Source organism: Muntiacus reevesi, chromosome 5 (assembly GCF_963930625.1).
Source record: "Muntiacus reevesi chromosome 5, mMunRee1.1, whole genome shotgun sequence".
In the NCBI taxonomy this organism is placed as follows: Eukaryota; Metazoa; Chordata; class Mammalia; order Artiodactyla; family Cervidae; genus Muntiacus; species Muntiacus reevesi.
Window position 1 is genome coordinate 38,428,947 of NC_089253.1, and position 71,355 is coordinate 38,500,301.

A 71,355-nucleotide genomic window follows, 5' to 3' on the forward strand; every position below is an offset into this window, starting at 1 on the left:
CGTGAAGAGAGAAAATCCCAAACTGGTATGTTAAAAGTAGTTATTACCATGCCTTCTGCCACTGTCCCACCACTTTGAACGCAAGAACTATTACGGGGTATGTGCCATTAAAACAGAAGAATAAAACCATAAGAAAGAAATACAAAGGATGCAGGAAAACAAGGACTCCAACCAGGAGAATGAGTAAGATTATTCCAAGGACAACAGCAAAGTCCCAGAACAATGGCTATGCAGCAATATGGAGAGTAACCAGCCTAGAAGAGGTGAAAAACGGTCAGGAGGAATAATGTCTCCAGGGAAAAATCTTTGGAATGGATAGATCAACTGATGTGATTGAAAATACTGAAAGGTGTAGGAAGAATTAGCGATAGGTACAAAGAAATCTGAAAAAAATTTTTAAATGACAATTACTAACTTTAGGGAAAACTAACAGCACTAAATATAATTGTTTTAGTGCTCAGCTATGAATAATATTTGAGTAGGCATAAAAATATTAATGCCAAATCTTCTTCTAAATACTGTTTTTTTAACCCATGGTGATATCAAAGAATTAAATTCTCCTCTATGAAATAAGGGGGCTTCCCAGGTGGCTTAGTGGTAAAGAATCTGCCTGCCAGTATAGGAGGTGCAGGAGATGTGGTTTCCATCCTGGGTCGGGAAGATCCCCTGGAAGAAGAAATGTCAACCTGCTTAGTGTTCCTTCCTGGAGAATCCCATGGACAGAGCAGCCTGGCGGTCTACAGTCCATGGGGCTGCAAAGAGTCAGATACAACTAAGCAGGTACACGCCAAACACTTTTAAATAAGAAGTCAAAAGATTAAACAATTAATAAAAAGCTGTCAGTATACACATGTTATTTGGCAATATGAAAATATATAAATTCCAGATGTAACAGCTAGTAAAAAGACAAGCCATAAAGTACATAAAATCATTTATTAGAAAAATAGGAAAGACATGAAGGTGCATTTCAAGGAAGAGGCACTATAAGTGGCCAATAAGACTCTGAAAAGATACTCAAGCCAAATCATCAGCAATCAGGGAAATTCAAATAAAATCACAATGAAGACTACCTTATACTCAATAGGATTGGTAACAATGAAGAAATCTAATTATACCAAACGAAACACAAAATGTGAATCCACAGAAACTATAGTGTTTATAGGAGTGTAAACTGGTACAACTAAAACACATTTGCACCAGGAAACATGTATCAATACAAGATTGTTCATAATAGCAATTCAAATGCCCAATGACAGAGACTGGATAAACACACTATTAGCATCCTATAGCAACTATAACAAGCTACAGAGACTTAAAATAACAGAAATTTGTTCTTCCACCATTCTGGATGCAGGAAGCCCAAAATTAGCATCTCTGGACCAAAATCAAGGTGTCAGTAGGTCTATGCTTCCTCTGGAGGTTGTAGGAGGTTGTTCCTTGCTTTTTCTGGCTTATGGCTGTTGTTGTTCAGTTGCTCAGCCGTGTCCGACTCTTTGCGACCCCATGGATTGCAGCACACCAGGCTCCTCTGTCCTTCACTATCTCCTGGAGTTTGCTCAGACTCATGTCCATTGAGTCGGTGATGCCATTCAACCATCTCATCCTCTGTTGCCCTCTTCTCCTCCTACCCTGCATCTTTCCCAGCATCAGGGTCTTTTCCAATGAGTCTGCTCTTCGCATCAGGTGGCCAAAGTCTTGGAGTTTCAGCTTCAGCACCAGTTCTTCCAATGAATATTCAGTGTTGATTTCCTTTAGGGTTGGCTGGTTTGATCTCCTTGCTATCTAAGGGACTCACAAGAGTTTTCTTCAGCTCCACAATTTGAAAGTTTATGGGCGTGGCTGGCATTTCTTCTCCTGTGACTTCACCATTTCTCCATCATCTTCTTGTTGCCTTCTCTTGTCTGTGTCAAGTCTCCTTCTTCCTCCCTCTTATGACACGCATGATTGCATCTAGAGCCCACCTTGATAACCCAAGATAATCTTCAGCTCTCAAGATCCTTAACTGAATCACATTTGTAAAGACTCGTTATATGTTACTCCACATAATGTAACACTAATAGGTTTCAGGAGTTAGAATCTTTGGGGAAAGAGAGGCATTTATGACCCTTGCAGAATCTGCCCTCTGGCCCCAGAAGATTCTTGTTTTACACAAGCAAAATCCACTTACTCCATCTCAACATCTTCAGAAGTCTTAACCCATCAAAATATCAACTCAAGTCCAAATTCTTGACATATAATCAGTTCAAAATCCCTAATCTCATCATCTAAACCAGGCATAGGTGAGTCTCTGCATATGATCTATTGTGGGGAGAAAATTCCTCTCCGTCTCTGAAAATATGAAAGTAGAGATAAGTTGTCTGTTTCCAAAATACAGTAGTGGGACAGACACAGTATAACAGTTACAGGCATTCCTATTCCAAAAGAGAGGAAATGGAAGAGACAAAGAGCAAATTTCTTTCATTTTCCCCAAGGCCTAGGACATCCTTGGCTCAGATTTCTGAGCCTGAGGCTCTTCTTTGTGAGTCATTCTTCCTTTTTCTTAATGGTAAGTGCATGGCTGAAGCTGAGTAGTCTTGTAAACCTATTTCCTGCCAGTAGAATTTTGGGAGTACAACAACCTTCCTTTATTTCATTGTCCCTTCCAGTTCAAGGTGGCAGCATTTCTGCTCATATAACATTCTTCAGGGACTCGTGTGTCTCCTTCGTATGTCACAGAGACTCACATCATTAAATAAGAGTCCCCCACAGATCTTTCCTGGAAAATATCATCTCTTATTTCTGACTTCTGCTGAGATTATTGAGAGGATCCATGGGTCATAAACCTGATATTCTCAACACCATATCTATGGCCTGCTCTCTAGAGCAGTTTTCTAACAGGAAATCACCTAATTTTAGCATTTTTTGTAACCTGGATAGGCTCCAAGTTTCCAAAATCATGATGTACTTGTTCCTTTTTGCAGAACAGTTCTCTTCTCAATATCTTTTTCTTGTCACATTTTACTATAACCAGCAAAAAGAAACCAGGCCACACCTTTAAAGTTTTGCTTCAAGATGACCTCAGCTAAAATTCAAGTTCATCACTTAAAAGTGCTGCTTTCCACCACTGTAAGACATAATTCATCTAGAATTTTGCTCCAGTGTAGCAGAAATCACCTCTCCTTCAGCTTCCAGTTACATTTCCCTCATTTTGTAAAGAATCCACCTGCCAATTCAGGAGACATAAGAGACATGGGTTCAATCCCTGGGTCGGGAAGATCCCCTGGAGGAGAGCATAGCAACCCACTCCAGTATTCTTGCCTGCAGACTCCCATGGACAGAGCAGCCTGGTGGGCTAAATCCTTGGGGTGGCAAAGAGTTGGACATGAGTGAAGTGACTTAGCATGCACTGGCAGAGCCTCAAATATTCATCTTTCTACCAACAGTTTGTTCAAGGCAATCTAGGCTTTTTTCTATCATGCTTCTCAAAATTCTCCCAGTCTCTACCCATTATTCAATTCCAAGGCCATCTCCACATGTTTAGTTGTCTGTTACAGCAGCACCCCACTCTCAGTTCCAGAAATCTGTATTAGTTTCTATGGTAACTGTAACAAATTACCACAAACTAGGTGGCTTTAAGCAACAGAAATTTATTTTTCACCATTTTGGAGGCCAAAATTCCCAAATTAGCATGAGTGGGCCAAAATCAAAATGTTGCTCGGCCTGTACCTCTCTGGAGGGTCTAGAGGAGAATCTGTTTCTTACTTCTTCCAGCTTCTGGAAGTGGCTGCAGGCACTTGTTGGCGTCACTCCAGTTTCTGCCTCCATTGTCACATTGCCTTTTCCTCTTCTGCACAAGTCAAATTCCCCCTTCCTCCCTTTTAATTCATTTATTTAGCTGTGTCGGGTCTTAGTTGCATCATATGAGGTTTCTCTAGTTGCCCCAAGGCAGATGGGATCTTAGACTCCCGACCAGGGATCAAACCCACAACCCCTGCATTGCAAGGTCGATTCTTAACCACTGGACCACCAGAGAAGTCCCTCTTCCTCCCTCTTAGGAGGACACATTTGATTGCATTTAAGGCCCACTCTGATAATCCTGATAACCTCCACATACCAAAATCCTTACCTTAATCGTATCTGCAAAGACCCTATTTCCATATAAGATAACATTTACACATTTCTGGGATTAGGACTCAATATCTCTGGAGGGATATTTTTTATCCTATCAGAGTTATTGTCTTATGATGGAATATTTTACAGCAGTTAAAAGGAATGAATATTTATGTGACGCTTATTTGTCTACCTTCTAGAATGTAAACTCCTTAAGGCCAGAGTCTTGTTTTATTCATTGCTATATACTCAGTCTCTGTAGAGTGACCACCAGATAAATGATATCCAATAAATATTTGCTACATGAACTATTAAAATGGATAATTATGAAGAAAATGCAGGTAAATAGACTCATAGTTGATTTTTCATCAGGAACCTTGGAGGTCAAAGGTAGTGGGATAAGTTTTGAAAGGAGGGGTGAAAAGGTTAATGAGGAATTCTATATCTTGTGAAACTATCCTTCAGGAATTAAGAGCACATTCCCAGGACTTCCCTAGTGGTTCAGTGGTTAAGAATCCAACTATTAATGCAAGGGACATGAGTTCGATCCTTACTCCGGGAAGATCAGAAATGCCTCGGGGCAACTAAGCCTGTGTGCCATAACTGCCAAGCCTGTGCTCCACAACTACTAAAGCCTGTGCACCCTATAGCCTGTGCTCTGCAACAAGAGAAGCCAGGGAAATGAGAGGTCCATGCACAGCAGAGTAGCCCTGTTCATCGTAACTCGAGAAAGCCCACACAGCTTTCTGGTGGTCTGTGGATAGGACTTTGCGCTTTCACTACTGAGGGTCCACGTTCAATCCCTGATCAGGGAACTGAAATCCCACAAGCTGTGTGGTATGGCCAAATAAATTAATTAATTAAATAAAAACACATATAATCTAACAATACGCTGTCTATAAGACCTATTCTTTAGCTCAATCAACTCAAGTAGGCTGAAAGTGAAATACATGTAAATCCATGGCTGATTCATGTCAATGTATAACAAAAATCACTACAATATTGTAAAGTAATTAGCCTCCAACTAATAAAAATAAATGAAAAAAGAAAAGAAAGTGAAAGGAAGGAAAATATATTCTGGAGGCTAACAACAACAACCAAAAAGAGATGAAGTGACTGTAACTAATAGAAAAAAATAAACTTTAAGGACAAAACTATTCTGAGAGACATTATATAACAAAAGAAGGCTCAATCCACCAAGAAAATATAATAGTTATAAGCATATATTCATTTAACTTCAAAGCCCCAAAATATCTGAGGCAAAACTTGACAGAATTAAAGGGAGAAATAGTTCAACAATAATAAAGACTTTAATATTTTACTTTCAATAATGGGTAGAACTATAGTTGATCCATAAACAACATGGGTTTGTAGTGCATGGGTCCACTGTGTGTGGACTTTTTTTAACAAATGCATACTATGGTACTACACAACATGTGTTGGTTGTATCTGTGGATATAATTGTTGTCGTTCAGTTGGAAGTCATGCCCAACTCTTTGCAGCCCCATGGACTGCAGCACACCAGGCTTCCCTATCCTTCACTATCTCCCAGAGTTTGCTCAAACTCATGTCCATGGAGTCATTGATGCCATCCAACCATCTCATTTTCTGTCACCACCTTCTCCCCCTGCCTTCAATCTTTCCCAACACAGGGGCTTTTCTAATGAGTCTGCTCTTAGCATCAGGTGGTCAAATATTGGAGTTTCAGCTTCAGTATCAGTCCTTCCAATGAATATTCAGGGTTGATTTCCTTTAGGATGTACTGGTTTGATCTCCTTGTAGTCCCAGGGACTCTCAAGAGTCTTCTCCAGCACCACAGTTCGAAAGCCTCAATTCTCAGACCCAGCACTCACCTTCTTTATGGTCCAAGTCTTACACCCATATGTGACTACTGGCAAAACTATAGCTTTGTCTATGCAGGCCTTCGTTAGCAAAGTGATGTTTCTGCTTTTACAGAGGCCCAACTATAAATTTACACACAGATTTTCAATCACATGGAGAATTGGTGCCTCAATGCTTGCATTGTCCAAGGGTCAAGTGTACTATACAAAAGATAAACAAGAAAAAAGAAGATTTGAGCAATGCTACAAACCAAAAAGACCTAACTCTACCCCAAGACAGCAGAATACACATTCTTTTCAAGTGTACAAGAAACATTCCCTCAAAGAAACCATATTTACAAAACAAAATAAGTCTAAGTAAATTTAAAAACACTGCTCATATGAAGTATTTTCTCTGACCAGAATGAAATTAACTAGAAATTAATAAGAAGGAAAACTGAAAATTTTGTGGAATATATGTGGAAATTATTGTTAATAAACAATATCTTTTGCAACCCTGGCAGTCCAGTGGCTAAGACTTCACACTTTCACTGCAGAGGGTATGGATTCAATTCCTGATCAAAGGCCTCATGTGCTGCATAGCACAGAAAAACCCCCAAACACAAATCAAACAAAAAACCTTTCTTAAATGCCCAATGGAAAAAAATGAAATCACAAGGGAAATTATATGGGATAAATGAAAATGAAAACTCAGCATACTAAAACTCACAAGAACTGCAGTAAAAGCAGTTCTCAGAGGAAAAGTTATAGCTCTAAATATTTATATTAAACAGAAGAAAGATTTCAGATCCATGATCTGAACTTCCAACATTTTTTTTATGAGCACGAGGAAAATTTACTGAATCATGTAACTGAGTGTCTGGCAATAGAACTTGCTTCAAACATGGATGATTCAGGGGCTAAGTTCTGTCCTTAAGATCTAGTGTTTTTCTTGTCTCCATCCTGGCTTGACTGTATTCTCAGATTGGCGCTCCTTCTTGGCAGCAGGATGGCTATGGAGTCTCCAACCTCATACCTCTTACTCAAGTCCAGCCCTAAATTTCCAAGTTAAGGAACTAGAAGGGGAAGAAAAAACAACACCAAAGTGAGCAAAAGGAAAGTGAAAGTCCCTCAGTCGTTTCCGACTCTTTGTGACCCCCATGCACTGAATTCTCCAGGCCAGAATACTGGAGTGGGTAGCCTTTCCCTGCTCCAGGGGATCTTCCCAACCCAGGAATTGAACCAGGTCTCCTGCACTCCATGCAGGCGGATTCTTTCCCAGCTGAGCCACAAGGGAAGCCCAAGAATACTGGAGTGGGTAACCTATCCCTTCTCCAGGTGATCTTCCCGACCCAGGAATCTAACTGGGGTCTCCTGCATTGCAGGCGATTCTTTGCCAGCTGAACTACCAGGGAAGAAAATAATAAAGATTAGAGTGGAAATAAAGGAAATACAGAATAGAAAAGCAGCAGAGAGAATCAGTGAAAACAGAAGCACTTCTTTGAAAAGAGCAACAAAATTGATGAAACTTTTGTTAGAGCAAGGGAAAAAAAAACCTCAAATTACTAAAATCAGGAATAAATGGAAGGGAAAAAAAAAACCTCAAATTACTAAAATCAGGAATAAATGGAAGTACATTACTATCACCCTTATGGATATAAAAAGGATTATAACAGAATACTATGAATAATCATTTATCAACAAATCAGATTACCTAGATGAAAAAGACAAACTCCTAGGTACAGACGAACTACTAATACTGACTCAAGAAGAAAAGAAAAATTGGAATAAGCCTATACCAAAAGATTAAATCAGTAACCAAAAAAAGAAAGTCCAATAAAGAAAAGGATAGGACCAGACTCCTTCATTGGTGAATTCTCTCAAACATTTAAAAAAGAATTAATACCAATCCTTCTCGAACTCTTCCAAAAAAATAAGAGTGTGTTTCCTAGTATATGCCAGTATTACCATGATACTAAAGCCAAAGACATCATAAGGAAAGAAATTTATAAGCCAATATCCCCTATGAATATAGATTTAAAACTCCTCAACAAAATACTAGAAAAAATTTTCCCTCTTTCTTTTTAATTAAAGAAAAGATTCTTTAAATTCTAAAATGTGTTACAGTTTTCAAAACTTTCACATTAATGGTTTCTTATAATTCCACAGTACCTCCTTTTTTCCCCTAGCCCTATATTGCCCCAAATAGTCAACTGATACTTATCCCAGGAAACCAAATGTGGTTCAACATATGAAAATTAATCAATGTAATATACCATATGAATAAGATGAAGAAATTAATTAATTAGGCTGTGTCAGGTCTTAATTGTGGTACAGGGGATCTTTTTTTTTATTTTTCTAAATCATATTTTTCTTTTTTTTAAAAAACTTTACTTATTTTTGGCTGCACTGCATCTTCATTGCAGTGTGCAGGCTCTTTCATTTGCAGTGCCTGGCCTTCCCTCTAGTTGTGGCGCAGGAGTTCCGTAGTGTCTGGGCTCGGTAGTTGCAACACTGGGCCACCAGGGAAGTCCTTTGAGTGAATTTTTGGCCAAACCACGAGGCATGCAGGATGTGGGATTGCAGCTTTTTCCCCAACCAGGGGTTGAAGGTCACCCTCTGCAGTGGATGCATGAAGTCTTAACCCCTGGACTGCCAGGAAATATCCCTAACGGTAAATTTTTATAATCTTGGATTTAGCAATGGTTTCTTAGACACGACACCCAAAACACAAGCAACAAAGGAAAAAAATAGGTAAACTAGACTTCCCCAGGTCAGTAGGTGCCCAATATGCTACTGGAGATCAGTGGAGAAACAATTCCAAAAAGAATGAAGAGACAGAGCCAAAGCAAAAGCAACATCCAGCCCTGGATGTGATGGTGATGGAAGCAAAGTCCAATGCTGTAAGAGCAATGTTCATAGGAACCTGGAATGTTAGGTCCATGAATCAAGGCAAATTTGAATTGGTCAAACAGGAGATGGCAAGAGTGAACATCGACATTTTAGGAATCAGCGAACTAAAATGGACTGGAATGGGTGAATTTAACTCTGATGACAATTAACTCTGATGACTACTGTGGGCAAGAATCCCTTAGAGGAAATGGAGTAACCATCATAGTCAACAAAAGAGTACAAAATACAGTACTTGGATGCAATCTCAAAAATGACAGAATGATCTCTGTTTCCAAGGCAAACCATTCAATATCACGGTAATCCAAATCTATGCCCCGACCAGTAATGCTGAAGAAGCTGAAGTTGAATGGTTCTATGAAGACCTACAAGACCTTCTAGAACTAATACCCAAAAAAGATGTCATTTTCTTTATAGGGGACTGGAATGCAAAAGTAGGAAGTCAAGAAATACCTGGAGTAACAGGCAAATTTGGCCTTGGAGTACAGAATGAAGCAGGGCAAAGGCTAACAGAGTTCTGCAAAGAGAATGCACTGGTCATACCAAACACCCTCTTCCAATAACCCAAGAGACGGACGACACTACATATGGACATCACCAGATGGTCAATACTGAAATCAGATTGACTATATTCTTTGCAGCCACAGATGGAAAAGCTCTATACAGTCAGCAAAAACAAGACTGAGGGCTGACTATGGCTCAGATCATGAATTCCTTATTGCCAAATTCAGACTTAAATTGAAGAACGTAGGGAAAACCACTAGACCATTCAGGTATGACCTAAATCAAATCCCTTACAATTATACAGTAGAAGTGAGAAATAGATTTAAGGGATTAGATCTGATAGACAGAGTGCCTAATGAACTATGGATGGAGATTTGTGACATTTTACAGGAGACAGGGATCAAGACCATCCCCAAGAAAAAGAAATGCAAAAACACAAAATGTTTGTTCGAGGAGTCCTTACAAATAGCTGTGAAAAGAAGAGAAGTGAAAAGCGAAGGAGAAAAGGAAAGATATTCCCACCTGAAAGCAGAGTTCCAAAGAACAGCAAGGAGAGATAAGAAAGCCTTCCTCAGTGATCAATGCAAAGAAATAGAGGAATAAATAGAATGGGGAAGACCAGAATTCTCTTCAAGAAAATTAGAGATACCAAGGGAACATTTCATGCAGAGATGGGCTCAATAAAGGACAGAAATGATATAGACCTAACAGAAGCAGAAGATATTAAGAAGAGGTGGCAAGAATAAACAGAAGAACTGTACAAAAAAGATCTTCCTAACCCAGATAATCACAATGGTATGATCACTCGCCTAGAGCCAGACATCCTGGAATGCAGTCAAGTGGGCCTTAGGAAGCATCACTATGAACAAAGCTAGTGGAGGTGATGGAATTCCAGTTGAGCTATTTCAAATCCTAAAAGATGATGCTGTGAAAGTGCTTCACTCAATATACCAGCAAATTTGGAAAACTCAGCAGTGGTCACAGGATTGAAAAATGTCCGTTTTCATTCCAATCCCAAAGAAAGGCAATGCCAAGGAATGCTCAAACTACCGCACAATTACACTCATCTCACACGCTAGCAAAATAGTGCTCAAATTCCCCAAGCCAGGCTTCAAAGGTATATGACCCATGAACTTCCAGATGTTCAAGCTGGATTTAGAAAAGGCAGAGGAACCAGAGATCAAATTGCCAACATCTGTTGGATCATCAAAAAGACAAGAGAGTTCCAGAAAAACATCTATTTCTGCTTTATTGACTATGCCAAAGCCTTTGACTGTGTGGATCACAATAAACTGTGGAAAGTTCTTTAAGAGATGGGAATACCAGACCACCTGACCTGCCTCTTGAAAAATCTGTATACAGGTCCGAAGCAACAGTTAGAACTGGATATGGAGCAGACTGGTTCCAAACTGGGAAAGGAGTACATCAGGCTGTATATTGTCACCCTACTTATTTAACTTATATGCAGAGTACATCATGTGAAATGCCTGGCTGGATGAAGCACAAGCTGGAATCAAGATTGCCAGGAGAAGTATCAGTAACCTCAGATATGCAGATGACACCACCCTTATGGCAGAAAGTGAAGAAGAACTAAAGAGATTCTTGATGAAAGTGAAAGAAGAGAGTGAAAAAGTTGGCTTAAAACTCAACATTCAGAAAACAAAGATCATGGCGTGTGGTCCCATCACTTCCTGGCAAATAGATGGGGAAACAGTGGAAACAGTGACAGACTTTATTTGGGGGGGGGGGGTCCAATATCACTGCAGATGGTGACTGCAGCCATGAAATGAAAAGACGCTTGCTCATTGGAAGAAAAGTTATGACCAACTTAGATAGCATATTAAAAAGCAGAGGCGTTACTTTGCAACCAAGTGTTGTCTAGTCAAAGCTATGGTTTTTTCAGTAACCATTTATGGATGTGAGAGTTGGACTATAAAGAAAGCTGAGTGCCGAAGAATTGATACTTTTGAACTGTGGTGTTGGAGAAGACTCTTGAGAGTCCCTTGGACTGCAAGGAGATCCAACCAGTCCATCCTAAAGGAAATCAGTCCTGAATATTCATTGGAAGGACTGATGTTGAAGCTGAAACTTCAATACTTTGGTGACCTGATACGAAGAACTGACTCATTTGAAAAGACCCTGATACTGGGAAAGATTGAAGGTGGGAGGAGAAGGGGATGACAGAGGATGAGATGGTTGGATGGCATCACCAACTCAATGGATGTGAGTTTGTGTAAATGCTGGGAGTTGGTGTTGGACAGGGAGGCCTGGCATGCTGCAGTCCATGGGGTCGCAAAGAGTTGGACACGACTGAGTGACTGAACTGAACTGAGACTTCCTCAAAATTTTAAAAATTTTGTGCATCAGAGGATGCTCTCATGAAGGCGAAAAGACAACCAAGAGTGGGAGAATGAGATGTTCAACATCATTTGTCATTAAAGAAGTGCAAACCAAAACCACAGTAAGATACCACTGTGAACCCACTAGTATATATGCATTTTTTCTAAAGTAGTCAGTAGTCTGGTAATCATGTACAGCTGTGAGAGTTGGACCATCAAGAAGGTTGAGCACTGAAGAATTTATGCTTTTGAATTTGGGTGCTGGAGAAGACTTTTGAGAGTCCCTTGGACCGCAAGGAGATCAAATCAATCAATCATAAAGGAAATCAACCCTGAATATTCATTGGAAGGACTGTTGCTGGATCTGAAGTTCCAATGTTTTGGCCACCTGAAGTGAAGGGCAAACTCTTTGGAAAAGACTCTGATGCTAGGAAAGATTGAAGGCAAAAGGAGAATGCAGACAGAGGATGAGATGGTTAGATAGTATCACCGACTTCTCAACATGAATCTGAGAAAACTCCAGAAGATAGTGAAGGACAGGGGAGCCTGGCATACTGTAGTCCATGGGGTCGCAAAGAATCGGACGCAACTTAGCGACTAAGAAACACCAACAACAACAAAAGAAAATAAAGTGTTGGAGAGTATGTGGGTCAATTAGAATCCTCATGCAGTGCTGGTAGGAGTGTAAAATGGTATAGCCACTGTGGAAAACAATTTGGTAGTTCCTTGAAAAGTTAACCATGGAATTGCCGTATGACCCATCAATTTCACTCTTGGGTACATAGAAGACAGAAGTTAAGGAAAAAAAAAAGTTTGTATATGAATATACATAATAGACAAAGACACAACAATTCGAATATCCATCAAGTGATGAATGAGTAAAAAAACTGTGGAACATCCATACAATTAAATATTACTCAACCCAAAAAGGAATGTACTGATCCACGCAACAAAATGGATGAATCTTGAAAACATTATACTGAGTGAAAGAAGCCAAACATAAAAGGACAAGTGCTATATGATTCCATTTATATAAAATGTCAAGACTAGGCAAATCCATAGAGATAGAAAGCAGATTAATGGTTGCTAGGGATTGGTTGCTAATGAATGGGAAGTGACTGTGTCATGAGAATAAATTTCCGTTAGAGATGACAGAAATGTTCTGGAATTAGATACTGGTAATGGCTGAATAAAAGCTGCTGAAAAGACTAGAATGAAATACATCAAAATGATACCTTTGGCGATTTTTGTGTTTTTGCTGCTGTTTATTTTCCTGTTTACAATAAGCACATAGTACAGTAATAAATCTCCCTTATCTCTCTTGTCATTGTCTGAAGCTAGCCTTTCAAACTTTCATGTCCACACAGATCTCCTGTGACCCTGTTAAAACACTGATTCGAATTGAACAGATCTAGGACAGGGCCTGGGAGTTTGCATTTCTAAAAAAAACCTTTCAGGGCTTCCCTGGTGGCTCAGTGGTAAAGAATCCGTCTGCCAATGCAAGAGACGCAGGTTTGATTCCCGATCCGGGAAGATCCCACATGCCATGGAGCAACTAAACCTGTGTACCACAACTATTGAGCCTGTGCTCTAGAGCCTGGGAACTGAAACCTCTGAAGCCCACACGCCCTGGAACCCGTGCTCCACAACAAGTGAAGTTACTGCAATGAGAAATCAGTGCATCACAACCAGAGCATAGCCGCTGCTTCCTGTAATAAGGGGCTTCCCTGATAACTCGGTTGGTAAAGAATCCACCTGCAATGCAGGTGAGACCCCAGTTCAATTCCTGGGTCAGGAAGATCTGCTGGAGAAGGGATAGGCTACGCACACAAGTATTCTTGGGCTTCCCTTGTGGATAATAATAATAATTCCCTGTAATAAGAGAAAAACCCCCATAGCAACAAAGAATCAGCACAGCCAAAAACAAAGGTTAATCTCATGTAGAAAAAATCTTCAAAAAAAAAAACAAATAAAACTTTTAAATGATATTGTTGCACCTGGACTGCAGACAACCCCTCCTTCCTTTGAGCAGCCAGGCTCTAGAAGTCAGCAGTAGGGAGGAGGGAACGATGGATGGAGCAATTCACTGCAGCTGAGATGCCAGCATAGAAAAGAACATTGCTTCCGGATGGCCTCCGCCAGGAACCCATGTAGTGCAGGACATGTTTACACTAAAAAGTTATTCACTGTTTATCCAAAATTCATATGTCACTGACTGTCCTATAGTTTTACCTGCTGACTCTGGAGCCCTGGCCTGCGTTGGAGAGGGAATGGACCTGGGGTTGCCAGGCAACCTGTGTCCAAGGCCAGTCCAGGCTACTCAAGGCAGCTCGCTCGGTGGACCTGATGGTCACCATGGCTTACTCTTCAGCGACCTGCCCTTGTGTCTTCTGCTCCCACTGCTCTTGGGTCTGACCACCTCCTGAGGAAGGCTCGCCTTGAAGCCTTACACAGACTCGGATCAGGCTGCCCAGTCCAACCAGGAGGCAGCTTACACAGTCATTTCCACAAGGGCTTGGGACCAGGTGGGCTAGGGTTTTGAATGGAGACAGGTAGATTACTTACCTTCTCTCTGGGCTTGACATCCACTTGTCACGGGTGGACAATGCTTCCTATTCCCCAGTTCTGATGATGAGCTGAGATCATTTCTAAAAAGTGCTTAGCGCACTGCCTGGGAGGATCCCCTGGAGGAGGGCATGGCAACCCACTCCAGTATTCTTGCCTGGAGAACCCCATGGACAGAGGAACCTGGTAAGGCTTCATACAGTCCATAGGATCGCAAAGAGTTGGACACAACTGAGGTGACAGCACACACACACATGCACTGCCTGGCACCCAGTAAGTGCTGAAGACATGGAAGAAACCATTGTTTCCCGTTCTTTTTCCTCCTACAATGCCCAGCACAACACCAGTCTCAGCCAACAGTTAGCACTTGGTTGTGGAGTTGAACCTCAGGAATCTGTTGGAACCGCAGAGATACTACTCTGACCTGCCTAATATCTCAGCTCTGACTCTAATTCTCTATGACTCGAGGCAAGCCAATTTCTCCCTTACACTTTGGTTTGTGTACAGCCTGTGAAACTGCTTACACGCCCATTCAGCAGATGAGAAAGCTGAGGCTCCTGACTCGTGGGGAATGCCTAATAGCACCTTGGGCTCTCACGCCCAGTGTAGTCCCCCTGTGAGGCTCCTCTTCCCCCTGCCCCTGCCCATTAGCCCCAATCCTGAGCGGGTGGGTTGAGGGGTGTGGATGGGGTCTGTGCCTCACCTGGCTGACCTCAGGGGGACAGAGTCCATGCGGATGGGGTAACTTGGAGATTCCAGGGTCCTCCCCAAGGCTGTGGTGAGTCCTCTCGCCTTGCATCAGTAGTTGGGCCGGCTCTGGTTTATTCCATGCTATTCCATTGTCATTGGCAGGGCGGGGCTTGGTAAAACTGGACCTGAGTGTGTCCCAGCCTCTCTGCCTCTCCTGGTCCCTGTTGTCTTCCTGCAGTAGCCAGAGCTCATGTGTTCAGATCTGTGACTGTGGAGTCTGTTTGGCCCTTCAGGGATCAGGGCTGTTGGCTCCAGGGTAGAGGTGTTGTCGACTGTCTTGCTTTCAGGCCCCAGGCTGGCAGGATCCCTCCACTGCCCTGTCCAGCTGTACCAAGACCTCTCCTTTTCTTTCTTGGCTTCTGCCCTGTTCGTACAGTGGTTGGCCCAAGAGAGGGGTATGGGCTGGCAGGTGCCCTACACAGCCTGGAGGCAGCATCCAGGCCTGGCTGACCCACCTCAGGGCCCCCTGCCAGTGCCCCCAGCCAAGCTGGGTCCCCTCCTTCCTGCCCGGCTGAAACAGGGCCTGGAAGGGCACAGTGGCAGGCCCTCTGTGATGCTCCTGTTGCCATGGTGATCCTAGATGAGAAAGCCATAGCATTCCGCCTGTGGAATCTCCATGCATCTGCCCAGCTCTGCTACATCTGCCCCGAGAGATGGCTCTCTGCTGGGGGGCTCCTCAAAGGCATGGTCTCTATTGCAGTCAGAGTCTCCTCTGTGCACCCCCCATCCCTCAGACCTCTTTTCAACCCCACTACCCTAACCGGTGAGACTAGTTTCACCATTCAGAAACTGACCTCCACTGGAAAGATTACAGACAACAGGTTGGTGGAAAAGGCACAGGATTTAAAATCAGAAGACCCAGTTTCCAATCCCAACCTGGCTGTTTATAACCATGCTACCTTGGACAAAGCAGGCTTTGAACTTCAGTGTCCTCTTCTGTGTGCGATGTGGATAATAATGCCTTACTTAACTATTCTCAGTAATGCCTCTGTGACTTTTCATGGGTTGTTCCTCTGATATGTAATGCATTTCCATTCTTCTCAACTCAGACAAACTCCTACTCATACCTCAAGACCCAGCTCAAATGCCCCCATCTCTGTAAAATTTTCCCTGACTTCCATGCACATGGCACAGATATTAGGCCTTGTCCCTCTGTGTTAGGGCTATTTAAGCATTATTCTGGTTTTTATTAACCATGAATTCTTCTTTTAAATATTGTTTGTTTATTTTTGGCTGTGTTGGGTCTTCATTGCTGCACGCAGGCTTTGCTTTCTCTCGTTGCTGGAGTGGGGGCTACTCTTCATCATGGTGCACAGGTTTCTCACTTCAGTGGCTTCTCCTGTTGCGGAGCAGGGAGATTGTGTGGGCTCAGTAGTTGTGGCACTAGGCCTTAGTTGCCCCCTGGCATGGGGAATCTTCTTGGACCAGGGATTGAACTCATGGCCCTTGCGCTGGCTGGCGAATTCTTAACCACTGGGCCACCAGGAAAGTCCAATCATGAATTCTTGAAGGCAGAAATTGGATTAGGCTCAGTCCTGGCTTCAAAAATGGTTTGTTGACTGACTGTGGAATGGAAAGCAGAAGAGACTGACACGGATGCGTTTGGGCCCCATCCTGGCAGAGTTCAATCCTGGGACCTTCGTCCAAGATGGATTGGGTCAATCAGGCTTCGTGGAGGCATTTCCGTGTGCCTGAGTCATGCCTGCCTGGCTGCGGACATTTACATAACTGAGACCCGGTGGGAAAGACCATGACTTATGCCTGGGGTGTGCCTGTCTTAGGAGTGGGGTGTGACCAGGAGCGGCTGCTCATGGGGTGTCTCTGGGGATGACCTGGGGCAACAGTCAACTGGTCCTGCTGGGATTTGGGGCACACTGCCAAGGAACTCGAAGTTCAGGGAAAGGCAGGGAGGACTCAAGGGTCTCCTGACTCCCTCTCCTGGCTCTCTGGCTGCTGGTCAGGGTCAAGGAGATGAAGTGCCATCCATGCCAGTTTCACCATCCACACAGACCAGTGAACCAGGCTTCCCAGGCCAAAGCCAGCTGGTCAAGGGCGCCCTCCAGTGGCCACCACAGTTGGAGGCAGGAACCTGATTGCACAAAGGCAGATGGTTCATTTATGCCAACACCAAGAGGGTCCTCAGGCCAAGTGTGGTATCAGGCATAGGTTTCGATTTTAATTTTAAATGTTTAAGCATGTGCTAAACGGAAAGCTCTCCCTCTTGGGTGTTGTCATGTGTTGGTGGGTGAAGAGGGAATACAAGGAAGGAAAAAATTCTCTCACGGCAGTGATCCTCAACCCACACCATCCACTAGACTCACCTGGGGAACTTGGAAAATACCAACCACTGGACCCCACCCAGACCAGCTGACTCTGGAGGGCGGGGCAAAGGCACCAGGGATTTGTGGATGTTCCCCAGGGAGAGTTAACAGCCATAAGAACTCTCTGGTTTGGAGAGTTGACTATAATGTTTCGCACCCAACATTCTCACCTGGCTGCTGAGGTAGGCATTATTGTCCCACTTCACAGATGAGGAGACTGAGGCTCAGGTAAACCTGCCCCTTTCTCCAGTTTGTTTAAGGACAGTGCTGGGAAAGAAGTCTCCCACAGCACAGGCAGCAGAGATGCAGTGAATACTCCTCGAAGATGGCCCCTGATCTCTAAAGAGACTCCCTTATAACAGTAATGGCACGATTGTTTGCAGTGATTAGAAGAGCACCCAAGGTCGTTGTGGAATTGTTTATTTTTCCAGGCAGAGAATTATAAAGGCCAAAATGCCGTGCAAAAAATCACCTGCAGTTTCAGCATCGTTAACACTGGGGCGGGGTGTGGGGTTAGGTAGGGAAGAGGAAAGTGAAGGAGAGAGGGAGGGGGCAGGAAGGAGTGAACAGTTTATTTTAAGGCTCAAGGTCACATTGTAAATCAGGGCTTTGGAATGTGTGGTCGGGAGCCCACTGGCATGATAATTCCCCCAGTGCTTGTTAGACATACAGCATCCCTCAGGTCTCAGAATCAGGCTCTGGAGAAAGATCCTGAGAAGCCACATATTTAACAAACATTCCAGATTATTCTTGCAGCCATCGAAGACCAAGTGCCACTGCTGCTTCAAGCTTTCACTTAATACAAGAGGAGATACCTCTTAGACTCCATCACTTCCAGTGGCTTAGGAGAGTTCTCACATATGGATTGATGTATTAAAGTGTACGGAACCAGCTGTTGCGATATTAACAGCCCTCCTTGGGGACCTGGGCACACACTCCCCTATTGCACGGGCTGGCTGGGAGCCAGCAGCATAAGCAACTGCAGTGTCATCCCGCACCAGGCCCTGTCCCCACACAGCAGCCCCCTTGCCCCTCCTTCTCCTTCCAGGGCTCTAAAGCAACCTACTAACTGGGCCCTGCCAGCCAATCACAGCCCAAATAATCTATGATGTCACCAGCAGCCAATCAGAGCTCCTCACGAGTATGTGCAGAATTTTGTCATCTCCCTGAGGGGATGGAGTTCCAAAGCAACGCCATCCTTTTTCAGAGAGGGACACCGAGGCCTAGGGAGAAGCAGAGGCCCACCCAGGGTCACCTCCTCAGGTGGTAGAGCCAGGGCTAGAAGCCAGAACTTCTGACTGTGGTCCAGTGTTCTTTCTGGTACCCAAAGTGCAGCACAAGCCCACAGGTCCTGGGCAAAGTCTCCCCTCTCTTGATGGCTCCTGGCATTGGAGATAAGGCCCAAGGCCCCCTCTTCCCCACAAGATCTTGCTCTCCCTGCAAGACCTCAGGGATCAGAAACAGACCCCTCAGTATAGGGCCCAGAGGAAATGGCAGGATCATCAAGGCCCAAGGTGGAGGGGGTTGCCCTCAATTCCAGCCCTGGTCTCAACCCAACCCCCACCCCCCATCCTCCGGAAGGAATTAGAGAGGCCCTGGCTGGACTGTGCTGCCTGCTGCTTAAGGGGAGATTACGAGGAGGGGGCCAAGACAAGGGCTCCTTTGTGGAGGGCCTCTGGCTTAGAGAGTCAAGTGACCATACAGCACACACGTGGGCAGTGCCAGCCCCTAAGTGTGGGCAGGGGCACTGGCCATAGGACCCCAGAGAGTCCCACCAGTCCTGTGGCCAGACCTTGTGTGGGATCGCCTGGCCAGCCAGGAGCCCGAACTGTAAGTAAGGGGTCATCCCAGCAGGCTGGGCTGGGGCTCTGAGGGCCACTGGGGTGGATGACCCTGCACATGTGCCCATGGTGGGTACGCACAGGTATGCGGGCACCTGTGTGTCTGTGCAAAGGCCCTGAGGTGGGAATGAACTTAGGGAACACCAGGCACAGAGACGGCCAGTGCGGCTGCACCGGAGCAGGGGGAGGGCGGCCAATCATTGCTTCAGGAAATTTCTTTGAGCACCTCCTATGAGAACACAATGGGAGCGTCCATTCCCAGGAGGGAATAAGCAGTAAACATGCAGATAGCCTGCAAAATATAACTGCGAGTGTAACACGTAAGTGTTATGTAGAAAAATCGAACAAGGTGAGGAGAAGAGAGGGCTGGTGGTACTAGGATGCTATTTCCAGGTAGGGTGGCTGGGGACATTCTTTCTGAGGAAATGATCTAAAGTGGGAGTGAGCCATACAGTTAAATTAAAGTGGCCAAGTTAAATTAAAGTGGCCAAGTTAAATTAGGAAGAGTGTCCCCCAGGAACGAGGATCAGCAGGTGGAAAGGCCCTGGGGTCATCATTCAGTCACATCTCTACCATCCAAGTTCTGTTCTGAGTACTGGGGACAGGCTGGTAGCCAAGGCTGCCCATGTCCCTTACCAGTTCTTACTCCAGGGTGGCTGGCAGAGCTTGAGGTGGGGGGCAATGAACTTGTTGGACTTAGAACACAGGAAGGAGCCCACACTTAGGTTTTTGGACACTTGTGTTGCTGCCTTTGTAGTACAATTAAAGGGGACAGACTTCTGTGTGTCCTCCATGCCAAGGCTAAGGACAGCCCCTGAGCTCAATTCCCTAGCTTCTTGGAGGGTACCTCCCTGCCCCCCTCCCAGTGTCCAGATGGGAGAACTGAGGCCCAGAGCAGGGAAGGGTCACTCACGAGTTCTGGACAGACTCTGAAGAGGTCCCTGCTCCCTCCTGCCCGCCCCCATCAGTATCCCACTCTGTCTGTCCACCAGGACCCAAGCCCATCTGCTGTAGCCCAGGGCCTGGCCATGACTGTCACCTACTCGAGCCAAGTGGCCAATGCCCGTTTAGGCTCCTTCTCCCGCCTGCTGCTGTGCTGGCGAGGCAGCATCTACAAACTGCTCTATGGCGAGTTTCTCATCTTTCTGCTCTGCTACTACATCATCCGCTTCATTTACAGGTTCGGGGGGACAAGGGGGGACAGCTCCAGAGCTTGGAGCTCCAGGGGCCTCAGCGATCTAGGAGGCCAATGCACAGAGACCTATAAGTCTGTGCTAAGCTTGTGGAAAACCCCTAGGGCTGGGGCCTGGGGGCTGGGGAGAGGAAAGGAGACAGCCGGGAGGGAAACGCAGTACAGGTCAGACCATCTCAGACACACTTTCCTCCATCCCGGGGAGGGCCCTTATCTGGTACCATCCAGTTAGCCTGTTTTCCTGAATCCCACCTGGTTTCTCTCATAGGCCCAGACCATGCTTTTTTTCCCCCAATACAAACGTTTATTTAAGCAGGATAGCAATATTTTCTGTTGTCAATGAAACTACAGAATATATAATATAGCATTTTTTAATGAGAAAAGCATTAGTGATGACAATGAATTTATCAAATACATAAATTTCTCGAGTTCATAAGGATAATACTAATAACAGCACATTTATTCTCTTGGGTTGTTACTAGGGTACCAATATACTTTAGAAAATTAGGCTTTATTTTTTAGAGCTGTTTTACGGGGTAGTAGCAAGACTGAGCAGAAGGTACAGAGAATTCACATATACCCAACCCCCTCCCGCCACACACACAGCCTTCCCCATTATCAACATTCTACCAGAGAGCAGGACGTCTGTGATAATAGATGAACCCACACTGACACCTCATTATCACCCAAAGTCCATAGTTTATGCTAGGGTTCCTCCTTGGTGATGTACACTCTATGGGTTTGGACAAATGTGTAATGACTTGCATCCACCATTAGTGTCATACAGAATAATTTCATTGCCCTAAACCCTAAAACCCCCTCTGTGCTCTACCAATTCGTCCCCTCACCAGACATTTTTTTCAAAGACAAAACACTGTATTTCAATATATATTATTTTTTATTCATTTGGTTGCACTGGGCCTTAGTTGTGGCACACTAGATCTTTAGTTGTGGCATATGGGATCTAGTTCCCTGACCAGGGATCGAACATGGGCCCCCGTATTGGGAGTGGAAGTCTTAGCCACTGGACCACCAGGGAAGTCCCTCAACCTGCTTTCAAACAACTGTCTTTTGGATCCTTTAAGAGTCAGCAGTGCCTAAAACTGACTCCTTCAGCAGGACCTGCCTTCCTCGACCTCACAGAAAACTTCCTGAGGGTTTCTCCTCCAGGCATGGAGCAGAAGCCCCATTGGGGTTTGGGGGCTGTGGGAGAAAGAAGGGGGACCTGGCTCAGGCCAGAGGAGGGGCCCCAGGCAGGCCAATGAGAGATAGGGAGGAAATGAGGCTGCCACTCTCTTACCCTGGGAGCGGCTGGACCTGGGACGGGTCTCAGCCATCTCCTCCTAGTGTCTACACATCTTTGCCCCCCACCCCTCACCTCCCCCAGGATGGCCCTCACGGACGAACAGCAGGTGATTTTTGAGAAGCTGACTCTGTATTGTGACAGCTACATCCAGCTCATCCCCATCTCCTTCGTACTGGGTGAGCTCCCCTTTCCGCGCGTGGGGGTCCCGGTGGCTTCTCCAGGCTCCAGACAGGCAGACCACGAGGAGCTCCTGGGAAGGCCGGTTGCACGTCAGTGCCTCTCGGTAGTTCAGGGAAATGGAGAGCCTGCAGCCAGAGGGACTGACATTAGGCATTAGGAAAAATGTCCGGCTAAGAGCACTTGAGATCCCACTTTCTGAGGGCAGGGCTGACATTATAGTAGTCTCTGGAGCCTTACACAGGAGGGGAGGGATCCGGCGGATTTCCAGGAAAGCCAGTGGGGCCACAGGGAGAACTCAATCAAGGCTCTCGTGCTTTGACGCAAGGCTCTGATGGTCTCTCCTTCCCGAGCGCCTTCCAGCAGGATTGGGGCTGGGTTCAGCCAATTAGAAGGATGGAGAAACCGAGGCATCGCCCTCGCTGGGCTCTGGCCGCAGCGTGGGCCTTCGCCCCTCGCCCCCCGTGCCCCTCTGCCCAGGCTTCTACGTGACGCTAGTCGTGACCCGCTGGTGGAACCAGTATGAGAACCTGCCGTGGCCCGACCGCCTCATGAACCTGGTGTCGTCCTTCGTGGAGGGCAAGGACGAGCAAGGCAGGATGCTGCGGCGCACGCTCATGCGCTATGCCAACCTGGGCAACGTGCTCATCCTGCGCAGCGTCAGTGCTGCGGTCTACAAACGCTTCCCCAGCCCACAGCACCTGGTGAAAGCAGGTGGGGCCAAGCGGGGGAAGTGGGCGGGGCCAGAGGGTGATGGGGCGGAGCCTCAGCTGAAGATGGGTGGGGTCAGAGGTGCCTGGGCTGAGGATTGGTTGGGACCAGGGGGGTGGGCTCGAGATCTGGTGAGCGGGGACCTGAATTGGGCGGGGCGGTTCAGGGGCCTGAAAGTGAGTAGAGGCCAGGAACCGACTCAGAAGACAGTGCTTTGAGACAGGGCTAAGGACTCATGGAGGGATCAGGGAAGAGTGAGGGTTGAGGGCCCCAGTGGGGCTTCGGGAACTAGTGAGGAACCAGAGTCTACCTCCGTCTGCTCTTTTGCTTCCTGCTGTCTGGTTTGCAGCCTGTATGTCAGCAAGCTCTGTCTCTGGCTTGCCTGATGAGATCCTGGTTAAGAAGACAGATCCCTCTCTCGTCTTCAGCCCAGAGTATCACAGAGTAGAAATTCAGTGATTATTTGTTGAGAGAAAGAGGATGGCAAAGGAGCTCTGAGGTCCTTGTGGGCTCAGCAAGTACTTGGTCTTGAACTCTGGACCCAACCAGGCAAGGCCTGGCCAGCCACCCCTTCTAAAGCTTCTCCTACCCACTGTCTTCTCCACTCTCTCCTGCAGGCTTCATGACACCCTCGGAACACAAGCACTTACAAAAACGGAGCTTGCCACACAACTCATTCTGGATGCCCTGGGTGTGGTTTGCCAACTTGTCAACAAAGGCATGGATTGGAGGTCGAATTCGGGACCCTATCCTGCTCCAGAGCCTGCTCAACGTGAGCCCATTACATTGATGGGGTTGCTGCGGAGCAGGCAGGGTCCTGCCCCACGAGGAACAGGTTTCCTACAAAGAGAAGGCTTGAGCCCCTGAGGGTCTTCCCAGAGCCTGCCTTGGGACTGTAAGATCTCTTCCAACAGGATTCCATAGCCCAAAGTGGCTCCTTTTCAATTTCCCCTCCCATCCTCTCTCTAAAGTGAACCTCCAAGATCCTGGTTCCTTTTTGATAGTTGAGGAGGCTGAGGCACAGAGAGGTTAAGTGAGTTGTTCATGACCACACAGCCAGGGTCTGAGCTCCAGACCCTGGTATCTGGGGACGAGCTGGGCGCTGAGCCTGGAGAGCAGGTGGTGGTCAAGAGAGACCACCCTCTTGACCCTCCCTTCCTTCCTGCTCCCCTAGGAAATGAACACCTTGCGTACTCAGTGTGGACAGCTGTATGCCTACGACTGGATCAGCATCCCACTGGTGTACACTCAGGTGAGGACTAGGCTGGTGAAGCTGCGCCTTTGGGAAACTGAGAGGGAGCCAGGGAGCAGCCTATGATGAGAAGGGCTCACTTAGAGACTGAGGAAGAGGCTTCCTCTGGAAATCACGCCTGGACTCTGCAGGGTCTTTTTAGCGCCAAATTCAAAGAGTTCGGGCCCCTGCCTGGTCTAGGCAGTGGAGGCAAAGTGATTACCCACATTTGATTTAATTTTTTTTTTTCGGCTTGCTGTGAGGACTGTGGGATATTAGTTCCCTGTCCAGGGTGAACCCAGCCCCTCAGCAGTGAGAGCGTGGAGTCCTAACCACTGGACTTTCAGGGAATCCCCTCCCCATTTTATTTTACTTTGTTTTTAAATTTTCATTAGTTGGAGGCTAATTACTTTACAATATTGTAGTGTTTTTTGCCATACATTGACATGAATCAGCCATGGATTTACATGTGTTCCTCATCCTGAACCCCCCTCCCTCCTCCCTCCCCATCCCATTCCTCTGGGTCATCCCAGTGCACCAGCCCCGAGCACTTGTCTCATGCATCCAACCTGGGCTAGTGATCTGTTTCACACTTGTTTCGATGCTGTTCTCTCAGATCATCCCACCCTCGCCTTCTCCCATAGAGTTCAAAAGTCTGTTCCAAAGTCTGTTCTATACATCTGTGTCTCTTTTTCTGTCTTGCATATAGGGTTATCGTTACCACCTTTCTAAATTCCATATATATGCATTAGTATACTGTTTTGGTGTTTATCTTTCTGGCTTACTTCACTCTGTATAATGGGCTCCAGTTTCATCCATCTCATTAGAACTGGTTCAAGTGTATTCTTTTTAATGGCTGAGTAATATTCCATGGTGTATATGTACCACAGCTTTCTTATCCATTTGTCTGCTGATGGGCATCTAGGTTGCTTCCATGTCCTGGCTATTATAAACAGTGCTGCGATGAACATTGGAGTGCACGTGTCTCTTTCAGTTCTGGTTTCCTCGGTGTGTATGCCCAGGAGTGGAATTGCTGGGTCATATGGCAGTTCTATTTCCAGTTTTTTAAGGAATCTCCACACTGTTCTCCATAGTGGCTGTACTAGTTTCCATTCCCACCAACAGTGTAAAAGGATTCCTTTTTCTACACACACTCTTCAGCATTTATTGCTTGTAGACTTTTGGATAGCAGCCATTCTGACTGGCATGTACCTCATTGTGGTTTTGATTTGCATTTCTCTGATAATGAGTGATGTTGAGCATCTTTTCATGTGTTTGTTAGCCATCTGTATGTCTTCTTTGGAGAAATGTCTGTTTAGATCTTTGGCCCATTTTTTGATTGGGTCATTTATTTTTCTGGAATTGAGCTTCAGGAGTTGCTTGTATATTTTTGAGATTAATTCTTTGTCTGTTTCTTTGTTTGCTATTATTTTCTCCCATTCTGAAGGCTGTCTTTTCACCTTGCTTATAGTTTCCTTTGTTGTGCAAAAGCTTTTAAGTTTAATTAGGTCCCATTTGTTTATTTTTGCTTTTATTTCCAATATTCTGGGAGGTGGGTCATAGAAGATCTTGCTGTGATTTATATCGGAGAGTGTTTTGCCTATGTTCTCCTCTAGGAGTTTTATAGTTGCTGGTCTTACATTTAGATCTTTAATCCATTTTGAGTTTATTTTTGTGTATGGTGTTAGAAAGTGTTCTAGTTTCATTCTTTTACAAGTGGTTGACCAGTTTTCCCAGCACCACTTGTTAAAGAGGTTGTCTTTTTTCCATTGTATGTTCTTGCCTCCTTTGTGGAAGATAAGGTGTCCATAGGTATGTGGATTTATCTCTGGACTTTCTATTTTGTTCCATTGATCTATATTTCTGTCTTTGTGCCAGTACCATACTGTCTTGATGACTGTGGCTCTGTAGTAGAGCCTGAAGTCAGGCAGGTTGATTCCTCCAGTTCCATTCTCCTTTCTCAAGATTACTTTGGCTATTCGAGGTTTTTTGTATTTCCATACAAATTGTGAAATTATTTGTTCTAGTTCTGTGAAGAATACCGTTGGTAACTTGATAGAGATTGCATTGAATCTATAGATTGCTTTGGGTCGTATACTCATTTTCACAATATTGATTCTTTCAATCCATGAACATGGTATATTTCTCCATCTATTTGTGTCCCCTTTGATTTCTTTCATCAGTGTTTTATAGTTTTCTATGCATAGGTCTTTTGTTTCTTTAGGTAGATATACTCCTAAGTATTTAAAAATATGGAACGCTTCACGAATTTGCGTGTCATCCTTGTGCAGGGGCCATGCTAATCTTCTCTGTATCATTCCAATTTTAGTATATGTACTGCTGAAGCAAGCACTCCCCTCTCCATTTTAAAGAAGAGATCACGGAGACCCAAAGTCACATGAGTGTGCATGTCAGAGCAAGGCCTGTCCTCCCAGCCTAAGGAGCCTCCTGATCCCACAGTCCCCACCCAGCCCATATCTGCCACTTCCTCCCTTCCCTCCCAGGTGGTGACCGTGGCAGTATACAGCTTCTTCCTGGCTTGCCTGATTGGGCGGCAGTTTCTGAACCCAGCCAAGGCCTACCCTGGCCATGAGATGGACCTCGTTGTACCCCTCTTCACATTCCTGCAGTTCTTCTTCTATGCTGGCTGGTTGAAGGTGAGCCTCCCTGGGACAAGGCTGGCTGTGGCCCAAGGGTCATGAACCAGGAGAGGAGGGTCCCTACATTGTGGCTTTGGAGACAGTAGTCAGGCAGGAAGGACATCACTGAGGGGGTGGAGGGGTGGAAATGGCAGGAGCCCAGGTTTAAGGGTGGGTGCAAGGCTGCAGGGGCTTCCACCTGAGGATTTCCAGAACCTCATTTACCCTCAAGGTGGCAGAGCAACTCATCAACCCATTTGGAGAGGATGACGATGACTTTGAGACCAACTGGATTGTTGACAGGAGTTTGCAGGTATGAGGGGAGGAAGAGAACCTGTCCTGGACCCAGGGAGGGGGCCCACAGTTCTGTGAATTGCCCTCCAACCATTCACTCCCAGGATTCTCAGTCTAACTTCTGAGGCTATAACTAGCATCAGTCTCTTCATTTCAGAAAGGTATCTGAGGCCCAAAGAGAGAGAAGCGACCCCTCCAAAATGTTAGTTGCTCATTTGTGTCTGCCTCTGCAACCCCATGGACTGTAGGCCGCCAGGCTCCTCTGTCCATGGAATTCTCCAGGCAAGAATACTGGAGTGGATTGCCATTCCCTTCTCCAGGGAATCTTCCCAACCCAGGGATCAAACCTGGGTCTCCCACATTGCAGGCAGATTCTTTACCATCTGAGCCACCCATGACCTCTCCAAGTCACCTGGCAAATTCATGGTCAGTTACGGCTTACCTTTCTGTTGGACTTCTCCTTCTGTCCCTGATGACCAGGTGTCCCTATTGGCTGTAGACGAGATGCACCAGGACTTGCCACCGATGGAGCGAGATATGTACTGGAATGAGCCAGAACCACATCCTCCCTACACAGCTGCTTCTGCCCAATCTCGCCGACCTTCCTTTTTTGGCTCCACCTTCAACATCAGGTGGGAAGTGCCAGGGAGCCACTTCAGTGGGTATAAAACCCCAAATGCAAGGGTCTGCTTAATTAAGAACTTAGAGTTAGTTAATGCATGTGCATGCTCAGTTGCTCAGTCATACCTGACTCTTTGTGATACCATGGACTGTAACCCGCCAGGCTCCTCTTTCCATGGCATTTTCCAGGCAAGAATACTGGAGTGGATTGCCATTTCCTCCTCCAGGGGATATTCCCAACTCAGGGATTGAACCCATGTCTCCTGCATTGGCTGTTTACCACTGAGCCACCAGGGAAGCCAGTTAATGCATATTGGGTGTCTTTTTAAATGCTGGGCATTATACTATGCTCTTTATATATATGTATATATAAGTCATTTTGTTCTTATTCCACTAACCTTGGTTTGTTATCTCTACTTTTTAGATGATTAAGTCCAGGTTCAGAGAGTTTAAATCAGTTGCCCAATCCAAGGTCACATAGCTAGTAAGCAGCACAGGTGGGCCAGGTATGTCTAGTTCCAACTCCACACCCTTAACACTTATCTTGTGCTGTGTAAGGACTCTTAAAGCTATAAGGGCCTTTAGGTACCTCCAATCAAACCCTTCTGTGTCCAGAGTTGGGAACTGAGGCTCAGAGAGAGAAGAGACTTACTCAAGGGCGGTCGGTGGTTAGTGATGCAGCTATGTCTGGGCCTGGTTCCTGACTCTGGCTTAGAACTCTTGTTTTCTAATAAGCTGGGGTGTTTGGATGAAGAGTGGGAGTGGGGTTCCCTGGGCAAGGGAGCAAGCAGGAGGTTGGGTCATCATAGGCACCTTCTGAGTAGACTTCTTACTACAGAATATAGGCCTTATGTCACCCACAGCAGCCACACTTTGCCCCACATGGGTCCTGTTTCCCTGATTTGGTTAGAACCTCTAGAGTTGTAGCTGGGCCACAGTGGGCCAAGGGGCTGCCCCAGACAGCTCTGTCTCCCCAGGATGACAGAGTGGGGGGAACTTTGGAGAGTGTTCGCTGCATCTCAGGGTCCATCCCATCAAGGTTTTCTGCTGCAGGATTAAAAGCACTGTTATCTTTCTAAGAACTGAATATCGTATTAAGCTGTCAGTACAATTAGCTAGTGGAGAAGGCAATGGCACCCCACTCCAGTACTCTTGCCTCGAAAATCTCACGGATGGAGGAGCCTGGTAGGCTGCGGTCCATGGGGTCGCTAAGAATCGGACACGACTGAGCAACTTCACTTTCACTTTTCACTTTCAGGCATTGGAGAAGGAAATGGCAACCCACTCCAGCGTTCTTGCCTGGAGAATCCCAGGGACGGGGGAGCCTGCTGGGCTGCCGTCTATGGGGTCGCACAGAGTCAGACACGACTGAAGTGACTTAGCAGCAGCAGCAAGTTAAGAAATTTAGAGTCCAGTTTGTGTAAGGAGGGTTTGGATAAGTGATCAAATGATTAAGGATGGAGGCTTGCTTAGGTCAGAAACGTTGCTGGAGGTCGCCTCTTCTCATGGACTGTGCTTCAGCAGCTGGGTAAGGTGGATAACAGAGACTAATAACACAGAGACTTGCCTCTAAGAAGCACAGTTGAGTGAGTGAGCTCAAATCCAGGGCCCAGTCTCTGATACAAGGTACAAAGTACTGGATGCCTGGGTAAGGGACAGAGTATAGAACAGAGATCACCTTTGGCCACCTGAGAGGTGGCCTCCAGCTGAACTAGGAGCTAGACCCTGAAGCATGGGGAGAATCTGGACATGGGCCAGGGCAGCCCCATTCTGGTGTAGGTAGGTTTTGCTTCACAGAGTATAGGCTTTGGATTCCCAGGAAGTCATGTTTTTCCCCATACCTGGGGACAAATAGTTGATTGCCTGGAGTGAGGGGTTTTAAAAGGAATATGTGAGTGCTGAAGAGGCAGTCCTTAAATACCTGGCTGGGAAGTTTGGACGTTAACAGGGACAAGACGTGAGCTCAGCCAGGAGGGATTAATTGAGAGGTACAGGATGGATCAGCAGAGAGGCAAGTCTAAGGTGAGGTGAGGAAGACTGTGTTCTGGGCCTGGGGCCAGAGGGAGGGAGATGAGAGGGTACAGAAGTCACATCAGGCTTCAGGCCCTTGGCCCTCCACTAACCCTGGAGCCTTCTGTTTCTTTCCAGTCTGGATAAGGAAGACATGGAGTTTCAGCCAGATCTAGAGGAGCAAGAGGGTGCTCACACTGGCATCATTGGCCGCTTCCTAGGGCTGCAATCCCACGACCGCCAGTCCCCCAGGACAAACTCAAAGACCAAACTACTGTGGCCCAAGAAAGAAGTCCTTTCTCATGAGAACCAGCCCAAGAACCTTGGAGGGGCCGGACAGAACACTAGCGACCAGGAAGACAGCAAGGCCTGGAAGGGGGAAGATGTTTTCAAGTCCGCGGTGCTCTACGGAAGGTCAGGCTACCACAGTGCCCCACAGACACCCCTCAGCCACACCCCTATGGTCTTCCCACCTGGACAGTCAGCACCCTCAAGTCTTCGAAGAATCTCAGGCATAGATGACCCTGTCAAAGATCAAAGCCTTCAGCCTGCAACCCCCAGGTCCAAGAAGAGTTTTGAATTGCTCCCAGAGAATCCTGGGGTCTCAACAGAGCACCCAGAAGTGATTCATATGAAAAGGAAAACTGTTGAGTTTAACCTGATGGACATGTCAGAGGCCCCTGAACATCTCAGAGAACCGCATTTGGGACAATCAACAAGCAACATACACACTATACTCAAAGATCATGGAGATCCTTACTGGGATTTGGAACAACAGGTCTGTCCTCTACTCAAACCAGGGTCACTAAACCCCCAGCTCCCCAGGGGTGACCCTCACCAGCTTCCCTTGCTCTGAATCCCCTTGCGTTCACAATTCTCCTGTGGTCCTGTGACGGCCAGGGCATGCTGGCCCTATGCCCAGCACTGGCTTGGGGTACACACCTGGCTGCCACAGCAGGCCCATGGAAAGGTGTCAGGCAACTTTTGCTTATTTCCCCCAAGAGCCTGACATCACCAGGACTTCTCTGGGGCCCAGGTATAGGAAGATGAGGTAGTACTGACAGGAATGATGTCAAAGGGCCATGAGACCAGGTTTAGATGGGCAGATGTTACCAGTGGACCGAGCTCACTTTAAGCAGGGGTGGCAAACAAAAACATGGGGCAGAATTCAGGACTCTTAGGCTGTAGCCCAAGAACTCAACTTACTGCCCAGGCTTAGCTGGTAAGTCACATATGAGCTCTGCCCCCTAACAGGGGTCCTGAAGCACTTCTGAGTATACCATCTACAACCCTGAGAAACAGCAGATAAGGTGGGGGAATTCAGATCCATTGGGGTTATCTTATGGATCTTATGCTTTGGGGACCTCACTAAAAAGACTTCTGAACTTAAATGAGCTCTTCCTGTTTTGAGGTCAACCTAAAGCTGTTGCAATACCACCAGAGGTTTCCCTTTATTCCAGATTTCCTGGACATCCACTCACCCAGTTAGATCCACACTACCCCACCCCCCAATTACCATGTGAGAGGAAGTTTAACTTCCCATTTCTGGACTCTCAAAGCAGTTCTTCTGTGGTCATAATACATAGCTTTGAAAACTAAACGTTTAGCAAATCACTGTGGCTGGTTGAGGGGCTACTAGAGCAGGCTAGCAATGAATCTCTGCTGTCTTCCAATACTATTCACTGGTGAATATTTAAGATGTCTCAATTTTTGCCCTTCTACTGCAGCTGCTATCTTGCTGAAATGAAGGTATCTTTTTATACTCATGTAAACTTTCTCAAATTCTCACTAGGGATGAAGTACATTCCTAGCCTGCTTCCTCCAAGGGGGATACTCCACCGGCCTGGTCCTACCTGCGTGTACACCAGCAGGACACTGATCCAGTCATAGGCATATAGCTGTCCACACCGAAGAGTATGTTTCTATGAAATAAATGGTTAGCTTCATGGATAACAAAAATCAGTAGTTGCAAATCTACTTTAAGCCTTAAAATGCTTTTTGTAAATATACATTGTGAGAGCTAGAGCTGCTGGAAACACAGAACACCTAATTCAGAATCAGGAGTCCTTAAGTTCTGTGTGAACTCAATACACTCAAGTCATGGTACCTTTCCCAAACTAAGGAATTTAATAAATAAATACAAATCCTCCTTTGGTGTTCCATTTTGATTAGCGTGACTGAACCATGGTGGTACTTACACATTCAATCAAGATGACCTAGATACTTTTCCACCCCATCCCCAAAACTCAAGAGACAACAGCTGGGTACCAAATTACTTTATTTGAAGGAATGGTACTAAAGAAAGAACTTAAGTAGATGTTTTGTTACAACTTATAGAAAAGGTGAAGGTAACCCAAATATGCATGCACTGCCTTGGTGACCAGAGGAGTCACCCCTGTGGCTGTGGGAAGCCAGCCTGAGGCTTAGCTCTCACTGTGTCCCAGGGTGTGCTTGTCAAAGAGGTACTCTGCCATGCCAGATCCAGGGGCCCCCATCTTGCGAAGGTTGGTTACGTGGTCACCCAATTCTTTGATGGCTTCCACCTGCTCATTCAGGTAATGAGTCTCAATGAAATCACACAGCTAGAAAAGAGAATGGGCAAGAAAGTTATTGGTAAGCCTCCCCGGCCCCTCAGGCAATGATTTCCTCCATTTACTCCCAGGTGTCAGCGTACTCACATGGGGATCATTTTTTTCAGTGGCCAGTTTGTGCAGTTCCAGTAGTGATTGATTCACACTTCTTTCCAAGCACAGCGCACATTCCATTGCATTCAGCCCATTCTCCCAGTCATCACGGTCTGGTTTCTGAATGAGAGGCGCTTAGGTGAGTGTACCTGCAACCTCTACCATAAAAACACCAAGCCAGCAAGCATCTAGTGTATCACAACCATGACTGGCACAAGGAAGAGCGCCAAGTTCCCCCTGACAATGGTTTCCAACTTAATATCCTGGCTTATTACTGTCTGCCCACTTTAGCTTAGACAGTAGGCTTGAAAAAGCACAAAAGACAAAAACCCAAGGTCTCACCTGACAATAACAACTGCTGGCATCAGGGATTTCTGATACGTGAGGATTGCTAGGACAACCCAAGGATCTTTCGTTTACCTTGATATCCTGAAGGAAGATTCGGCCGCCTCGCTGGTTCTGCAGTTTCATTAGTCTCTCAGCATGTTCCCTCTCCTCATGAGATTGGTGAAGAAAGTACTTGGCAAAGTTCTTCAAAGCCACATCATCGCGGTCAAAATAGTAGGACTGAAAGTAGAACATGAACATGTTAGAGTCCCAAAAGAAGGCAGTCTGCTAGCTGGTTTCTCAAAACCCAGCAAGGATCTGAGCCTAAGAAGACTGGAGCAGGGTGTGTTCCTGAATTGAATAGTAATTCATTTTTACTCTGAAACACAAAAATGAAACTTGGTCCTTGAAACTGGAAGTTTGCTTCCTGTACAATACCATGGGAGCTGTCTCTACCATGGAACTCTTAAGCATTTCTGTTAGTGCAAAGTAAAGTTTTTACAACTACTGTCAAATTTGCTCAGAGAGACCTTGGAGTATTTACCCTGCACTATTAGCGCCTTCTCTTCTCTGAACAATCCCTGTTCAAACTCCAGCTGTCAGCTTACAGCAGGCTGATGGATTTCTAAAATTATCCCAGGTAGGCAAGGTAACAGTTACCGTAAACGCTATTGCACATTTAAGCTAAATATATTACCAGTAGAAAACAAAAATTTGATTCCGTTTTACACCCTTGCTGTATTCAAGTTTTCCTAAAATGGAATGACAGTCAGAGATCCAGGTCTGTTCCAAACTCATCTGCAACATGTCTATTCTCGGATGATTTGCACAATGCTGGCGGTTAAAAACAATTCTAACTCTTATCACACCGCCTAAAACAAGGATTTGGGGAAACTGATTCCACGCATTACTGCATGGAAAAATATCTGGCCCCGTAACTGTTGGTGGACTTTATCCGAGAACTAAGGGTTCAATTACGCCACAACCCTTAAGACACAAAAAAGATAAATTAACTAGCCTGGCACAAGGATGTGACTCAGAAAGCGCCAGTGTCGGCAGAAGGGGAGATTTCTAGATATGCTTCCATTTAAGTGGGACTTAAGAGATAAGCAGAGCAGAGAGGTGCGGCCGGTTCTTCGGCCCAGAAGATAAACCATTTCGCGCTAGCCCCCAGAGTTGGACACCATTACCCAGAAGGCTCCGCCGCACTCAGGGGGATGGGAGCTTAACCTCCTAACTCCACCCAACCCGCCCCCCCCACGATCACGTGATGGGAGGCACAAGAAGGGATGAAAATGCTCAAGTCCACTTTCCAAACTGCGGGATCGCACTGATGGCAAGCGTAGCAACCTCTTAAGGAAACTCAGCTCCCTTTAAACAAAAAAGGGTGCGCAGAAGCGACCCTGGCCTATGGGAGCTCTCCCAGGGACAAGTGCTCAAAATTTCTGCGCAGAAGTCCTCGGGGACTTGGAGCAACCTCCATTTTCCAAGAAGGGCGCAAGGAGGCGGGAGACTGGAGGCGGGAGGCTGGAGGCGGGAGGGCCCGCCCGGGAGCCACACCCCCACCCCCATCCCGCCCCGCCGCCCGGGAAGGCCGCGCCCGCCGCCCGCCCGCCAGCCCGCGCTCACCATGGACAGGTACACATAGGAAGCGTAGAGCTCCAGGTTGATCTGGCGGTTGATGGCGGCCTCCGAGTCCTGGTGGTAGTTCTGGCGCACCTGCGAGGGGGATGCGGTCGTCATGGCGGGCGGATGAGAAGGGGCGGTGGCGGCGGCGGCGACGGCTGCGCTGCGCTGGAGCGGCGGCGGGGACCTTGGGCCGGTCGGAGGGTGTTGTCAAGTGGTGACGAGGGCTGGCTCTGAGTAGCCTGCCGGGGCTGGGGGGGGACGAGCAGCCGGGTTCCGTTCAAGCACTGTTGAAGCAGGAAACCGCGGCGACTCTCCGCGAAGACTGTGGCGCAGGTGGCCGGCGCCCGCCTCTTATAGCCGGAGCGGGCGTCAGCCCCGCCACGGCCAATCACGCTACCCGCCTGCCGAGCCCCGCCCTTTCCGGTGCAAGCGCGGCACCGACCAGCTGGGATGTTGGGCTGGGGGAGGGGAGGGACGGAGGCGGGGGCGGTGGTGGGGCCTGGGGGACCCTGAAGGCAGCTGCTTGTTGTTTGCAGAGTTGGGCGCGTTTCTGGGGTTGGAGAAGACGTGAGCGGGGGGGGCAGGAAGCCCAGCTGGAAGCCCTGACCCCGATGGTGTCCTGGGGTCTAGGAAACAACGGGAAACTGCCCCTGATCCCAGGGGCGTCGGGGCGAATCCGAGGTCCCAAAGGGCTCCCCGAGACTCTTGGCCAACGGGACCTGAAAATTCCGAGCCCTAGAGCCGCAGTTGCCACCCCCACAGCCCGAGGTGGTTACCTCTTAATGCAAATAGGGAACCTGGAGGGTGAACGTGGGCCCGGGGAGGCCGAGTGAGTGGGGCTGGGAAAGGGGCTCGCTTTCTCTTCCTCAAAGCCTAGAAAGGGGCCGAATGCAGGCGGGGTGGGGGGGTCCAACGCCCGTCGCAGGTCGCCCGCCCCGCCCGCTTTGGGCTCCGGCGACCCTGTCCGCCTTTTGCTGAAAGCAAACATGGCTCCTCATGCATTTGATACAACAAAGACTGGGCGGGCTGTGTTTCCCGAGAGACGGCGGAGACCGCCTTCTCGAGAGAACGATGGGACTGAGCCACTGTTGTTCAATCGCTAAGTCGTGTCCGACTCTGCGACCCCATGCACTGGTCTCTGAGAAAATCTCCGGTAACTTAAAACACAGGGACCGGGGTTAGAAAAGAGGGACGAAGCCACTTGGATCTTGAAAGGATACCTCGAGGCCATTTTGAAGTGGCCTGTTTCATCAGCCCCAGTCCCAGAAGCCTCTGGCTGAGGAGGCCCTACAGGGAGCCACCCCCGGGGTTGTCCTTGGAGAGAAGCTGATGGCACTTCCTGACAGATGCCAGGGACCCTGGGGGAGGGGGCAATGCGTGTGGCTTGCAGCTGTGCACGGAGTGCGTGTGAGTTCGTGGATGGCAGAAATGGAGAGCCGCCGGGCACCTGCTCCCAGTCGGCTACCCTCTGGGTCACTATTCTTAGCCAGGGGCTGAATCACAGGTTTGGAGGACCTACCGAAGAACCTTTGCAGGATATTCACAAACGTGCAACTAGAACCTTGACCTCCAAACATTTTTTTAAAAACCCTTAAAAAAAATTTTTTTTAATTAAAAAAAGACAAAAAAATAAAAAGATGTGTCTCTGGAACTGAATCACTTTGCTGTACAGCAGAGATTAGCACAACATTGTAAATCAGCTGTTTCAATTATGAAAAGGTTTTTTTTTTTAAGGACTTTACTAAAATACTAAGTTGTTGATTGAATTATAAGGGTTTCTCTTGAGTATTCATTTCAAAATGAACATATGTTAGTTTCAGGAAAGAAGTTTTCAATGGGACAAGAGCTGCTTACAAAAAGGTAAGCAGAAATATAGTGGGAGATTACAGACGAGGGGGGTCTTAACCAGTCTGGGATAAGAAGTCAGGGAAAGATTCCCTAAGAATGTGACACAGGAACAAAGTCTGAAGGAAAGATAGAAAGGGAGGTGTGGAGAGAATTCCAAGCAGTTGTTGAGTTGCTGAGCTGTGACTAACTCTTTTGGGACTCCATGGATTGACTGTAGCTTGCCAGGCTCCTCTATGAGATTTCCCAGGCAAGAATACTGGAGTGAGTTGCCATTTCCTTCTCCAGAGGATCTTTCCAATCCAGGGATCAAACCAGAATATCCTTTGTTGGCAGGCGGATTTCTTTAGCACTGAGCCACCTGGGAAGCCTCTATATTCAAAGGTAAAAGGTGGAAATGCATGGCCTGTCCAAGGCACCTTAAGGAAATACCTTGGCCTGAGAGTCAGTGTTGGAGAAGTCTTGTAGGGTAGGATAGGGGCCAAGTTAGGAAGGGATGTGTGCTGTAAAAGGGGTTCATTCTTATCCTGAAGAACGTGGAGACACTAAAGGGTTTCTGTCCAGAGAAATAATGTGTTAATTTTAAGAAAACTTATTCTGAATTAACAGAAAAACTAGTAGGATAAGAGTCTGGTTAAGTCACCAGATGCAGTTTTCCTATGTAACAGTCACCACCAGTTAGAAAACATAATGAAGGAAAAGCATTGCTTTCATTTATAGTGGCAACAAAAACTCAAAGTACCTAGGAATAAAGTTAACAAATGTGTGAAGAAAACTATGTATGTTTACTGCTGGACAGAAAAGAAAACTTCATAAATGAAGAGACACCATGTTTCTAGATAGCCAACCTCGGTTTCGTAAAGCTGTCAATTCTCCCCCAAATAAACCTATAAATTCAGGGCAGTTTTTGTAAAACTCAGTAGTCTTTTGGAAACTTGACAAAATGATTCTAAAGTGCATTTGGAAGAGTGTATAGAAAAGCTGACAAACATTTTAGGGGGGAAATGTTATGAGGTTAGATTTACCCTCCCTGATATTAAAAAAAAAAGTAGTATAATATACTAGAAATAAGTTGGTACTGGAACAGGAAGAGATGCATAGATCAACGCTACTAAATGGTCCTACCTCATAGGAATGGGAATTTGGTGGACGCTAAAGTGGCATTGACTGTGTGGATCACAATAAACTGTGGAAAATTCTGAAAGAGATGGGAGTACCAGACAACCTGACCTGCCTCTTGAGAAATCTGTATGCAGGTCAGGAAGCAATAGTTAGAACTGGACATGGAACAACAGACTGGTTCCAAATAGGAAAAGGAGTACGTCAAGGCTGTATATTGTCACCCTGCTTATTTAACTTATATACAGAGTACATCATGAGAAACGCTGGGCTGGAAGAAGCACAGGCTGGAATCAAGATTGCTGGGAGAAATATCAATAACCTCAGATATGCAGATGACACCACCCTTATGGCAGAAAGTGAAGAGAAACTAAAGAGCCTCTTGATGAAGGTGAAAGAGGAGAGTGCAAAAGTTGGCTTAAAGCTTAACATTCAGAAAACTAAGATCGTGGCATCTGGTCCCATCACTTCATGGGAAATAGATGGGGAGACAGTGGAAACAGTGTCAGACTTTAATTTTGGGGGCTCCAAAATCACTGCGGATGGTGACTGCAGCCATGAAATTAAAAGACCCTTACTCCTTGGAAGGGAAGTTATGACCAAGCTAGATAGCATATTGAAAAGCAGAGACATTACTTTGCCAACAAAGGTCTGTCTGGTCAAGACTATGGTTTTTCCAGTGGTCATGTCTGGATGTGAGAGTTGGACTGTGAAGAAAGCTGAGCACTGAAGAATTGATGCTTTTGAACTGTGGTGTTGGAGAAGACTCTTGAGAGTCCCTTGGACTGAAAGGAGATCCATCCAGTCCATCCTGAAGGAGATCAGTCCTGGATGTTCATTGGAAGGACTGATGCTGAAGCTGAAACTCCAGTACTTTGGCCACCTCATGTGAAGAGTTGACTCATTGGAAAAGACCCTGATGCTGGGAGGGATTGGGGGCAGCAGGAAAAGGGGACGACAGAGAATGAGATGGTTGGATGGCATCACCGGCTCGATGGGCATGAGTTTGAGTAAACTTCGAGAGTTGGTGATGGACAGGGAGGCCTGGCGTGCTGCGATTCATGGGGTCGCAAAGAGTCGGACACGACTGAGCGACTGAACTGAACTGAAAGTGGCATTTCAATTGGGAGGGAGGGCAAGAATGGGTTCAAATGATGTTGAAACAATTGATAGTCATGTGGGGGAAAGTAACTCAGTATTTCAAAATATGTTCTAGATGAATTAAAGATCTAAGCCTTAAACAAAACAAACCCTATAACGTCACCAGAAGACTATACAGAGGATTATCTTTCAGAACTTGGGCATAGGGAGTGTTCTGAGGCTGTCATAAAAAAGAAGCCAGTTGGCAGATTTAACTACTTAAAAATGAAAATCTGGGCGGCTGACTGGTTTGGTGACGTGGAGGGTGGAATATTCTGGGCTACAGGTGGGGCAGAGGTCACCCCCACTCCTACCGCACCTCACCCCAGCCTCCATGGAGAGGCAATGGCAGAGGAAGAAGGCCCAACTATTGAAGCGCACCAAAGCAAAAAGATCAAGTCTTCGTAAAAGAAAGAATCTGCCAAACTAGAGATCAATGACACTCAAGTTCCCGAAAGAGCTTCAAAAAGTAACAGGGTTGCAAAGCAGAATATTACAAGAGTTCCTTGGTTATCCTGTACATTTAATTACAGGACTCTTGCCTGGAAGATCCCATGGGAAAAGCCTGGTAGGCTACAGTCCATGGGGTCGCAAAGAGTCGGACATGACTGAGCAACTTTACTTAATTAATTACAGGAAAGAGATGAATTCAGAACCAAATTGGCCTCTGCAAGCAGGAATGAAGGGGGAAGTAGCAAATCCAAAATTTCTGGGACTTGTAGTATCTAAGATAGATCTCTGGTTTTTTTCAATTAGTAAAAAATAAAATCAATTGTTAACTTCTAAAGAATGCAGTGTTTTTTGTTTGATTTGTTTTAATATAGCAAGCTGTAAATCTGGCAAAAAAAATTTAAAAAAATAAAATAAAATCAAGAAATATTTTGAGTAACAAAGTATTAAGATGAATCCTCCCGGCAGTGACCAAATCAAGGTCATGGCTGTCACATAGATTGGTAAAATGTCTTGAACGGATCAAGGTAGTTACAAGGAAGTTCTTTCAGTTGGACCAAGCACCTAGGGAAAGAGAACAAAGGATGTGATCCCACCAAAGCTTGATGAATTCAAAATAAGTGGAGTTATACCTAGGAGACATACCTAGAAAAATATTCTGAATCTAGGAATATGAAGCTGACTGGAACCAAGCGGGTAAAGAGCCAACAAAACTCTTTTCTTTGCAAAAATGAATAATTTTTCATTTTAAAAAAATTAAGGTATAATTAGCATAAATAAAATGCAGAATCTTAGGTGTTTCATTAAATGTGTTTTGACATTTGAATACAGCTGAAACAAGATGCAAAACATTTTCATTACCCCAGAAAGTCCCTTTGAACCCCTTTCCGGTAGATTTCCCCCACTTCCCTCAAAACCACCACTCTTCTGATACTTTTTCAATATTGCTTAATTAACTTTGCATGTTCTGGAATTTCACTTAAATGAAATCATACAATTATAAAAATGAAAAGCTGTAAGACAAAAGATGCCATGTTTTTGTTGTATAGTCACTAAGTCATGTCAGACTCTGGCCTGCAGCCCACCTGGCTCCTCTGTCCATGGGACTTCCCAGGCAAGAAAATTGGAGTGGGTTGCCATTTCCTTCTCCAGAAGATCTTCCAGACCCAGGGGTTGAATCCTTGTATCCTGTGTTGACAGGCAGATTCTTTACCACTGAGCCACCAGGAAAGCTCAAAGATGCCATAAACAAAATGCAAATATAAAGTAAAAGTAAGTTGATATTAGTAGCTTGTTCAATAGTGAAGGTTAACCGCCATACTAGGAAATAAATATTTGTATGTTTAACTGTATGTCATAGACACGTAGATCATTTTTGGATTGTCTTCCCTGTTAACTATATACTGTAAGCTCCTGGAAGGTGGGCGTTGGTCCTGTCTTCATCCTACACTTCAGGCATTTTGCAAGATGCTTGTAACTTGGTTCTCAGTATGCACCGAATGGATGGATACATGCATGATTGAAGGTGGAGGATGGATTAAAGTCAGACAGGAGGGCTGAGTACCTATTCAGAGGCAACAGCCCTTCTCAGCGAGCAAAGGAGACAGAAAGCAGAGTTGAGAGATATGGAGCAGATAGAACAGACAGGATGAGGTTGCTGATTCGATAGTGTCTCCAGGGTGGTAAGGGGTGGGAGTGGGCAAGAGAGCCCCCAGCTTTCTGACCTGGGGAGCTGGATTACTGCTGCCATTTACTGAGGACGGGAGCACAGAAGGAAATGCAGTTTGGGGGGAAGGCTATTGAAGAAGGCCAGCTTGGATTTGTACTAGCTGTGCCAAGTTTCAGGGCCTCTGGGACATGCAGGTGGACACAGCCAATGTGAAGTTGGCCCTACCAGAAGTTGTTCCAATGCAAAAAAGAGGTTTCTTGGCTCTGTGCTTAGTTAAACACATCAGCTACAGTGACCATCACGGCAAAACTGAGAGTCAGCTTGGAGTATGTAGAAGGTCGCTGGGGGAGGCTGGCTGGGAAAAATGAAAGAGGAATCTTGTGCTGGTGTGTGTGTGTGTGATGTGTGTGTGTCTGAGTGGTGTGTGTGTGTGTGTGTGTGTGTGTGTGTGTGTGTTTGCTTGGGCCTGTTCCCCACCTTCTGGGAGTCCTGGGGTGTCAGAACTGCCATCTCCAAGCTTCTAGATTCTTCCGAAGCCATGGCCTGATCTTTGGACCTTTGTTGGCCAGCTTTCCCCCTCCCGCTCCTCCAGTTCCTCGTGACTCTGTGGAGGAGGGGGGTTTGGCAGGCCTCCCGGGACAGCCGCCTAGGTGGGAGGAGGCTGAGACGAGGGAAGAGCCAGGCCAGTAGTTTCTGGAGAACACCCGCTCATCCGGGAACTGGAGGGGAGCGGGGGAGGGAGCGGTGGGGGGCGGGGTGGAGAGCTGCTGTCCCACCGTGACTCAGCACTCTGCTGGGCTGGAGGAGTTGGGCTTGGGCTCCAAAAGTGCTTTGTCATGGAGGGAAAGAACCAGCTGGACAACTTTATTGTAGGGTGAGCCACATTTCCTAGTGTGGCTAGGTGTCCAGGCTGGAAGGGACAAAAGGGTCTAGTTCCCCCAGCCAGACTTCAGATGGTGTTTTTGCAGGAAAGGGGAGGTGTCACTTTTTGTTTTTCTTCTTTTTTAAAAAATCTTTCTTTTTCTTTTGGCCTCACTGCATGGCTTGCAGATCTTATTGAACCCAGAGCCTCCACAGTGAAAGCACAGAATCCTAACCACCAGCCACCACCAGGGAATTGTCTTTTCTTTTTTTTGTACCCATCTTTTAGTGCTTTTCTGCCCCACAGTGAGTTCTCAACAGATGTTAGAACTCTTTCCTTTCTAGGGATTGTTGCTATGAGGTTATGATTCCACAGCCGGGAAATCATAGACCTCAGAATATTAAGGCTTAGAAAGGACCTTAGAGTTTCCAGATCAGCCTATTTTACAGAAAAAGAAGTGAGAGGCCGGTAAAATGCCAGGGTGTGCCTGAGGCCATTATCACTGGCAGAAACACAAGCTGAAAATGAAGGACAAGACAAATGAGGGTGTGGTCATGAAAATGGATTAATATGTGACTGGAAAGTGTATATGAAACAATGTTATGTGAAAAAGCAGAGCCCAAAATAGTTTGTGCAAAGCTGATGACCATGAAGAGGATCACCAGACCTGAAACATGGCTGAGGATTGGGCAAGAATGGGTTAAATGATGTTTTCACGGAAGAGCCCGTGTTTTAAGTAACTAGGATTTTCCCTGGAGTTAGAAGAGTGAAGTGTGGGGAAATCAGAGTTCAGAAATTGGAAAACATGGTACAGAGTCAGATTCTGGTACATTTCTAGATGTTGCAACCATGATTCATAGAGTTTGTCCTTAAACTGTGTCTTGAAAATCCATCAGGCAATGTAGACTTAGTCTAGGCACTCAGGTTCCCCCTTTCTCAGGAGGTTAAGGTCAAGAACCACGACCTGGGATGTTAGAGGATAACTTGAGAATGGAAGGCTCATTTTTTAAAAGTCTTTATTGAATTTGTTACAACATTGCTTCTGTTCTATGCTTTGGTTTTTGGGGGCGTGTGGGATCCTAGCTCCCCAGTGGGGTATCAAACCCTCACCCCCCGCATTGGAAGGCGAAGTCTTAACCACTGGACTGCCAAGGAAGTCCCAGAAGGCTCACTTTTTATGGCAACTCAGGCCTTATGGCATCTATGGGAGCTCCCTCTGGGCAAGCCCACAACCATACCTATGCCAGAGACCTTATCCCACAGGCCCTAGCTGTCGTTTACTTGTCTGCCTTCGTACTGAACTTTGGGCTCCATTTTAACGGGTATCCCCAGACCCTAGCACAGTCCAGGGGCCCTTCCAGTTCTGACAGATTTCAGCCCTAGGGCCCTTCTCTGAAATCATGAGGCCCAGTGGAATGCCTAGTCTCTGCCTGGTCTCTTGCTAGATCCTTCCAAAGGACCTGCTGGGTATGTGCCCACATTCTGAAAGCTTCGATGAAGTCCCCTGGCCTTTCTGAACTTTTTTTCTGTTTGGCCACACCATGTGGGATCTTGGTTCCCAGACCAGGGATCGAACCCTCCAGTGGAAGCTGGGAGTCTTAACAACTGAACCCCCAGGGAAGTCTCCCTTTCTCAACTTTGATGCTTGTATTTATTTATAGTCTCTGGAGTCAACCCTCCGCCATGCTACCCTGGGTGCCCACCCCAACACACACACACTTTGGGTGCCCTTGTCACCATGATTCATGTTGCACCCCATGAGCTTATACCCAGCCACATGGCATACCCATGTCACCCAGTCCAGGCTCAGTCATGCCCACCTTGGCCAAATCAGTAGAGGCCTGGTTCCACAAAAGGCAGTCTTGGACAGGGGGCAAGAGTAGGGTGGTGCGCTTGTCTTGGCAAGGCTGGGCAGGCAGGGGCTGGGATTGCCTCCTTGTGGGAGTGGAGACTGGTGTCTGCCTTGCCTCTCCTGCCGCGGACACTCACTTCACCCACACCCAGCGAGGCTACACAAGCACAGTGCTCTGTCTGCTGGAGGTTGAGGCAAAAGCTTGAGTTTCAGGCTGCACTGAGTAGGGGGTGGGCGGGTCTGGGACAGGATACAGAAGCTCCTTAGGAAGTCCTTGTAGCCTCGGGCAGAGGAGAGGCTGAAGTATAAAGAACAGCCTGGGGCTAACCAAGCTGGGAGTCAGTAGAATGCGGAAGGGTGATTCATTGACTTTCTGGGAAGGGCAGTAGGGGCAGTCCAGGCCAAGCTGGTTTTTCTGGCTGAGTCAACAGATGGGGCCTCAGTGGTCAGCAGAGGGGAGTCCTACATGTCCCAGGAAGAGGGGAAGGACCCAGAAGACATCATTGTTATGATGGAGAAGGCCCTAGTCAACCTGGGCGGCTACCAGTGTCCCTGGCTCCTATTTCCTGCCTGTACTATGGGTTGCAACCCCAGCCCTCTCTAACTACCAGCATCCCCAGGACTCCTGTGGGTACCAAAATCCAAAGATGCAAAAAAAAAAAAAAAAAAATCCAAAGATGGCCAGTTCAGTTCAGTCACTCAGTCATGTCCGACTCTTTGTGACCTCACGGACTGCAGCGCGCCAGGCCTCCCTGTCCATCACCAACTCCTGGACTTTACTTAAACTCATGTCCATTGAATCGGTGAAGCCATCCAACCATCTCATCCTCTGTTGTCCCCTTCTCCTCTCACCTTCAATCTTTCCCAAGTCCCTTATATAAAACGAGGTAGTATTGGGACTTCCCTTCGTTCCGGTGGTTAAGACTCTACGCTTCCACTGCAGGGGGCACGAGTTCCATCCTTCCTGGGGGAACTAAGATCCCACATGCTATGTGGCACTGCCAAAAAATAAAATGAAAGAAAATAAAGTGGTATAGCATTTGCATATAACCTATGCACATCTTCCTGTGTACTTTAAATTGTCTCTAGGTTACTTATGATACCTAATACAATGTAAATGTTATGTAAATATGCCAGGCACATGGCAATGTCAAGTTTTGTATCTTGGAACTTTCTAGAATTTTCTTCAAAAATATTCTTGATCCGTTGGTTGAATCTGTGGCCAAGGAAGCCACAGATATGTATGATTGTAATCTCTTTTCTGCCTGTCTCAGCTTTATGAAAGGCAAAGGTAAGCACTTTACTCCTCCACTTATAACAGCTGCCAGGCTCTACTCTGCCCTCAGGATAAAAGTCCAGGTCTACCGTGGAGGGAGAGGCCCTGCCCATTTGCCACCCACTCTTCCCCGGGTTCTCCTCTTCAGCTATTCCCTGCTGCCCAGGAGCAGTCCCCTATACCTCGGGGCTTGTGACAGCTGGTCCCTCTGTCCAGGCTGTGTGCTGCCCTGACTTTTCTGTCTGAAGACAACCCAGCCTTTGACACCCAGCTCACATAGCTTCCATGATGTTTCCCTATCGCCCTGCAGAGCTGAGAATTTCCATTCTTTGTGCCCTCCTGTGCTCTGAACATTTCTCCAGGGCCACAGGCAGTGACCTGTTCTGTACCTGCCTCCCGCACCAGAAGAGGAGCTCCTGGCCTGTTCACCTGGGCAGTGCCTCACATTCCCCACTACAAGACCATCAAAGCTCCAGGCTCCCAGGCTACCGAGAACTGTGTGTTGGATTCATTTCAGAGGCCAGCTCTTACTCACCTGTCCTGTTATTGAGGGATAGGCCTCCCACCTCTTGCCTTGTAGGTTTGCTTTTTCCATCTTAAGCCCAGCTCTTCCTGCTCTTCACAAAGAAGATGCAGAGAGTACATGAGCTTCTGTGGGGTCTGAGGATTACTTCCTGGCAGAGAGCTGAGGACACTGCAGGGCGGAGTGGTCTGTGACTACTTGGATCATGGGGACAGTGATGGCATGTGGGATCAGGGGCTCCCTGCTCTGTGGACCTGTTCCCTTTGCCTGTGATGGTGGCCACAGAGAGTTTCCTCGGCTGGAGGAATTTGTGGGAGGTCACTAGGGGCCAGGGAGGAAAAATAGAAGGATGGATTCTCTCTACATGGAATCCACTGACAGTCCAGTGGTTAGGATTTGAAGCTTTCACTGCTGGGGCATGCACGCATGTGTGTTCAGTTGTGTCTGACTCTTCACGACACCTTGGACTATAGCCCTCCAGGTTCTTCTGTCCATAAAATTCTCCAGGCAAGAATACTTGAGTAGGTTGCCATTTCCTCCTCCAGGGCACCTTCCCAACCCAGGGACTGAACCTGTGTCTCCTGCATAGAAGGTGGATTCTTTGCCAACTACACCACCTAGGAATCAGCCTCACTGCAGGGGACCAAGGTTTAATCCCTGGTTTAGGAAACTAAGATGCAGCAAGCTGCATGGTGCAGCCAAAAAAAAAAAAGCAATGTGCTTCCTGGAGATGGGATTAGAGCATTCTCAGAATCGTTGCATCCTACAAACATAACATGCCAGAGAGTTTACATAAAGTAAGTTGACCCCTTATTGTGGCTGAAACCAACCACATCTCTTGAGTAGGAGGTGGGGCAGGTCCTGGTACTAGAAGCACTCTCCATTTTTCAGAGAAGGAAACTGATGGTCAGAGTGGTTTGGTTCAGTGACTACTGGGCTGGACGTCCCACAGCTGGGTAAGAGGCAAGGCCGTGTGACTAATTCAGAGTCTAATTGTGGGGTAATTTTCCAGATTTGCGGCCCTGATTGTTGTTGTTCAGTCACTAAGTCATATCCGACTCTTTGCAACTCCATGGTCTGCAGCATGCCAGGCTTCTCTGTCCTTCACTGTCTCTTGAATTTGCTCAAATTTATGTCCATTGAGTTGGTGATACTATCTAACTGTCTCATCCTCTGTCATCCCCTTCTTTTGCTATCAATCTTTCCCAGCATCAGGGTCTTTTTCAATGAGTTGGCTCTTTGAATCAGGTAGCCAAAGTATTGGAGCTTCAGCTTCAGCATCAGTCCTTTCAATGAGTATTCTGGGTTGATTTCCTTGAGGATTGACTGGTTTGATCTCCTTGCTGTCCAAAGGACTCTCAAGAGTCTTCTTTAGAATCACAGTTCAAAAGCATCAGTTCTTCAGCCCTCAGCCGCCTTTATGGTCCAACTGTCATGTTCGTACATGACTACTGGAAAAACCATAGCTTTGACTGTATGGACCTTGGTCGGCAAAATGAAGTCTCTGCTTTTTAGTATGCTGTCTAGCTTTGTCACAGCTGTTCTTCCAAGGAGCAAGTACGTAGTACAATTCTCATAGTCCGTGACACTGGACCACAAAGCATGGAGAAATAAAACCTTTGAGATTCCAGTTGCCTGGAGGCTGAAATATGCTTGTAGGTAGAGAGCAGTTCCTCAGCTCCAAATCCAGGCAAAGGCAAGCCAGCCCCCATCTTTGACCAGCTTTAAGATGCCCCAGTTGGCAGTTGACACTTGACACTTTCAAAGCTGCAATTCCACCAGCAGCTATTACAGGCAGTTTTTAAAACCAGTAAGCTGATCTGGTTAGTAACCAGAGTCTATTTGCTTGGTGGGAGTTTTGTGATGCTTTAGAAGGCAACGTTGGGGACCCCATGACAAGGTTCAGGGTGTGCACTTGGTCTTGAGTTATCTCCCAAGCTTGGCGCTTGTGGCTGGCAGGCTTAAGAGGTGACCGGAAGGCCTGGAGACCCTTGGCTATTCCATGGCATCCCTGAGTGGGGCAACTGGATCCAGACCCACTCCTGAGCCCTGAGAGTACTCTGGGCTTGTTTCTATTTAGTTGCTAAGTCATATCCGACTCTGCAACCCTGTGGACTGCAGCCTGTCAGGCTCCTCTGTCCACAGGATTTCCCAGGCAAGAATATTGGAGTGGGTTGCCATTTCCTTCTCCAGGGGATCTTCCTGACCCAGGGATCGAATTCACGTCTCCTCCTAGAATATACTATTCACAGGGACCGAGGCTAGCTCCTCACATGCCTGTGCTCCCCATGGGTCTGAGCTCCCCTTGGACACACCAAGGTTGGGGAGCTGTCAGTAATGCCTCTTCCCAGGGTTTGCAGCCCTGGGAGATTCCTCAGATTCCCAGGGAGATCTGAGAATCGTGTGAACTTTCCCAAAAGAAAAGTCTGGGTCCCTGCCACTGAGGCTGCCCATACATCAGGGCACATAGGACCTGCTTCCCAACTGGGGCAATGCCAATCCCTCAGCAGGGCCTCAGCCCACCCTTGGCCTTTTCAGCAGAGAATTCACCCGCCGTTCAGACAGAGCACGTGGTCTAGGGCAGATGCCTGTGCCCAACCCAGGGGAACCTTCCCAAGGGAGGGTACAACGTGCTCTTTCCCTTCCCTTCTTTTAGTTCTCGCTGCACGGATGACATTCCAACCCCCTCTCAAACATCCCTGCCTTTTGTAATTCTTTGGAGTCAGTTGGAATTCAGCAGCTCTCTCTATTTTTTTTTTGTTTCATACTTGCTCACATGTCCAGCTGTCCTTTCAGTACTGTGGGTGTGTATGTGGTGGTAGTGGCAGCAATCCAGATATTTTGCTATTTCTGAAATTGAGGACTTCCCCAAGATCCACTCCTACTTCCCCACATCCACCCCAACTTCTAGGTATTGGATCCAAATTTTTCTTCAGGGAGGCATTCCGCCACCTGCCCCACACCCCCATTCCAGTCCCTGCACCCCCATTCCAGTCCCTGCCCTGTGCTATGATTAGAATGGCCTCTGTCCCCACATTTGGAGAGAGACACAAATGCAACACATGTTCCAGTCAATTTCCTTTTCTTTATATATATATATATTTTTTAATTTTATTTTATTTGGCCATGCCGGGCAGCAGGCAGGACCTTAGTTCTCCAACCAGGAATCGCACCTGTGTTCTCTGCATTGAGAGCTCAGAGTCTTAACCACTCGACTGCTGGGGAATTGCCCAACTTACTTTTTAAATCACCTAAAGGGCAACTAATTCCTTCATGGGTCACAGCATTTTTCAAGCCAGGAAGTTCTTTTATAGACGATCTAATCTAATTTAGTCATTCAGTCAATGTTTTTAAATGCTGGTTTTGGGCCAGGCCCTAGATAAAGAAACGGAGGCCCACCGAGAGGAGAGGCCTGACTCAGGGCTTCACAGAAGATGTGTCGTCGAGCCAGTGACCAGGATGTAGGCTTCCTGACCCCCAAGCCAGCATTCTCTCATTATGTTTGTCTGCTTCCCGAGATTAAATCCCAGTGCAGTGCATGCAGATGGATATGTGAGCGTGAGAAAAATGGAGGACTAGATGCTCAGCAGTGAGCACTGCTTCCTGGGCAAAGCAGACAAAGTGGTCAAGGCAGCAGAGAAAGGGACAGAGGAGAAGGAGGAGATACAGAGCTGTCCACAATTGAAACCGCATTTATGAAAAATTCAGCACACACACATACATGAAAATCACACACACATACACACCCCTTGCCCTGTAGGGAACAACTAAAGAAGCAATCAAACAATTCAGTTATTCACACACCACACCTCACTCTGGTCTTTCTGAACCTCACTGACCTCTCACCGCATTTGCTACCAGCAGCTGCCCCCGAGTGCCGGGCACGGTTGTCCGACAGGTGGCCGAGCCAGCGGGGGCTGCAGGAGGTCTCAGTCCTCCCGATGTCTCCCTGGCGTCCCACTTCACCCACTCCCGCCCTGACTGTGTCCCGCCGGCCCCTGTGGGCCCCACCTCTGTGCCTTTTCTTATCTTTCCTCCCCAGAGCCGTGCCCTTCGGCCTATCGCCTGCCCTTCTTTCCATCTCCCCTGGTCTGGATCCTGCTTCTGCTGAGGAGTCTTGCAGGGTTCAGAGCTAATGTCCTTCTTCCTCTGACCTTGGTCCCTTCAGCCTTTATTGAATGACAGCGGGCACTGATGTCATTCCATCACCATCCCTCCGTGGCCTCGAGGCCGAGGGCTCAGTGGACACAGGAACCTTGCTTTCTTCTCTGCTCCCGGTACACAAACCTGAGCCCTGGCACACGGCAGGTGCTCAGTGCAAATTCCGGTTGCATGGAATTGAATTGCTGTGAAAAGGAGGAATCCTTTTGTCCCAGGAAGGTCCTTCCTTCCCTCAAACATGGTTCTTTGCACTTAACTAAGAATTAGGGAGGAACCATCCTGCATTTCTGAATAGAAGCCCAGAATGGGAACCTCAGAGGTGAAATTGGAATTGGTCTCATAGGATCTTAGTTCCCAGGGATTAAATCAGTGCTCCGTGCAGTGAAAGCATGGAGTCCTAATCACTGGACTTTCAGGGAAGTCCCTGCCTAAAGCCCTTTAGTTGAAAACTCCTGTATTCCAAGGTCGGGCGTCCTTGGTGAGCCCAAGCTCTGCCCAGCTGGGTGGGTTAAAGTCAATTCTCTTTCTTAAAAATGAATACAATAATAATAAAAATTAATGCTTAATAATAAAAACAAATAATAATAAAAAACTAATACTTACAAGATATGCCAATCATTTGCCAGATAAGAAAACTGATGCACAGAATTACAAAGTGACTTGCCCAAGGACAGCTGCACTTCAGATCCAAAGCCCACATACTCTTTTTCTTTTTAATTTTTTTTTTTTTTGCCACAAGGCTCATGAGACTCAGTTCCCCAACCAGGGATAGAACCTGGGCCCCAGCAGTGAAAGCTCAGAGTCCTAACCACTGGATCACAAGAGAATTTCCAGACCCCACACTCTAACTCCTCCTAGTTCCCCTCCCATTGCCCAGGTTACTCAGGCCTCTGCTACAGCCCATGCTCCGCTCACCGCTTCCCTGTGTTTGCCCAGGACCCATCATGGGGTGTCTTACAGCGGGGTTAGTAAATGGTTACGCAATGGGTGAATGGGGTTTGGGCATTCTGTCTGCTTACCCAACTTACTGCTAGGAGGGTGTGGAGGGCATAAGAGGGAGGAACAGAAATGCTGGGCCCAGCAGCACAGACACTCCCACCCCAAGCCCAGCTTCCTGGACACCCTGATCCTCTCAGCCACCTCTAGGGAAAGGAATGTTTCTGTAAAGCTCTCGGATTTCTGGTTGGCTCTGTCACAGTGAGTGGAAGGTCAGAGGGCCTGAGTGCAGTTGCCTCTTGGCCAACCCCTAAGAAAGTGCTCTAGGGAAGGGCTCCTGAGGTTGTGCCCGAGGTGGACGTCAGGCAGGAGACAGATGGGCCCCTGCGGTTGGACAGCTGGTGTCTGTCAAGTGGAGTAATACTGAAGCTTTGTTCTCACCCGGACACTCCGAGGACAGAGCTGGTGGCAGACGCTAAGCTCTGTTCTGATAAAGATGCAGTGACCCCTCCTGAGTTCAAGGAAAGCTGCCTTGTCTGCACACATGCAGGAAGGCTCCTTGGGGATCAAAAAGAGAGGGGGCTCCACCCCATAAGCGTGGGCACGCACCCACAAACCTAAGATGGAGGTGAGATCCATCTTAGCAAAAAGTTGAGCACGCATGTAAGACAGGTCAAATGTGAAAAAAGAAACAAGTTGGGATTTCCCTCGTGGTCCAGTGGCTAAGACTCTGCATCCCCAATGCAGGGGCCCCAGGTTCCATCCCTAGTCAGGGAACTAGGTCCCACACACCACACAAGCACTCGACAAAGCCAAATAAATATTTACAATTTAAAAAACAAACAAACAAGCAAAAGATAATTGGCCAAAGGTAAACAAAGACCCGGAAGGACTGCCCTAGGTAAGTGATTTTTTTTTTTTTTTTTAATATTAGTTTTATTTATTTCTTTGACTGTACCGGGTTTTAGTTGCTGCATGTGACCTCAGTTGCGGCATGTGGGATCTAGATCCCTGACCAGGGATTGAACCCGGGCCCCCTGCGTTGGGAGCTTGGAGTCTTAGCCACTGGACCACCAGGGAAGTCCCCATAGGTAAGTGATTTGTATCACCTCTTTATGGCACTCCTCTTTCAGGACACCTGCGTTCCTCTCCGGGTGTGTACTTCTGCCTAACTTCTGACTTAAGTAAATAAGCTATTTCTCTGCGTGCTCTCCTAAATGTTGCACTGTGTCTTAATAATAAATTTTATACCTGTTTGTACAGTTTTTGCCTCCTAGAAACAAATTCTTGCTTTCAAACAGGGGAAAGAGCCAGGACCACTGTTCTTCTAGCCTCTAGCCCCTGGTGGTCTAGTGGTGAGGATGCCTGGTTTTAACCCAAACTACCCAGGTTTGATTCCTGGGCAAGGAGCTAAGATCTCTCTTCTGGATTGCTTATTCCTTTCTTTCCAGGATCAGAGGGATGAGAGAGATGAGGGCTCTCAGTCAGGATGGTTTTGATTTCAGACAACAAAACTCAACCCACACTAGCGGAGCAACAAAGGGGATTTGTTGGCTCTTGTCACTGAGAAATCAAGTGGGCTTCAGGCATGGTTCCATCAGGGAACCATCTATCTCTCTGTGATTCTCTCTGGGATCTGCTCCCATTCAGGAAGCTTCTCCCTCAGGCTATCTTTCAGCAGCCTCCAGGGTTCTTCCAGAGGTGACGTCAGATGTATCACTCGCATCCCTTCCATTTCCCAAGCATTGTCTCATCAGGTCTTTTTTAAGTCAGTGCTGCCTCTCAGAGTGTCTGATTCTACATGGCTGCTTAAGTAAACCTAGAAGATGGCGTTGATGAGTGTTTCTAAGCAGCATTTGGGCCCCGGGGCTCACTGGAGGCAGGAGGAGTTTCTACCAAGTGCTGTCTTGTCCGGCTTGCTGCTATCATTTTACCAAGTAATACAATTATCTCAGAGGCGGGACATTGGAGCTGGGGTGCCCAGACCTGTGCCCTTCGGAGTTCTACTACCAAGTGTCTGTCTGAAGACCTATGGGGGCCCAGCACTCTGATTTTGGAGGCTCCACCACGTATCACAGCAAATACATTAAAGTATAGGTACACCCCTCATTTAACTTAATGGAAAAGTAACCAAAAATAGTTGAACACAACTGCAGTTGAATAGGTGACGGTGTCACAGTTAATAAACACATGCTTAAAAAATTTAAAAACAAAACTTTTTTTTTTTGCTATGCCATGTGGCTTGCGGGATCTTAGTTCCCTCCACGGGGATTGAACCCAGTCCCTCGGCAGTGGAAGTACAGAGTCCTAACCACTGAACCACCAGGAAATTCTCAATATTTACTTTTATTCTTTTATTGTTTTTCTTTCTTCTTTTTTTTTTTCTTTATCATCACATCACTCCTTTGTTTTTGGCAATCACATACCTCACCTATCCCCAACCTTTCCTCCTCCTGGTTTCTTTTTAAAAATTAAAAAAAAAAATTATTATTTTGGTTGCACTGGGTTTTCGTTGCTGCGCTCGGCCTTCTCTAGTTGCAGCGAGCGGGGCCCACTCTTTTTTGCAGAGTCCAGGTTCTAGACACACAGGCTTCAGTAGTTGCAGCACGGGGCTTGGTAGTTGTGGCTCACGGGCTTCGTTCCTCGGCAACATGTGGGATCTTCTGGACCCAGGGTCCAACCCATGTCACTTGCGTTGGCAGGCAGATTCCTATCCTCTACCACCAAGGAAGTCTTGCTATTCTCTTTTTGAGTTTAGGGACCAACATGTTTTCTTGGGCCTTGGCAAAGCTCATGAGCACTAGGCCCAGGGCCTGCGGTGCTTATGATGGAGAACTGACTGGGTGATTTGTGCGCATGCACCTGATCGGACATGTCTGGTCCTGGACTTCCCCGGTGGCTCAGACTGTAAAGCGTCTGTCTACAATGCGGGAGACCCAGATTCGATCCCTGGGTTGGGAAGATCCCCTGGAGAAGGAAATGGCAATCCACTCCAGTACTCTTGCCTGGAAAATCCCGTGGACGGAGGAGTCTGATAGGTTATAGTCCATGGGGTCACTACGAGTCTGACACGACTGAGCGACTTCACTTCACTTCACTTCACCTGATCGGACACCAGGCCTGGAGCCAGACCTACGGAAGTTGGTCCCAACTCTGCTGCTAACTAGCTAAGTGGACTTGGACAAGTTGCCAATCTCTCTGGGCCTCCATGTGGTCAGCTGTCAATGGGAGATAAGGACGCTGGCACTTCTTCCCTGTGTACCTCCTGGAGGAGCATTCCTTCCAGCTGGCGTTGCAAAGAGGATTAACTGGAAGTTAATTGAGAGCCATGTAAACTCAATTTCTTTTGGGATCCATTTAACAGGGCTTCCCTGGTGGCTCAGACTGTAAAGAATCTGCCTGCAAGGCAGGAGACCCGGGTTCGATCCCTGGGTTGGGAAGTTCCCCTGGAGAAGGGAATGACTACCCACTCCAGTATTCTTGCCTGGAGAATTCCACAGACAGAAGAGCCTGGTGGGCTACAGTTCTTGAGGTCACAAAGAGTCAGACAGGACTGAGTGACTCACACACACGCACCAATAACAGACATTAGTTGACTGTCCCCTTTTCAGCCAAGCTTCCACCAGTTCGGATGGGATGAGTTTGCTGAGCATCATGTTCACAGTGGTCCAGGCACACGACCTGGCATCAGCAGACACGTGAGATATGAGAAAAGAGGATGGCGGGATTCAGGAGCATGGGCTGAGAGCCATGCAAGAGCCCAACAACGGAAGGGCCCTGTGCCTGCAGAGGAAGGTAACATATCCACACCTGGTCAGTTCTGCAGTGAGTGGGGAAGGCCTGCAAAGTGGCAGGGCAGGGCTGCACATGCATCTTAGCCCCAGTGAGTCACTCCCTTCTTTGTTGGATTTGCCCCTGATGCTTTCACTGTGACCCCGAGGGTGCCATGCCTGGTCTGGGCAGCACAGGGTGGGACCTCCTTTGAAGATCACGTGTGGGGAAGGTTGGGTTAACCAAGCCGAAGGATCAGCCTCTCCACCATAGGAATCACTTTAAAAGTGAAAGTGAAACTTAGTTGCTCAGTCATGTCTGACTCTTTTGCAACCCCATGGACTGTAGCCTGCTAGGCTTCTCCGTCCATGGAATTCTCCAGGTGCGAATCCTGGAATGGGTTGCCCTTTCCTTCTCCAGGGGATCTTCCTGACCCGGGGATCGAACCAGGGTCTTCCACATTGCAGGCCGATTCTTTACTGTCTGAGTCAGCAGGGAAGCCCACATCATATTAAAAAATCATGGTAAACATCACCTGACATTTGGGAGTTCCTTGGTGGTCCAGTGGTTAAGACTTAAGACCTTCCAATGCAGGGGATGGGGGTTCGATCCCTGGTCAGGGAGCTAAGATCGCACATGTCTTGAGGCCAAAAACCCAAACCTTCAACAGGAGCAATATTGTAACAAATTCAATAAAGACTTAAAAAAAAATTATCCACATCAAAAAACAACAACAACAACAAAAAGGCATGGGTTGATTATCCTTTCTAAAACTATACATGGGACTTCCCTGGTAAAGAATCCACCTGTCAATGCAGGAAACACAGGTTCGATCCCTGGTCCGGGAAGATCCCACAGCCAGGGAACAGCTACATCTGTGCGCCAAGCTACTGAACCTGTGCTCTAGAGCCTGGGAGCCACAACTACTGAAGCCCACACTCCCTAGATCCTGTACCCTGCGATGAGAGAAGCGACTGTGATAAGAAGCTCACGCCCCTCAACTAGACAGTAGCCCCTGCTCACTGCAACTAGAGAAAAGCCCATGCAGCAACAAAGACCACTTGCAATCAAGAATAAAATAAATAAAATTAAAAATTAAAAATACACGTGAAAACATTAACTCAATTTACATCATCATACAACAGTTCTCAAGAGCTTTATATCTTAAACAACTGAAACTTTATTTCCAACTGAACAACTTCCTATTTTCCCTTCCCCTAGACTCTGGCACCCACCATTCTCTTTCTAGGAGTTTGATTGGGGCTTCTCGGAAAGTCCAGCTGGTAAAGAATCCACCTGCAATGCAGGAGACCCCAGTTCAATTCCTAGGTTGGGAAGTTCTCCTGGAGAAGGGATAGGCTACCCACTCCAGTGTTCTTGGGTTTCCTTGGTGGCTCAGACAGTTAAGAATCCACCCACAATGCGGGAGATCTGGGTTCAATCCCTGGTGGGAAGATTCCCTGGAGGAGGGCATGGCAACCCACTCTAGTATTCTTGCCTGGAGAATCCCATGGACAGAGGAGCCTGGTGGACTACAGTCCATAGGATCGCAAAGAGTCAGACATGACTGAAGTGACGAAGCACAGCACAGCATAAGTGGAATCATGCAGTAATTTTCCTTTGGTGACTGGCTTATTTCACTTAGTATGAAGTTCATCCACACTGTGCAGATGAGAGGGTTTTCTGCCTTTTTAAAGGCTGAATAATATTCCTCTGTGTGTTTATGCCCCATTGTCTTTATCCATTCATCTACTGGTAGGCATTTGTGTTGCTTCTACTTTTGGGCTATTTTGAGAAAGACTGCAGTGAACATGGGAGCCCAGATGTCTCTTTGAGATCCTACGTTTCAGTGGCCTAATGTCATCAATTTCATCCATGTAGCATATTGCAGATTTTCCTTTGCTTTGAAGGCTGAATAATGTTCTACTGTATGCATAGATGACATTTTCCCTAGCCGTTCATCCATCAGTGGACAGTTGGGTGACTTCCATGTTTTAACTACTGTGAGTAATGATACTGTGAACATGGGGTCTCTTGGAGACCCTGAGTTCAATTCCTTTTAGTATATACCAAGAAGTGAAATTGCTGGGTCGGATGGTAATTCTATTTTCAACTTTTTGAGGAAGATTCCTCATTCCTTTGATGGCTCCAAAGTACTCCATTGTGTGGATGTACTATTGTTTATTCTGCTTATTGATGGGCACTTGGCATTTTTTCCAGGCTTGCTACTGCTGCTGCTGCTAAGTCGCTTCAGTCATGTCTGACTCTGTGTGACCCCACAGACAGCAACCCACCAGGCTCCCCCGTCCCTGGGATTCTCCAGGCAAGAACACTGGAGTGGGTTGCCATTTCCTTCTCCAATGCATGAAAGTGAAAAGTGAAAGTGAAGTCGCTGAGTCGTGTCCGACTCTTAGCGACCCCATGGACTGCAGCCCACCAGGCTCCTCCATCCATGGGACCTTCCAGGCAAGAGCACTGAAGTAGGTTGCCACTGCCCGCTCCCCCATATGAACTAGCAGGAATACAAGCATACATACAGGAGCAAAAAGTATCACAGGAATGTTCTGTATGCTCCCCAAGAAAATTTACCAAATGAAGATGCTAATATTTATTGTAAAATCTTTCTACTAAATAGAATTCTTACCCCGAACCACAGTTCAAACTGTCAGATAAGACTTCTGCAAACAATTTTTACCAAGCATACACCTCTGAAATATAGAGCAATTTTAAGAACACGTGTAGCAGGATCTTTCCAATATGAAACGTAAGGAAATGACAAGAGAGTGTCTATAGGCTTAGGCTATTACAAATAAGGCTGCAACAATAGCCTTGCCCCTGTGTCTTTTTTGTATTGTTTGTGGTGACTCTTTAAGATAGATTCCTAGAAGTGGAATCATAAGATCAAAGGGCCAAGACCCAAGAAGGTATTGCCAAATTCCTTTTCAGCAGTACGGTTCCATTCCCACTAGCAAAGTGTGAGAATGTCTGTCTTCTCACAGCCTGGACAAGAGAGTGTTTTGTTAAACTTTTGGATTTTTGCCAATCTGATCAGCAAGAATTAGTTCCTTGAAGCAATTTGCATTTCTTTAACTACAAGCTTGGTTGAGCGTCTTTTTAATGTAGTTTTGAAGTATTTATTTGCTTTTCTTTTTCCATAAAGTGTTTGTATTTTGAGTGCATCTTTCTCACAGTTGGTTGGCATTTCAATTTATATTAGAAGCACTTTATATTTATTCTAAGAATGTTAACTCTTTTGTGATACAGTTGTACATTTTTTTTTGAACTAGTCTGTTGTTTGTCTTTTAAGTTTTTATTTATTTAATTTTGGGGCCGTGACAAAAACTTCAGTTAAATGAAACTTACTGCTGTTTCTCTTTACTGCTTCTGGATGTTGAGTCAGAATTAGGAAAGAATCCCTTGGCCCAAGATTATAGAAGCATTTACTCATGTTTCCCTTTAGTTCTTGAAAGGTTTCCTTTTGTTGTTGTGTTTCCTTTTCTTTTAATGTGGACCATTTTAAAAGACCTCATTGAATTTTTTACAACATTGCTTCTGTTTTATGTTTTGATTTCTTGTCCCCAAGGCTTGGGGGATCTTAGCTCCCCGACCAGGGATTGAACCCCCACCCCTTGCATTGGAAGGCAAAGTCTTAACCAATGGACCACCAGGGAAGTCCCAGGACGGTTTCATTTGTTACACCCCATCTCCAGTTTCTTTGGAATGTATCCTGGAATGCAAAAGGAGCGCCTCCAGTTGTTTCTGATTCCACAGGGCTCTCCAGTTATCCCAAGACTAAGTGTTGCATCAGCCATTCTTTCCCCACAGTTTGTGATGCTGCCTTCCCTGGTGGCTCAGACAGCAAAGAGTCCGCCTGCAGCAGAAGACCGCCTGCAGAGTTTGATCCCTGGGTTGGGAAGGTCCCCTGGAGTAGGAAATGGCAACTCGCTCCAGTATTCTTGCCTGGAGCGTTCCATGGACAGAGGAGCCTGGTGGGCTACAGTCTATGGGGTCATGTGACTTGTATGCTCACTCAGTTCCTTTGTCATGTATAAGCTTTCCATAGGCCGTAGGGGCTGTTTCTGGATTTTGTACTCTGTCATCCTGGGGACTCACTCCATCTCATTGGGCACTGCTCAGGATCCCGCTCTCCAAGATCATCCCTGAGGACGGCCCCACCTGACCACAAAGCCCTTTCCTTCAGGTCAAACTTGATTCTGAGGTCAAGCCCTTTCCTCTGAGTCAAGCTTGACTCAGAGGTCAAGCTCTGTGAGGTCAAGCTCCCTTGGAGAGGGAGACCTGTGGGACAGGTCACACCAACCCATTCTCTGCAGATGAGGAGGTGTTTCTGGAGAGTGACCTTCAGAGAGGAGGGCTGTTCAGAGTAGCAGCCCCTGTTCTGTCTCCAGGAAGGGATCACTTCAGTTCAGTTTAATCGATAAGTCATATCTGACTCTCACGACCCCGTGGACTGCAGCATACCAGGCTTCCCTGTCCATCACCAGCTTTCGGAGCTTGCTCAAACTCATGTCCATCGCATCGGTGATGCCATACAACCACCTCATCCTCTGTCATCCCCTTCTCCTCCTGCCTTCAGTCTTTCCCAGCATTAGGGTCTTTTCCAATGAGTTGGTTCTTCGCATCAGGTAGCCAAAGTATTGGAGCTTCAGCTTCAGCATCAGTCCTTCCAATGAATATTCAGGACTGATTTTCTTTAGGATTGACAGGTTGGATCTTCTTGCAAGGAGGAAGGGACGGGTGTGACCAAGTATTCTACCAGCGCTGGGGCCAGGGGAGAATCTAGTGCTTGGCTAATGATGGCTCTTGAAGGATCATTTCTTCCAAGAAAAGACAGAACAAGCATTTCCCACCCACCCATCAATATTTATTTAAATTCTGCTTCCTAGCAAATATTATGTTTTGTGCTATGAGGAAAGAGAATCAATACACTGTTCTTGCTTCTCTAGGGAGATAAGAACAGATGCTCTGAGAGCTAAAAGCATCATGAAAGGAGGGATGGGCAGGGCGACTTCCAGGTGCCCAGTGGTTAGGACTCTGCCTTCCAATACAAGGGATGAGGTTCAAATTCTGGTTGGGGAACTAAGATCCAGCATGTCACTTTGCCTGCAGCAGAATCAGGCTGTTCCTTATTACAATCAAGTACTTCAGATTGTTCCTTGAGCCCCAGGAAGTCACACCCAATGTCATCTGAGTGTCCCCTGCTCTGACACCCACCCACTCCCACCGTCTCTGTCTCTTTCACACTGAGTTCCGCTCTTGTGTTCCCTGTGATATGCTTTCTAGCCTGCTCTGTGTCATGGGCCCTCACCAGCCTCACTCTCCTGCCTGCCAGGGGGTGCCCAGTTAAAAGAACAGAGGGACAGGCATCTCCCTGACGTGGGGTCTGGATTTCCCTTCAAGTCACCCATGATAGCTGGAGGAGAATGGTCTTCAAAGGACCCTAAAGAGAAACTGTCAAAAATTTACACGGAGTGATGAAGCCAAGCAGACATCACCCTGAGACTTGAGAGGGGTTTGAATGATTCTCCCTTCCCCTTCCATGTAGTTATTATGATTATTTTCATAGAGCAAACCAAGCTGATGGGATCAGATCTCGCGGTCCCGAAGTCTGGAGTTAATTCAAGGGCCATTAGCTAAAGGGACGAGAGGGTGACACTGGGCCTCGAAGTTCCTAATCCCGTCTGCTCTCCTGCTGAGACCCCCGGGCATCTTCCTGAAAATAAAGTAAAATAAATTGTCCTGAGCCAAGCCAGTGACCAGGCAGCCCAGACGTCAGTGCAGGAAGGAAGCTGACTTTGGGGTTTGGCTGACCTGTTAGGGAAGGCTTGGCAGAGAGCCTGCTCGGCGGTTAATCAGTACCTTGTCTGGCTCCACGTCTCCTGGGAGAGGAGATGGAGGCCCCTGTTCCCTTGGCTCTGAGAGGTGTTTGGGGTCCATCTTGCTAAAAGTACTGTTTCAGTTTGAAAGTTTTCAACATGTTTGCGTGTCCAAAGAGAAGGAAGTTAAAGCCTTCACACGCAGACAGGAAGTTTCATCATCCTAGGCACATGGAAGTCAGGAGTGGTCCGATATAGGGAGTGACCAACACATCTGACCCCACGAGGCACTAAATAGAGAACGCAAGGCTGTGTACTGTCCTCAAAGCCTTGGGGTTACGTTGAAAACCCAGCTCACTGTCTGGAAGAGGAGAGATACCCTCGCAGAGAACTCCACTTTGTCTAATGCCACTCGGGGTAAAGGTGTAGGATCTTCAGGCACATAGAGGTGGTTCCCTCCTTCCCTGACCATCCCTACAAGGACCAATGAAAGAGAGAGCAACCTGAGTTTCCCCGGAGAGTCCCCTGGATCCCCCAGATGTGGCATGGTCAGTGCACTCCAGGACTTCCGTATTTGCTGTTCCCTCTGCCTGGATGCTCTTTCCCCACATCTTTGCTGGACCAGCCTCTTCTCAGCACTGATGGCTTAACTCCTAGAGGCCCTCCCTGACCCCTACCCACGGTGGCCCATCCCTGTAGGACTCAGCCTCTCTCTAAGCCATTACTGTTTTTTTCTTTGTAGCAGATAATACTATTTCTGTTTAGTATACTTCCCTTTTCCAGCCTCCACTGACTAGAATGTGAAGTCCCGAGAGCCAGGCTTCACCATAATGATCACAGCCGTAGCCCAGTGCCCAGAACTGTGCCTGGCACCTGGTGGATATTTAGTTGAACTGGTGGGTGGTACTTGGAAAAGATGGGGAAAGGAAGGAGGTGGCTTGGAAACAGAAGGAGGCATGAAGGAGGGAGGTGGCCTTTCTCTACCATTGGCTTTCTTCGTATGCCTCTTAAGGGGCCGACCACGTGGAGGAAGAAACACGCCACCAGTCTCTGTCCCTTTAAGAACCTTCACCAACGAGGAGGCTGAACCCCCGCCCTGTTGGACCACCCTGCAACAGAGGAGTTCCTGGGGTAGCAGAATCTGAACCTGCCGCTGTTCTTTAGCTAAACCAAAGCACTTCTGGCACCATGAGGAAATCTATAGGAAATTGTCTGGGGCAGGCACCCAGGAGAAAGTGGGATGGGCCCCTTTGACTTCAGTTCAGTTCGGTTCAGTCATTCAGTTGTCTCCGACTCTTTACGACCCCATGGACTGCAGCACGCCAGGCTTCCCTTTGACTTGCTGAACTTTAAAAGTAAAAAGGCGGGGACTTCCTTGGTGGTCCAGTGGTTAAGACTTCTCTTTCCAATGCAGAGGGTGCAGGTTCAATCCCTGACTGGGGAGCTAAGATCCCATATGTCTCATGGCCAAAAGACCCAAACGTGAAACAGAAGCAATGTTATAACAAATTCAGTAAAGACTTTTTAAAAATGGCCTACATTAAAAAAAAAAAAAAAGTAAAGGGGCACAGGTGAGAACAGGTTGAAGAAGCCAGTTTTCCTTCTATTTGGTCTGCTTACAATCAAATATCCTAACATCCAGTTCAGTTCAGTTGCTCAGTCATGTCCGACTCTCTGCAACCCCATGGACTGCGGCACGCCAGGCTTCCCAGTCCATCACCAATTCCCGGAGCTTGCTCAAACTCACATCCATCAAGTCGATGATGTCATCCAACCATCTCATCCCCTGTCGTCCTTGTCTAGCATCCAAGGACCGCTTAGTTTTGCCCGGTGCTGGGCTTAGTTGGTGGGTTCCTTAGAGGCAGAGTGGGACTGGGGGTTTTGTGCAGATGATGAAAACTGGTCAGAAAGAGGGCAAGCAGGGTGGGGCAGGTGGACGCGTCAAGCAGAGTTGTTTTCAGCTCGAGTCTGAAAACAGCCTGATCCCTTGGGAGTGTGAACAGCCCCACAGACCTGTTCCACCAGGACAGGAGAAGGTGGGACTTCGTAACCTTGTATCACCCAGTCATCAGCTGCCAGCCACCCAAGGACCAGGTGGCTCCTCTCAGCCGAAGGCAGTTCTCTGGAGAAGGATGCTCTTTGGGGCAGCAGCAGCAGACATTCACAGCTCTGGGGAATGGGTGACGGGGATCCGGATGGGCATCTGTATTATAGAGTCTCCTGTTATTCATTGTTATTCAGTTGCTAAGTTGTATCGATTCTTTGTGACCTCTTGGACTGCAGTATACCAGGCTTCCCTCTCCTTCTCTATCTCCCGGAGTTTGCTCAGACTCATGTCCATTGAGTTGATGATGCTATACAATCATCTCATCCTCTGTCGTCCCCTTCTCCTTCTGCCCTCAGTCTTTCCCAGCATCAGGGTCTTTTCTAATGAACTGGCTCTTTGCATCAGGTGGTCAAAGTATTGGAGCCTCAGCTTCAGCATCAGTCCTTCCAATGTATAGTCAAGGTTGATTTCCTTGAGGATTGACTAGTTTGATCTCCTTGCTGCCCAAGGGACTCTCAAGAATCTTCTCCAACACCACAGTTCAAAAGCATCAATTCTTCAGTGCTCAGACTTCTTTATGGTCTAGCTCTCACATCCGTACACAACTACCGGAAAAACCATAGCTTTGACAAGATGGATCTTTGTTGGCAAAGTGATGTCTCTGCTTTTTAATATGCTGTCTAGGTTTGTCATAGCTTTTCTTCCAAGGAGCAAGTGTCTTTTAATTTCAGGGCTGCAGTCACTGTCTGCAGTGATTTTGGAGCCCAGGAAAATAAAATCTGCCACTGTTTCCATTTTTTCTCCATCTATTTCTCATGAACTGATGGGACTGGATGCCATGATTTTTGTTTTTTGAATGCTGAGTTTTAAGCCAGCTTTTTCACTCTCCTCTTTCACTTTGACCAAGAGGCTCCTTAGTTCCTCTTCGCTTTCTGCCTTAAGGGTGGTAACATCTGCATATCTGAGGTTGTTGATATTTCTCCCAGCAATCTTGAGTCCAGCTTATGCTTCATCTAGCCAAGCATTTCGCATGATGTACTCACCCTGGTGGCTGAGATGGTAAAGAACCTGCCTGCAATGCAGGAGACCTGGGTTCGATCCCTGGGTCGAACAAAGAGTCGGACGTGACTGAGGCTGAACAACAACATGACACTGGCCTCTGAGTTGCCCCTGTTCTCAATCGCTCAGTCGTGTCCGACTCTTTGTGACCCCATGGACTGTAGCCCGCCAGGCTCCTCTATCCGTGAACCCCTGGGTTCGATCCCCTGGAAAAGGAAATGGCTACTCACTCCAGTATTCTTGTCAGGAGAAATCCATGGACAGAGGAGACTGGTGGGCTCCAGTCCATGGGGTCACAAAGAGTCAGACACAACTGAGTGACTAACACTTTCACTTTTCACTCTGCATAGAAGTTAAATAAGCAGGGTGACAATATACAGCCTTGATGTACTCCTTTCCTAGTTTTGAACCAGTCCATTGTTCCATGTCTGGTTCTAACTGCCGCTTAGTGACCTTCATACAGGTTTCTCAGGACACAGATAAGGTTGTCTGGTATTCGCATCTCTCTAAGAATTTTCCAGTTTATTGTGATCTACATGGTCAAAGGCTTTAGCATAGTCAACAAAACAGAAATAGATGTTTTTCTGGAATTCTCTTGCTTTTTCTATGATCCGATGGTTATCGGCAATTTGATCTCTGGTTCCTCTGCCTTTCCTAAATCCAGCTTGTACATCTGGAAGTTCTCAGTTCACGTACTCTTGAGTCTCCTATAGCTTCCTGCTGGCCCAGGATGGGCCACTCCCTTCCCCCCTGGGGTCTTTGCCTCTACCACCTCCCCTGCCTCCAAGGTCCCCTTCCTGCTCCTCTGAAAATCCTCTTCAAACACCAACATCACACGCTTTGATTCCTACAGTGCTTATTGACCTGAATCATGTCCTCCTTATCACCTTCTCCAACATTCCCATCCTACTTTGTACGTGGGCCATGTCTCCACCTGCCCTTGGAAACAAGGACCACCCCCATCTTCCCCTCTGTGTCTCTAACAGGTCCTCGCACAGACCTGGACATGTGTGAAGTGATTCAGAATGTACAACAGAACCCAGAGGACCCTAAGCTCAAGAGCCTGAAGCCCAGGGTCTGTCCAACGTCTCCAGGTTGTAGGCAGAGCTGGTATTTGAGCCCATGACACCACTCAGATCTCCCCTGTTGCGAAGTCCAGATGAGAGTATGTACTTTTTAAAAATTTTTTTTATTTATTTGTTTTAACATGAAAAGCATTTTGTATTGGGGTATAGCCGATTAGCAATGTTGTGATAGTTTTAGGTGAACGGTGAAGGGACTCAGCCATACATATATACATGTATCATTCTCCCCTAAACTCCCCTCCCAAGCAAGCTGCCACATAACACTGAGCAGAGTTCCGTGGCCAATACAATAGGTTTTTGTTGATTATCCATTTTAAATACAACAGTGCATGCTAAGTCGCTTCAGTTGTGTCCGACTCTTTGTGACTCTATGGACTGTAGCCCACCAGGCTCCTCTGTCCATGGGATCCTCCAGGCAAGAATACTGGAGTGGGTTGCCATGCCCTTCCCCAGGGGATCTTCCAGACCCAGGGATCGAAACTATGTCTCTTACATCTCCTCCTTTTGTAGGCTGGTTCTTTACCAGAGCCACCTGGGAATTCCCAAAATTCTTAACTATTCATCTATCCACAGCCCCGTCCTGCCCCCTCTGCACCACCCCCCGCCCCTCTGCCCCAGGAACCATGAGTTCGTGTTCTAAGTCTGTGACTCTCTGTTTTGTAAGTGAGTTCATTTGTAAGAGAGAATATATTTTCTAAGTCACACACTTGGTTTCACTGCTTTGTGTTTCTGGCTGTTAGGATTCTTGGGATTGTAATCTTTGTTCTCTAGGTCAGAAAGCTCTAACTTTGAGTGTCATATTACTGAACTACTGCTCAGAAAACCCATCAACCAAAACTCCCCAGGGAATTTCGGATCTATGAATATTGCAGAAGCTTCTGAGGCACAGTGTGTGGTATTTCCAAAGGAAGTGAAAGCTGGCCTCAGCCCCAGCTGGGACACACAGACCAGCTGGCCACAGCCCAGCCTCACAGCTAACTTTGCTCTGCAACCCAAGACAAGCTTATTTCCCTTGAGCCAGAGCTCACAGCTCCCTAGCAAACAGAACTGGGTCACCTGTGAATGCCACTGCAGTGGTGTATCCCCCGAGGGCCCGAAAGGCACTGGGAGGACTCTGAGGCTTGGGCATGGACTATGCGGTTAGAAATCAAAGACAATCTCTCCTTCTCTCTTTCTCCCTCTCCCATGAGGAGTTACTCTAATATTCTGCTCTAGACCACCCAGGAATTCACAGAAGGACAGACAAAAGAAACAAAAGACATTCCTAGGGCAATTCAGAGTGTCTGGAAGATCACCTGGAGTAGGAAGTGCCAACTCACTCCGGTATTTTTGCCCGGGAAAGTTCACGGATAGAGGAGCCTGGCGGGCTACAGTCCATGGGGTCACAAAGAGTCGGACACGACTGAGCGATTGAGAACAGGGGCAACTCAGAGGCCAGTGTCATGTTGTTGTTCAGCCTCAGTCACGTCCGACTCTTTGTGACCCCACGAACTGCAGCACGCTAGGCTTCCCTCTTTCACTGTCTCCCGGAGTTTGCTTAAAGTTCATTGAGTTGATGAAGCCATCCAATCATCTTATCCTCTGTCACCCCTTCTCCTCCTGCCCTCAACATTTCCCAGCATCAGGGTCTTTTCCAATGAGTCGGTTCTTTGTATCAAGTGGCCAAAGTATTGGAGCTTCAGCTTCAGCATCAGTCCTTTCGATAAATATTCAGTCTTGATTTCCTTGAGAACTGACTGGTTTAATCTCATTGCGGAGTCTCTCAAGAGCCTTCTCCAGCACCGCACTTTGAAAGCATCAATTCTTTGGCACCCAGCCTTCTTTATTTGTCCAGCTCTCACATCCATACATGACTACTGGAAAAAGCATAGCTTTGTTGGCAAAATGATGTCTCTGCTTTTTAATGCCCTGCCTAGGTTTGTCATCATTTTTCTTCCAAGAAGCAAACATCTTTTAATTTCACAGCTGCAGTATCATATCTGTTCTCTAATGGTGCTAAGAAAGGATAATAATTACAATAATAAGTCCGAATGAGAGCCAAGGGAGTGGCTGGGATGTGCCCCCAAGTCAATCAGGAGGAAGAAAACAGTGCAAAGAAGGATGCTATTCAGAGCCACAAGCAACCTCTTTCTCCTGCTCAGTCTCCCCCTCTTCTCGGTCTCTGGAATTCTCCTTCCACCCACGGGCACCAGCCTTTCCACCCCGTGATTGTATAGTGGGGACGGGGAATGGGAGAACTGGCCATCTGACTCTGCCTGGCCAGTTGGCTGCAAATTGTCTTTCATGAAGCCAAAGGAGTTCCAGGCTCAGAATCGTATTTCCCAGACACGGTCTACCAGCCCTTTAGGGTCTTCCATTTGCTACCATCCAGGGGACCTGTGATTTTTCTCTTCAGCACACTGTACATTTAGACTGGGCTTCCTTGGTGTCTCAGTGGCAAAGATCTACCTGCCAGTGCAGGAGACTTGGGTTCGGTCCCTGGTATGGGAAGATCTCACATGCTGTGGGGCAAATAAACCCGTGTCCTGTAACTGCTGAGCCTGTACTCTAGAGCTCCGGAGCTGCCACTAGCAAAGCCTGAACCCTCAGAGCCTGTGCTCCACGACAAGAGAAATCACCGCAATGAGAAGTCTGTGCACCGCAACTAGAGAGCAGCCCCCGCTCGCTGCAACTAGAGAAAAGCCCTCGCAGCAACAAAGACCCAGCACAGCCAAAAATAAATAAATAAATACATAAATATTAGTAAATAAAAAAAATTTTTTAATGTACATTTAGACTCAGGGCCCTTCTTTCAGGAGGGCTTATGAGGGGTCAATATGAAGAGGAGCCGACAAAATATGGGGCTACCAACTTCCCTATGGAAAGTGACTTCTAGGTCAAAACCTGTAGACTCTATTTGTATTTATCTGACCTGAACAGTTGGTTGGGATGAAAAAAGAGAAAGCAATTTTCAGCAAATATGTACTCCTGGGCAAGAAAAAGGAAGGAAGCTTTGATTCACCCCACTTGGATGAATCACAATGGTGTTTATGCTGACCGAGAGAAGCCAGTCTCAAATGTTTGTATACTGTGAGATTCTGTTTATCTGACATTCTTGAGAACAGGAGGATGGGGAGGGAGGGTAGATCAGTGACTGTCGGGGGTTATGAGTAGGGGTCAGGGTACTGCAGAGCAGGAGAGCGGTTTGGTTTTTCATGGGGGAGGTTAAAGAACAGAACGGTTATGTATCTGATTATGGAGATAGTTATAAGAATCTATGTGTTTATCACTCAGTCGATTCCAACTCTTTGCAACCCCATGGACTGTAGCCCACCAGGTTCCTCTATCCATGGAATTTTCCAGGCAAGAATACTGGAGTGGGCTGCCATTTCCCTCTCCAGGGATGTGAATCTCTATAGGTGCTAAAATTCAAAGAATCATGCATAATGTAAGTCAATTTTTTTTTAAATAAAAAGTTAATGATGATAATGGCTGACATTTGCTTCCCACAGACCCAATTTTGTAAGTGCCAAACCTCCATTGTCCCATTGTTTTTCTTCTCAGTAAGCCGTGTGGCTTAAGGTTATGCAACTTGCTCGAGGTCATGTACTAAGCGGACCCTTGAACCATGTCCGTCTGACTCAAGAACCTGTGATCTAACCACTGTGCGGTGGTGCCTCGTTTGGGGGCAGGAGTGGGAAAGGATCACACTATACCTGAGACCTTGGCTTGGAGGGCACACGAGCAAGAATTAGGTTCTCTTCCTATGGGAGAAGATGTCAAGGAGTGGGGAGGGTTAGCCCTGGCTGGAGATGGAACGGCAGGGTTGAATTTACATCTGTCTGCTTCAGATGGCTCTTCCAGGCCCAACCCCATTTCTCTGGTTCTCCTCCAGGATCGCAGGCTGGGAAGCTGAATGGAACTGCTGTCCCCCGGGAACCACACCCACTGTGAAGGAAAAAAATGAGACTAGACCAGTTACAGCCCTCTGCCCCGGGACGGGGATGAAGAAGCAGGGGATTGGGAGACAAGGGGGCAGTTTTTGTTTTCTTCTCATTTATATGTTTCATAAACTGACTTCTTTTCCTATTTTGTTAAAAATGTTTCATTTGTTGGACAGCACAGATGGGTGGGCGATAGCGGATGCATACACAAGTGCATACTCAGTTACGTCCAAATGTTTGCAACCCCGTGGACTGTAACCCGCCAGGCTCCTCTGTCCATGGGAATTCCCAGGCAAGAATACTGGAAGTGGGTTGCCATTTCCTTCTCCAGGGGATCTTCCCAACCCAGGGATTGAACCTGTGTCTCCTGCATTGCGAGCATATTTTTTTTTTAACCACTGTGCCATGTGGGAAGCCCTGCCTGTAAATTCCTGAAGTTGTTTTATGGGAATCAATAGTCCTCTGGAGCCCTGTAGGGTGAGTGGGAATTAACACAGGCTGGATATCAAGACTTCTAAGAAGAGGAAACACAGATGTGGGGGCCTCAGGCTGAAGAGGAACAGCACACATTTAGCAAATTGAAGAGTTCAGTGTATTTCAGGAGAGCCGAGCCTGGAAGCTGAGCCTGGGTGGGGAGGGGCTGGGCCATGCGGGACTCCTGTGCAGAAGACTTTGAACTCTATGCTGATGGCAGTGACAACAAGCAGAGTGGGGGTGAAGTTTAGAAAGATCACTCCAGATGGCCGGGGGAGCCTGCTATATCCAGGGTGTATCCAGGTGTGAGATGGGGAGCAGAGTTTGGCAGTGGCAGGAAGGACACATAGATGGGATCAAAAGGTATTTAGGGAGTAGAATCAATAATAGGTCATGGAGATGGTTCAGATGTAGGGGCCAGGAAGGGAGGACTCATGGAGTTCTGAGCCAATAAAGATGCTTTTCCTTGGGATGTGAACACAGAAAGAAGAGGTGGGGTTGTGACCAGGAGTTTGCTTTTGGAAACTTTCTAGTTTAGGTGCCCATGGGTCATCGGTGTGGAGCTATCCCACTGGTGGTTGATTCTTTGTTCTAGGGCTCAAGGGGAGCTGAACTGGTGATGTGGGCTTGGAGGTCATCAGTATAAATGGCTCTTGGGAGTGGACGGCCTGAGTGGGGAGAACTAGGAAACCTGCAGAGGGAACGGGGAAGAGAACCGAGAAGAAGGATCAAGGCACAACCTCAGAAACCCCTGCATCAAAACACAATCACACACATCACCCTCACTGCATTTGCCATATCAGTATGCTACTTTTATTATTTTCTATTTAATATTTTAAGTTGTCTCATTTTTGACTTAGTGAATTTATCTAAAAGGAAAATCTACATAATTAGATGAAAAATCAGTATCATTACCATAAATAGATATTGGTGATAAAAATAAATACAATGAAAACCAAACAATAGCATGCAATTCTAGCTAGATAGTTTGAGAATCTCCTTTGTTCAAAAAGGAGATTCTCAAATGTCAGTCCTGCTTGCAAGATGTTCCCACACCCAACTGAGCTTGCTCCTAGAAGAAATCAGGGTTGGAAGAGAGTTGAAGAGGGGATTTTTTTTTTTTTTTTTTTTTTTAATTTGGCTGTGCTAGGTCTTTACTGCAGCATGTGGGATCTGGTTCCCCATCCAGGGATCGAATCCAGGACACCTGCATTGGAAGTGTGGAGTCTTAGCCACTGGACCACCAGGCAAGTCCTGGAATAACTTTCTTGCTGACACCTAAAATCAGCTCAGATCTCATCTACAACCAGGGCACTTTTGTCTAAAGCATGGGTCCTCAGATCTATTCCGTAAATGAGCAGATAGGAAATATTTTAGACTTTGAGGGCCAGTTACATCCCTGCGGTATATTCTGCCTCCTTTCCTCCCTCTTTTCTTGCAATCCTTTAAAACCAATCTCAGTTCTTGGTTGTATAAAAACAAGCCCAGGTCTGGATTTGGTATACAAGGCTGTACGAGAGAAGAGCAAACGCCAAGAGAGATAGGAGCCTGTGGTGTCACTAGTGGTCCTGAGGCACTCAGCTTCTTCTTCTTTCTTTAATTTCTGTTTTATATTGGAGTCTAGCTGATTAACAATGTTGTGTTGGTTTCAGGTGTACAATAAAGTGATTCAGTTTTGCACATATGTGTTCAGTTGACCAGTCATCTCTAACTCATTGCGACCCCGTGGACAGGAGCACACCAGGCTCCACATATCCTTTTTCAAATTCTTTTCCCATCTGGGTTATTACAGAATATTGAGCAGAGTTCCCTGTGCTGTCCAGTAAGTAGATCCTTGCTGGTTATCTGTTTCAAATATGGCAGCGTGTAAATGTCAGTCCCAAACTTCCAATCTGGGCCTCCTCCACCTTTGCGTGCTCAACCAGAAGATCGCTTTCCAAGCACTCAGTTTCTGACCACAAATAATCATTCCCTTCCCAGCCATGAAGGGCCTTTCACCGTCTCTGTTTTTAAGCTTCTCCCACAGGATAATTTCTTATCCCCTGTGAGTTTTGGGCTTCCCAGGTGGCACTAGTGGTGAAGAACCCGCCTGCCAACGCAGGAGACATAAGTGATGCGGGTTTGATTCCTGCGTGTGGAAGATCTCCTGGAGGAGGGCATGGCAACCCACTCCAGTATTCTTGTCTGGAGATTCCCATGGACAGAGGAGCCTGGTGGGCTACAGTCCATAGAGTCACAGAGTCAGACATGACTGAAGTGACTTAGCACAAGCACCGTGAGTCTTGGGGGAGATTTGGCTACACTTCCTGTGTTGACAGTTTCTCAGGATCAAACACTGTCAGAACCCATTTTTCAAGGACTCACTACTGGGGTAGCCCTTCGGGCTGGGTCAGTGTTTCAGCAGCAACACCTCCCTCTGGACCCTCCAAGTTCCTCTTCCGATGTGACTCCTTCCCTCAAGACATCTCTGTGCCTCGAGCTGAGGCTCACTGTCCCTCCTTTGCTCACTGAAGAGTAGCTACGTTGAGGTCAACTTTTACTCCCGATCCCCAAGGCGGCCATCAAGTCCTTCCCTCCCTCCTGTCAGGAGCTGGAGTTCAGTTACCCCTCTTCCAACTTGAGTGTGAGTAGGTCTTCCATCTGAGGTGGAAGAGACGTTCTAGGTCTTCCAGGGCGTGGCCGTAAACAGCCTTGCAGGTTCTTATGGAGCCTGTCTTTAGGACACTTGTTTAGAGAGAGGCCAGCTGCCTTGAAAGAAGTTCAGCCAAGGGGTGAGGAAGTCCAAGCTAGTCAAGCGGAGAGAACACATGGAAAGAGAGACGCTTGACATCCTCCAGTTGCATTTTCATTTCTCCAAAATGGATCACCTTTTCAATATAAAAAAACACTTCAGTTATTCATGAACTAACTGTATGTTAGGGGACAAAAATCAGCATAATTTTGACAATATAACCTTGTATTCAGCTTCACACTGTCTTTAGTGGGCAGGTTTTGGCAGACATGCTGTGATAAGTGTTATACTTGAATATGGTAACAAGCTGGGTTACAGTGGAGTTCGAACATTACAGACTGGAGTACTGCAGTGTCAAGGTGCATTATCCATGCACCAAGTACAATTTTAGAATGCTTTGTTAGCATACACGTCAGCTGTGTTTGGGTTTTTCCTTTTTGTCCAGCTACTACTGTCTAGGAGAGACATATGATGTGTCAGTGGCACTGCTTATTAAGGTGTTTGAGGAGCAAATATTAAGAATGTACACAACTGGTACTTGATTCCATCAGAGCACAAGTGACTCCCAGGTAGTTGCCATTGTCTTTTCTCCTTGATACTCCTATATGACTCATACTTGAGGAAACGATATTTTTAAA

At 46.9% G+C, this 71,355-nt stretch overlaps 2 protein-coding genes and 1 non-coding gene across 3 annotated transcripts; 1 reads left to right on the forward strand and 2 right to left on the reverse strand.

Moving 5' to 3' along the window:
- Window positions 1-20,167: 20,167 nt before the first annotated feature.
- BEST1 (bestrophin 1) lies at window positions 20,168-30,129 on the forward strand. The gene is given in 10 exon segments (XM_065936749.1): window positions 20,168-20,319; window positions 21,719-21,813; window positions 22,295-22,528; window positions 23,143-23,297; window positions 23,700-23,777; window positions 26,261-26,413; window positions 26,628-26,708; window positions 27,170-27,321; window positions 29,459-30,092; window positions 30,094-30,129. Coding segments are annotated over 10 exon segments (1,770 nt in total).
- Window positions 26,003-26,109, reverse strand: LOC136170030 (U6 spliceosomal RNA). The gene has a single exon (XR_010663490.1). It is a non-coding gene; the product is annotated as a U6 spliceosomal RNA (small nuclear RNA).
- Window positions 30,130-31,581: 1,452 nt separating the features above from the next.
- On the reverse strand, window positions 31,582-34,296 carry FTH1 (ferritin heavy chain 1). Its single transcript, XM_065937485.1, has 4 exons — window positions 33,961-34,296; window positions 32,425-32,571; window positions 31,999-32,124; window positions 31,582-31,902 (listed from the first exon to the last, which is right to left on the reverse strand). Exons 1-4 carry the CDS (start codon window positions 34,072-34,074, stop codon window positions 31,744-31,746), a joined length of 546 nt encoding a protein of 181 aa, XP_065793557.1. The 5' UTR covers window positions 34,075-34,296; the 3' UTR covers window positions 31,582-31,743.
- Between the last annotated feature and the right edge of the window lie 37,059 nt (window positions 34,297-71,355).

Coding starts and splice junctions, on each gene's coding strand:
- FTH1 (XM_065937485.1), bottom strand. CDS start 34,074: ATGACGACCGCATCCCCCTCGCAGGTGCGCCAGAACTACCACCAGGAC. Junction 32,572..33,960: donor CCTATGTGTACCTGTCCATG/GTGAGCGCGGGC, acceptor TTCTACTTTCAG/TCCTACTATTTTGACCGCGA. Junction 32,125..32,424: donor TCTTCCTTCAGGATATCAAG/GTAAACGAAAGA, acceptor CCTCTCATTCAG/AAACCAGACCGTGATGACTG.